This window comes from Onychomys torridus, chromosome 1 (assembly GCF_903995425.1).
Source record: "Onychomys torridus chromosome 1, mOncTor1.1, whole genome shotgun sequence".
In the NCBI taxonomy this organism is placed as follows: Eukaryota; Metazoa; Chordata; class Mammalia; order Rodentia; family Cricetidae; genus Onychomys; species Onychomys torridus.
Genome location: NC_050443.1, coordinates 176,729,574 through 176,801,662, shown reverse-complemented (window position 1 = coordinate 176,801,662; position 72,089 = coordinate 176,729,574). Strand labels below are relative to the sequence as shown.

The 72,089-nt window shown below is 44.8% G+C and overlaps 1 protein-coding gene across 1 annotated transcript; it reads right to left on the bottom strand.

Moving 5' to 3' along the window:
• Positions 1–33,949: 33,949 nt before the first annotated feature.
• On the bottom strand, positions 33,950–61,289 carry Fam160b1 (family with sequence similarity 160 member B1). The gene is made up of 17 exons (XM_036173729.1): positions 60,912–61,289; positions 54,271–54,349; positions 49,301–49,470; positions 47,402–47,506; positions 47,035–47,157; positions 42,431–42,724; positions 42,097–42,293; positions 40,610–40,724; positions 40,199–40,275; positions 39,926–40,118; positions 39,417–39,586; positions 38,954–39,094; positions 38,017–38,107; positions 36,845–36,988; positions 35,546–35,686; positions 34,560–34,663; positions 33,950–34,472 (listed from the first exon to the last, which is right to left on the bottom strand). Exons 1-17 carry the CDS (start codon positions 60,954–60,956, stop codon positions 34,367–34,369), a joined length of 2,295 nt encoding a protein of 764 aa, XP_036029622.1. The 5' UTR covers positions 60,957–61,289; the 3' UTR covers positions 33,950–34,366.
• Positions 61,290–72,089: the final 10,800 nt, after the last annotated feature.

Genomic DNA, 72,089 nt, shown 5'->3' with positions numbered 1-72,089 from the left:
GAGTAAAAAATTCTTAATAAAGAAAAATAAAAATAAAATAAAATAAAAACCACTCTGGTCAAAAGCAACTTAGAGGAGGAAAGAATTTGGTTAGCTTAGACTTCCAGGTCTCAGTCCATCATCAAAGGACGCCATGCAGGAAACTCAACAGGGTTCCAAGGCAGAAACTACAGAGGGTGCTGCTTGCTGGCCTGCTCAGGCAGGCTTTTGTTCATCTAGCATTCTGAATACAGCCTAAGCTCGCTGGGCTGGCATAGTGATGGCACCCACAGTAACTGATCTCTCCCACAACAACTAACAATCAGGACAATTCCTCCATAGGCCCATCTGAGCTAGACACCACACTTTCCAGCCTCTCCTCCCTGAAGACTCCAGGCTGTGTCTAGTTGATAAAGCTCAAAAGGCCCATGTTGTAGAAGCTACAAATCCTTACAAACTATGAATCTGGAGAAGTCTCTCAAGTGCTTGTTGACTGACTCTGATTTTTTTTCTTCTTAGCAACACTTTGTGGAATGACTGAATTGATGGCAGTTCTTATGATAGTTTTGTGTTCTGATACATTTAATATCAAAATTCAAATATACCTTAATATTTCACTGAGGAATATTTGTGTCTGTATTTCTGATCTTTTGTTGTTGTGTTAAAATGTAATTTTCTATTTATCTACTTTTTTAGCATTTAAAAAATCGTGTGTGTGTGTGTGTGTGTGTGTGTGTGTGTGTGTGCGCGCGCGCGCGCCACACATGGGAAGGTGCCTGTGGAAGCCAGAACAGGGTGTTGTATCTCCTAGAACTAGAGTTAGAGGCAGCCATGAGCTGAATGACATGGGCTCTGGGAATTGAATCCGATCCTAATACAAGAGCAGCAAATACGCTCAACCACTGAGCCATCTCTGCAGTCCAATGCTTGTGTATTAAGACATTTCCACCTAATATTTCAAATACAAAGCAAGGTCTTTTGCTGTTTATGAGTCATACCCCTAGCTTCTTAGGTGGTATGGTTGTTCTTGTCTCTTGGCACTTCCTTTTTAGTATTTTTAAAAAATTCTTCTAAATCCCTCCTTCACAGTTTTAGGCTTGTGGCTGAGGTAAGTTTGAGCTGCTGATGCTCTGGACTCTTTAGAGGTGTGCCATCCCTAAGTCAGGTAACTTCCTTTCTTCACTTGAAGTTTGTAAACGGGTACCAAGTCTACATTTATACTTCATAATTTTCATGTCAGAATCGAGAATTTTAGGATTTGATACCTAGTATGGTCAAGGAAGCTACTTCTCACTTATTTGGATCACCATGTATGTTAATTTATTATTTGAAAATTAAGGAATGTTATTGAAATAATTTTAAGGTAGATTCTGATGACTGAGCAAGTTTGATAAATATGACAAATTGTTTATTTGGCAAATTGTCACTGGTTAAAATAATCTCAAGAATAACTTGGCATTTGATGGGTTTGTTGTTAGATCATTCATCAAGAAATGGCTGAATTCAGTTATTGAGAATGGAAGACTGACATAAGATGGAAAATGTGTGTTGAATTTGAACCTCCAGCTTCGGAGAAAGGCACAAATCTGCACACATCTTACACTGGCACTCTTTAGAAATTAGTAATTAGAGTTGCAGAGAACCCAGCCTGACCAGCCTGCCAGCTCTCTAAATGCAGTTTTAGCACACATATCAAATGTTCTGTTTTCTGCTTTTGCCCATGACAACCTTCCTTTAGGAAGAAAACACAGTAACTAAGGCCGGTGGCTTGTTTCAAGGCAGCAGACACTGGCATTCATTTCAGTTTACCATTTAATCTTCTTTGAAATTATTTTTCCTCTACGGAAGTACCTGCTAGATAGCCAGATGACTATCCAAAACGTTGTTACAATTGTGGGTTGTATTTTATGACTTAAAAGTAATTTAAAAATCAATTCCCATCACCATTTACTCTAAGGGACATTTGCTTTGTATTGTTTAAAATGTGAAGTGGAAGTCACCTCCCTGGGTACCCACACTCCTGCAGCAAGTGTTCACCCTGCTCTCAAGCTTTGTTTTCAGGAACACAGGAAAGGCGTTTCCTGTGTCTTGCTTCCCACTCCTTGTGCCTATTCCTAGCAACATTAAAACTGGATTCTGAATTTCCCATCTTGCATCCTTGCCCAGACATTTCCATCTTTTCTCATCCTTGTCCATATTTTATGTTTCTGCACAAACATATGTATATGTATATGTATACACAAATGTATATGTGCAAACATATACATATATAAGCTTAATGAATATATCATTGAATTTAGGAAAAGAACCTACTCTAAAGGCAGTAAATACACTAGAGGTCTTAACTCTTTCTCACCCAGAAATTAGCCCTCTTTAATTAAGAGACACTATTTCCTTTAAGTGAATGGCTTCAACTTTTTCTATATTGTACAACATCTTAAGGGCAATATAGATGGGTTGTGTGTGTTTGGATTTTGAGATAGGGTCTCTCATTTTCTCTCCACTGTGTAACCCAAGCTGGCCTCCAATTCCAGGTGATCCTCCTGCCTCAGCCTCCCCTAGTGCTAGGAGTATAGATAGACATGACCCTCCTCCATACCTCAAATGAGTATCTTTTGATTTAATAAATAAATGCACTTGGTTCATTGTGAGACCTTAGGAAAGTCACATAAGGATTCCAAGCCTCTGTTTTCTCAGCTCTAGGACCCAGACATCCATCCACAGCTGGCAGGATTAAATGAGAACATAACTGGTTAAAGGTCTAAAGAACACAGTACACGCTGGTAGACTGTTTCAAGCTGAGGTGTTTTTGTTTGTTTGTTTGTTTGTTTGTTTGTTTTTGTTTTGTTTTGTTTTTTTGTTTTAAGAATTTTACAAACTCTACTGCTTATCCAACCAAAAATCTGATTAAGTTCTTGCATATCTTAGTTAACGAAAAGTACCCTCAAGTAGGAGAAGGTGCTGTCATGGGCCACAACCAGGGTGAATGCTAAATCCAGTAGGAAATGTAGATTGCATGGGCACCATCTGGGTGGTGGTCACCGAGAAAAGTCCTTGAACCAGAAACCCCCAAACATAATTATTATTATTATTATTATTATTATTATTTTACCAAATTGTTCTTTAAAGTTATTTGGTAGATGGCTAAGTGCATGTCTCTATTTTATTAAATCTAAGAACCTGATTAAGTCAAACCATCAGCAGGGCTTTATGACCAGGAAAAATTGGGAAGCCTCAATGTTTATCACGAAAACCTTGCAAACAAAATCAAGACAAACACAATGCCTTCCCATCGCCCATTCACGCAAGATTAACTATTGTGCCCATTCACAATATTCAATCAGCCTTCCTTCCTGTTCAAGAGCTGCTTGCATGATTTAGGAAGCAGAAAACAGCAGGATCCATGACTTCGGTCCACACCCGCGGTTCTAGAAGATGGCTCAATTCACGCTGTGTTGATTACTACAGTAAGGAGAACGATTCCAACCTCACTGAGCAGAACAGACTGAGGATGTTAAATACAAGCTGGGGATGAGTAGAGTCCAGGATTGGCAGAATTTTAGGGGCATAGACTGATACCAACAGCAGACATGTGATTACTTTGGTGGAGCTGTTAACTGGTATTTAGATATAGCTTTTGGATTGATTTCATTTCTGATCAGTTGTCTTTCGTGCAGACTGATGATTGGTTGTCTTTCATGCAGACTGATGATTGGTTGTCTTTCATGCAGACTGTTGATTGGTTGCCTTTCATGCAGACTGATGATTGGTTGGCTTGCCAAAATGTGTTCATTCAAACAACTTATATTGACATAGGAAGAGTTAAAAGTCCACATAGAGTGGCATTTATTGGTGAAATTATTAAGGCCACTCCATGTAGTTAAAAGGGAGGTTTATTTAGTGGCATAACTTATAAATGAATGGATAGTTAGGTTGCAGGGTCTGGGAAAGGTGTGTCACAGTCCGGTGGTATTCTCTGGAGAAATCTGCTCAGTCTACCTCCAGCATCCAGGGTCCTGGAACCAAGCAAACCTCAGCATCCGGAACTCAGGTCTTCAGCATCCTCTCTCAGCCCTGCCTTGTAGGCGTGACCGTTACCAAAGCCTCAATGGGGGTTGGAATTTCCAGGCCAAGGCTGGAATGGCTACCCACTACATCTCCCCCTTTTGTCTAAATAAGAAGGTTCTAACCTAATACAAGACATATACAAAGGGATGCTTATCAAATATTGTCCAGAAGTAATGAGGGATAATGACCTAGATAAGATGGAACTACAATCAATGTGAACAATATCAAGCAAGAAACACATACTAAAATCCAGAGAAGTCTAGAGCGTAGGTAAATGGCATGTTACAAAGATCATTCCAAAAGGTGTCCTATCCTAAAGAACCTGAATCTAATACTTAATATGTTCTATCTAAGATATTATATATATACTAAGTTGTAACTATAACCGCTAGCTTGGCCACAAGACTCCCAAAAGTTGCATGCATCCTTCTTCCATTTCTCAGGTAATATTATATCCTTCTGAGGTCTTTGATGTAGTTGAAGCTAGATAGTTACAATTTTCCTTAGTTATGATAAAAGATAAGTTAGATATAAAACCTTAGACTCACAAATATAAGATAAATAGGATATCTTCTTTAATTTGGCCAAATTAGTTATTATAAATAGACTAGATATTATAACTGTAATTCTTGCTTGATAATTGTTTTGTTATCTGTAATTTTACTATATGAAAGTTAAAACCTTCCTTTTAGAAAAAAAGAAAAGAGGAAGTGCTGTGGGATGTTCTGTATGTCAAATGTGTTGCTCTAATTGGGTAATAAATGAAACACTGATTGGCCAGTAGCCAGGCAGGAAGTATAGGCGGGACAAAGAGAAGAGAATTAAGGGAAGTGGAAGGTGGAGGCAGAGAGACCTGCCAGCGGCCGCCATGACAAGCAAGATGTAAGGTACTGGTAAGCCACAAGCCACATGACAAAGTATAGATTAATAAAAATGGGCTGAATATAAGAGTAAGAGCTAGACAATGGTAGGCCTGAACTAATGTCCAAGCAGTTTAAATAATATAAGTGTCTGTGTGTTTATTTTATAAGTGGGTTGTCGGAATGACAGGGTTTGGTGGGGGCTGGAAAGAAGGTCTCCAGCTACAGGCATTTGTTATTGTGGCTACAGAATAATACATAGAAATACAAAATTTTCATTATTTTCAATATAATAATGTATCTATTTTATCCTTTTGGGGAAATTGGATTATTTACAAATTTTCCAGCTCTATTGTAGCTATGTAGCTTCTATTGGGTATCCCAGTGAACCTTCATGCATGTCTTCAACTATTCCCTCAGGTAAAAGTCTAGATGTGGGTGGGTGATTAAACATATGGTTTAAAAAAAATCAAAAAGGTAATATAGGTTTGTTGTTTGAATCTTAGCTGGTCTTTTAATTAAAAAAACAAACAAACAAACAACAACAACAACAAAAAAAAACCCAGAGCCAGATATTGGAGTGAAAGCTGAAAGATTAGAGAAGCAGAGCAAGCCACAGCCAACCTCACCTTGCCAACTCAACAGCCAATCCTGTTTCCCAAAAGGATCTCAGCTCAACTGTTTCCTCATGACTTATATACCTTTCTCCACCCTACTGTCAGTTCTTGGGATTAAAGGCATGTGTGCTTCCCAGTACTGGCATTAAAGGTGTGTGCCACCATTGCCTGGTTCTGTTTCCAGTGTAGCCTTGAACTCACAGAGATCTAGATGGATCTCTGCCTCCTGAATGATAAGACTAAGGGTGTGTGCCATTACTGCCTGACCTTTATGTTTAATATCCTCTGGCAAGCTTTATTAGGGTGCACAATATATCACCACATTTCCCCTTTTTTGTCTAAAATGATAAAAGGTTATAACTAATATAAGAAAAATTGTATATAGTAAGTATATATAATATATACAATCAAGAGTTAAATTGATAATGTCCAGACCATAAACATTTGACAAATTCAGAGAAAATGCTCCATTATCTATCCTATTTTGGTGAGTCCAAAGTGTTGTACCTAATTCACTTCCTATCTTAACTTGTATTACCAACCGAAAACTATATTTTGATGTCTTTCAAACTTACACACTTTACATATCTTTAGTGAGTTTCTTTTCTGAATTTTTTAACAAGGAAAATTATTACTATAATTATCTAATCGTCGACTCCCTCAGAGATCTGAGAAGGAAATAATATTAACTGAGTAAGCAGGAAGTGCAAACAAGTAACTTCTAAAAGATGTGAGAAATGACAGAAACAGCTGGCTGCCTGGACAGTCACCCAAAATTTCTCTACAATGTTAAGGCATCCATCTTCAGCCTACAAACCTAACAGACTCACCTGTGAAGCAAGATTTTTCGAAAATACCTTCCTTGTCTTGGCAAGATTCAGTAGTCCTTTCTTTTATGTCCTGCTGGTCCATTTTGGACAGCATACTGTTAGCAGTTGAGGAAAGGGCATTTCCTTGCTCAGTGGCTAAATTGCCACAAAGAAAGTAAACTCCCTAAGGAGTTTCTTCAATGCCCATCATCTTCTCTGAAGTAGATTGGTGCTGCCAGGAGCATACATATCTCATTGTCATAAAAAATTAAGAATCTATGTTATTAAAATATCTTAAATGTCATATTCCGTAGATCTCTGAAGTGTTTGAAGATTACCTGTCTATCTAAAATATATTTGTTTGACCTTAAAAGTATATTTATCTTATTTATCTCCTCTTTTTTCTTTTTCTTTTTTTTCAAACAAGAATCTAATCTCCTCTGTTTGACTTTTTTCTGACCATTTTTAATTAACAACTTGTAATCAACCATCCTAAACAATGACAATTATCCATAACCCATTGAGAGGCCAAAAACCACCCATCTCACCTCTTGGGAATGTGGGCATTGTGTTCTTAAAATTACTTCCTGCTGCCTGGGGGCAATGGCATCTTTAGGGGATCCTAAAAAGAAAAATTTGGGATTAATTGTCAAGTCCTGGGAGAGATAGCTGTAACTTTGGTTGTCCAGTCTCTGCATAATGCAAAGGTACAGGGCTTGGCTCAGGTCCCGGCTGGAGTGGTCTGTGAGGCTGGATCATCTCAGATAGCTATCTTGATATAGTCCTGAGCAGTTTGTAGTCCAAAGCTGATCTTTGAGTGGTGTTTGTCAGCTTGATGGCATTATCATAGTCCTGATGGAATCATTGTTGTGGGGTCCCATTATCTTTTTGGAGACCTCACAGATTGCATTGGGTCAGATTATTCCTTTTCTTGGTAATTTTTTCCAGGTAGTTCTCTCTTCTTCTTTAGATGCTTATTTGTTCAAAGGTCTTTAAATTTTTCAAGATAGTTGTTTTTATTTTCCTAAAAGACAAAAACAAAACCCTTCCCCAACCCTAATTTTGGCGAGTTTCCAAATCTAATCTTTATCAATTTTGATTTATTTTTTCTGAATTTTTTGTTCTCTCTTTTATAGCTGTTCTACCATCCAGATCAATATGGCTTTTTACAATAGGCATTAGGTTCTTTAATTGCTCTGGGAAGGAGTTTCTTCCCTGGTAACAGGAAAGGACTGAACAGAATTTGACATGGGAGCCTGTGAGAGGTCCCTCAGGGAGTTTCCCCATGGAAAAGGCAAAGGATTATCTTGTCTGTCCCTTGTTGATCTACATTCCTTAGTCCAATGTTTGCCTCTGTCACACCATCTGCAGAATTTAGAAAGGAGTTCTGTTGCCATTGTTCCTTGAAAAAACATTGTTTCTATGAACACTCTGTTTACAGTCCCTTTTTAGGTGATCTTGTTTACCACATTTGAAACATTTGATGTTACTCTTTTTCTTCAAATCTCTGGAAATCACCTCTCATATCCAAGTTTCATCATGGTCATGAGATTCAATATTCATTGTATCTCAGATCCATTTCTCCAAGGGTGCTGATCTTGCCTTTAACAGCCTAATTATCCTTTTCCATTGTGCTTAGCATTTTCAAAAGCTAGAGATTCAATTATTATGTGTCTAGTTTCTGAATTTGGTATTACTCTATTTGCTGTTTTGTAGAAATCAGTGAAGGTTTCTTTAGAGTCCTGAATAAATGACTCAAATTTCCTTCTACTTCTTCAATTCTGTCCCAAGCATTCAAGGTCACCATTTGGTATAAAATCAGGTTGTGCTCACCATATCGAGATTGCCTTTCTACATTAGCATAATCTCCTTCTCCAAGAAGTTGATCTTGGGAGATTTCCACACCTCTAATCCTTCTTCACCTACTTTGTTGTTCAATAGTCTTAGCCTTATAGTTCTACCAGGCCCTCTATTCTAATTGTGAACCAGCTTCTAGGACAGCTGTAACCAAATCTCTCCAGTCTTGAGGGATATTTCAAGTTGACCATGAATTTAACACCTGCTTCACAAACAGGGAATGCATACTAAATGACACTATAGCTTCTTTGAATTTCCTCAAATCTAGCATTTGCCAGCAGTCCACTCAGCTCTTACACAGCCTTGAACATTTGGCAATTCCTGCAAAGTTATTGGATAGATTAAGTTTGGCTGTTTGAAAGTCTTAGGCTGTTTCTCTGTAACCTTATAATGTAATGCTAAGATTGGTTCACCTTTAAATTCTTCTGTCTGGGTCTGAATATCTCTATGATCTGTTTTAACAAATTTTTCTAAAACTTTTATCTTGGCACTCATATTAACCAATTTTTTTAATGATCAGACAAATAACATTTATAACTGACATTATATCTATCCCATCAACATTAATTATCCTCTCATTTAATTGTTCCATCGCTAGAACATCAATCATATTATCAAACAGAGACCAAATTCCCTGCATTATAAAAATGTTTACCATTTTTTAATGTGGGAAAAAATTCTCTTTTAACTCATTTCTCCCTTTAAGAAATCCCTATTGTCTCACCAAATCTGCCACAATGACGATTCAGATGTGAGGCTGACTCTTCTTCATAGAGCAGTAGAAGCCCAAACAGGTTTCAAGGCAGCTGCCTAGTGTGGTAGCAGCTGAGATGGGGATCCAGAGAGAGCCCACAACCTGCCAGGGGAGAAGAAGACCAAGAGCCAGCTGTCTACACAAGGGAACAGGAGAAAGCGGCTAACTCCTATGCTTTTTGGAGTGTGTGCCACCACTGTCTGGCCTCTATGTCATAATCTGGTGGCTGGCTCTGTCCTCTGATCCTCTGGCAAGCTTGATTGGTGTACACAATATATCACCACACAGGTTTTTTTTACAGAACATTTGGGAAATACATATAAATAAGACAGAAGAAATGAAAGTAATCCATAATCCATTCCCCTCCACAGTGTACAATCCCTGCCCAATGTTTGTGCTTCTTTAATCTCTGCAGAGAAACACACACTAAGACTCTAGATGTTTCTTTCCTGAACTAACTGCCGAGTCTCTTCCTTTGATGTCACACAGTCTGGTGGAATGATTGGATACCCTGTGTGCTCTTCTTGTGTAGAATGTTAGCACTTATTGGTCTTTTTACTGTCCTAGGAATTATCTCTCCCTTTCTTTGTTCCATGTGTTTATTTCCATGCCTTCCTTCTTCCTTTATTATATTTATTATTATTTTATGGTCTTTAACATCTTTGTCTTTATAAATGATTGTATAAATATTGCATATATCTGTTCCTAAATATGTATACTGTCTTAGGATTCATAGACATTGGATATCTTATCAAGTAGCAGGACAAAGTTTGAGGAATAAGTTTTGATAAATAAGTTGCAAATCAATCTCCAGAAAGATTTTTAAAAATTTTATGCTATCTATGCTGCCCATTATCTGTATCCCCAGATAGACTTTATTTCATTATTCTCTCTACTTATTGCCAATTTTATTGAATGAAATAATGTAGTGTAATCTTGAGTTGCATTTTGCAGGGTAGAGAGTTGAGTAGGTATTTCCAATTTCATTAATATTTTTCATCTATCAACTTTGCTCACGAACTATGTTCTTGTTCTGTAGATGGGCTTATGTTGTCTATATGTTTGTTAAAATACTATATGTGAAACATCTTTAAGGTATTTGTGGTATTCAAGTTTTTATTATGTGATTAAAATATGATTTTTAGAGCTTTAAAAATTTATCATGAAAAACTTCAGTTTTTCTAAATTGTTACATTTGATGTGCAACTCCAGATAGAGCAGCATCTGTCCTTGAATATACGCTTCCATTTCAATGACTGTCACGGTCCATCCAGTGTCTTCTATGCCTTCCGTCTCCTCTTGCCCTGTGGTCTATCCCAAGCAAATGCCAACCATGACACAATCTCTCCAGTAGCAGGCATGGCGGAGTAGCTAGGTTTCTCTTTCGAGTGCTATTTACTCTTTCTAGAACATCTGCCTGTTTCCCCACCCCCAAACGATAATTCTTGTGATGGTTTGAATGAGATCCCCATAGTCTGGGGCATTTGAAGGCTGTGTCTCTCCTTGGTGGTGCTGTTTGGGGAGGCTTGGGTGGTTTGGCCTTGTTGGAGGAGGTTTGTCCCTGGAGGCAGGCTCTGAGAGTTTAAAGCCTTTTCGAATTTGCGCCCTGTCCTTGCAGCTCCGCTTCGGCTTCCGTGTCTGCCGCTTGCTGCCGTCTTCTGTGCCATGACAGACTCTCAGCCCCCTGGAACCACAACAGATCAACCCCTCCTCCTAACGTTGCCTTGGACACAGTGTTTCATCACAGTAATAGAGAAGTGACATGTATAAAAGCTGACCGTCCTTGGGGCATCACTGTAGATCTCCTGTCTTCTGAGAGTCCCCCTTCTCTCCACGTCGGGACTAGGTGCTCTGTCTCTTGTAACCTCCCCTGCTTACTCCTGGGACAGCAGGCACCAGGCAGGCAGGAAGGCATGCATGAAATGCCCTCTGCAGACTTCCGCCTCCCAGACACCATCTGGGACACATGGATATCTGGACAGCATCCTCTGGCACAAATTCCACAGTCAGTGGCTAACAAAACTCTTCTAATGCAGACAACAGTGTCAAAGGAGGAAATCCTCCTTACAGCCCAAGGACGACTGTCTAAGCCAAAGGTGAACAATAGGCTTACATGAGGACAAGCTAGGGAACTGAAAGAGTGAGTGTCCCTTTACAGTGTCCTGTGTATTTCTGTCCCCACAAAGCACAGGATCCAGGCGGACGTTCTCAGGTTTTCACTCAGGGCCTGCCTGCTTGCTGCTTCTCAGGAAGTCTAATGTTTCTGCTTCCTTATCCTTGTGTCACCCTCTAGGCCGAGACTGCACACTTGTCTCTCCTGTTATACAGGGCACCATCTCTCTTCCTGTCCCAATAAACTCCCCCCAAGTTCCCTCTGCATTTGTTTAGAATTTCATTTTTATTTCTCTCTCTGTCTCTGTGTGTGTAAGTACGTGAGTGTGTGTATGAGTGTGTGTGCATGTGTCTCTGTCTCTCTCACTCTTTGTGTGTGTCTGAGTGTGTGTGTATGTGTGTGTGTGTGAGTGTGTGAGTGTGTCTGTATGTCTGTGTGTGCCACATGTGTGCAAGTGCCCTAGGAGTCCAGAGATGGGTGTCAGATTCCCTCGAGCTGGAGTTACAGACTTTGTGAGTCCTACACCACACATGGGTGCTAGGAACCAAGCTTGGGTCCTCTGGAAAAGCAGCAAATACACTTAACCTCGGAGCAGCCTCTCTACCACCCCACCCCACCCATGACCATCTTTAAAGTCCTTTATCTACAAGGCCAGGAACCGACAGGGGTGGGTGGGCTGTGTCCTTGAACAACACTACTGTGTCCCCACCTCACACCCCCACTACCACTCAGGTATTGTCTTTTGACACCCAGATAAGTCTTCCTTCTAAGCCCTCCCACACCTCCTGCCTGTCAGTGGCTTCCTTAGTTACAGTAGTAACTACAGTGTGGCCCCTCCCTCTCAACTGTTTCCTCGTCCGCATCTTCAGGGAGCGTTTGTCACACAGGTAAGCGGCAAGTGCCCACTAGGCTCTCCTGCTCTGTGAGGATGAGACGTGCTGGGATGGACTCTGTTCATGCTTGGCTTGGCAGCACCTGCCTGAGGCAGCTGCTTCCCCAGCTCCGGATGGATGAGCTTGTCTGTTGCTCAGAAAAGTCCAGGAGCCTCGCTGGTCTGCAGGCAAGCATGCCTCCGCCACCCTCACCCCACCCCGCCGCCCCGCCCCCAGCACTGCACGCAGGGCTGATTTGGGTCAGTGAGCCCAGCCCGAGCTTGCAGCTCCATGCACAGGCTCTTTAAACAGGAAGACACAGAATCGGCTCCTCAGTAAAAAAACCAAAGCCACTGCCAACGGGCAAAGCGCACGTACTGTCCTAAGAGCCATTTAATGACGGGGCTTGATCGTCTCGGGATGGATTGTAAATAAACAAATAAAGGAGACCATGTTTGTGTTTTTCTAAGGAGAGATGTATAGAGGCAGGGAGGGAGAGAGAGAGAAACAGAGGGAGAGAAAGAGAGAGAGAGAGGGAGAGACTTGTGATGTCCTAGAACGGGCGTTTTGGGAGAATGGCTGAACTGGTCAACCTTGAAATGTGGAGATCTTCCTCCTCCTCCCCACTGAGGCTCTGCAGTCTGCAAGGCACTGTCAGAGTGAAGGAGCAGCTCCATAAACCCAGCCTCTGTGGCTAAACGGTGGGGGCAAGGCATTCTGAAGCTCTTTGAGCCCAGCAGGTTTCTCTAAAATATTCATGGCAGGCGGCAACATGGCCAGCCAGGGCTTAGAATCTGGCATGAAGGCTAAGGAAGGAGGCTACAAGGATGGATGGGTCATCTCTGGTAAACTTCTTAAGGACTCAGAACTTCCTTTGTCTGCAAAGAGCAACCAGGGGTGGTGCTGTCCACAAGATGTGAGGAGGTGGGACAGTCATTGACCTGGCCACCGGCGGGGGGCGGGGAAGCGGGGTGTGGGGTGGTGGGGGATGACAGCTGGGGTTGTGTTTCAAATGCTGCTCCAGTCTGCCAGCTCTCCCCTGGGGGTGAGGAGGCTTTTAGAAGGCTCTTCCGGAAGACATGCCCTAGCATCTCACTTGTCTAGAAATGTCTATAAATCAAAGGCATACAATGAGACTCAGCTAAAGGAAGTTGATCCCTGGGGATAGACCACTTGCAGGCCCACAAACGGGGGGGTGGGGTGGGGGGTGGGGGGGGGTGGGGGGGGAACCAGGGAAGCTGAAGGGTTGTTTACATCATCTGTGCAACCACAGCAGTAGTCTGAAGTTCCTCAAATGCCCTTTGACAGAAGTAAGGTTCAGAGGCCAGAGGTAGAGGGTAGGTAGCTCCAGGCTCTCTGTTATGTTTGTATGGAAAGGGTTCTCTGTGAGAATGGGGTGGCCTGGTGAGGAGGTGGAAATCCTGTCAGGGCCGGGCATGCTGGATTGGCTGGGTCCTGGGTGAGCTAAGGGAATGTCTGCTGTGGGTCTCGGAGCCTTTGCTTGGTCCACTGCTCCCCACACACTGGGGTCTCTCACAGCACTCACCTGAAATACAGTTGCTGGTATGCAAGACATACAGACCCCAGCTAGACCTGGAGGAGGTGGAAGTTTAGTGCCAATGCTCAGTGTTCAAAAATTTTTCACAGCTTGGTGTAACCCAGACCTGGATGGATGAAGGCCTGGGAAAGCTACCCTTTGGCTTCCTTCAAGATAGCGTTTGTGTTTCCTGGTGTTGTGGAGCAATTTCCCCAAAGACCGAAACATTACATCCTTCAGGGAAGCTTCTTAAGAAAGTAACTCAAAATAGCCTCAGGAAGTCCCCAAAACTGACTAGATGTATGAGCCCCACCCCACCCCCACCTCCAAGAGTAAGCAGAAGAGAAGGCAGAGTCACTCTCAGACCTTCTGAGCTTCCTGGAAGAGGCTGTGCCAGCTGAGCCACCAGAAGAGGCTGCTGTTCTCCAGCATGTTGAGTGGCCTGCAGTCTGTGCCCTGTGTGCCAGGTTCCCAGCTTTGGATACCTGTCAGCCATGCTGGGGTGGGCGTTAGCAATACAGCAGCCATTGAGTCATTCTGCTCCTGTAAGAAGCCCTCACCCATGTCCCTTTAAGTGACCCCAATAAAATGCATTGGTTCACCAAGCCGTGTGTTGGTGGGATCTATACTTTGGTCTGTCGTGGGCTCCTTATCTGGGGTGAGTAGATGTGTGTGTGTGTGTGTGTGTGTGTGTGTGTGTGTGTGTGTGTGTGTGTGATGTCTCCCTAGGAAGAGTCTGTCACACTCCAAGTGGGAAGAAAATCACAGAGCTTTTTTGGGTTGCTTGCTGCCCATAGGTCTTCTCCAAGCTTGCAGACCTCACTATGTGGCCACACATGATATGATTCCATGTATAGGAAATGCTTGGGATAGATAAATCCACAGAGACAAGAAGTAGTTTTGCAGTTGTCAAAGACCAGGTGATGGATTGGTTGCAGCTAAGAGGCTCTGGGTTCTTTGGAGTTTATGAAAATGTTCTAAAATTATGTCGCTGGAAGCTCAGCTCTATGAGTTGGGCATGATGTATGGAATGTGAGTTTCTCCTCAAAACTTATCTTCTCATTTGCAGATCCTAAGCCTAGAGTTGGACATGCCCACTGTTCCTCATGCAGCAGCGAACTGTTATCATTGGAGGCGTGATGGAATGTCACTCACCCCAGGTCCAATACCCAGAAACCTGCTTTTATTATCACTTTTTTGTGGTTTTGTTTGGTTTAAGACAGTCTCTTGTAGCTCAGGCTGGCCTCCAACTCACTATGTAGTTGAAAAAGACTTGGAACAGACAGGAACCACCACACCTGGCAGAAATCTGCATTTGAATGTGGGGAGCACACAGACAGGCACTTTGAAATTACTGTAAAAAGCCCGGTGTCACTGTCTGGTTCTTGCACATGATCCCCGAACTGCAAAGTCCGAGGGTGGGAGATGAATGGATAACTCAAAGCCAGTCTGGGGTACATAGTAAGACCCCATCTCAAAAACAAAACCTAAACAGGCTTTCAAAGCTCTATTTATAACACATTTTTTTTTCTATATCATCGTTCTTGGGGTTTTGTGTTTTGTTCTGTTTTTGAAATAGGTTCTCATGTAGCCTGAATGTCTTCAAACATGCTGTGTTGTCAAAGATGACCTTGAACTTCTGATCCTCCAGTCTCTACCTCCCAAGGCTGGGACCACAGACAGGCCTGTGTCATTGTTACAAAAATTCCTTCCAGGGGGAGATAAAATAATGACTACTCCTTCTCCTAAGGGCCCAATGGTAAACTGAGGCAGTATTCCACCAGAGTTTACCTGGGGAACCAGTGAGTTTACTGGGGTTTCCATACAGAGCACAGGTGAGTGTTACTTAGAGAGGTGTGGGTACTCCTCCCTGTCAGACAAACTCAAGTCTTTACCCAGCAAGGATAAGGGCTTTCCTGTAGATGGAGCCCACTCCCTCATTATTCCCCACCTGTATACTCCAGCCCTGGAGCCATGTGCAATTAGGGCAAAATTATGTACAACTGGTTGAGAGAAGGGCTGGATACTCAGGTGAAGGTCTCACAACCCCCCACCACTCCAGCTAAGCAGGAACATAAACAGTCAACAAACCCAGATGTGTTCATCTTTGTCAAGCATGCTCAGCTCAGCTGGACTCTTGAAGATGGCAGCAGTTAGCTGGGAAGACAGTTCTGTACAAAAGCCAGCATGCCTAGCTTATGCTGCTGGCCTTGAAACACATCAGCATATGTGTGTGTGTCCGTGTATGTTCGAATATATGCAAGTGTGTGTGATGTGTGTGTGTGTGTGTGTGTGTGTGGGAGATGTCTGAGTGTGTATATGTGGTGTGGGAGGGGATGTCTGAGTGTGTATATGTGGTGTGTATGTGTGTGTGTGTGTGTATGTCTGTATGTGTGTGTGGGGATGTCTGAGTGTATTTGTGGTGTGTGTGGGGGATGTCTGAGTGTGTATATGTGGTGTATGTGTGTGTGTGTGATGTGTGGGGGGGGATTCTGAGTGTGTATATGTGGTGTGTGTGTGTGTGTGTGATGTGTGTATGTGTGTGTGTGGGAGATGTCTGAGTGTGTATATGTGGTGTGTATGTGCATGTGTGTATGTCTGTATGTGTGTGGGGGGGGATGTCTGAGTATGTATATGTGGTGTGTGTGTGCGCGCGCGCGCACGCGTGCTTTCGCATCTGTATCAGATTCCATACAGATTTCCCATCTGTGGTTTGGTCAAACTGCCGCAGAGCACATTGTGTGGGACTGAGTTCCTGTCTCTAATGCTTCTTTTGGGTTTATATAAATCCCCGAGGGGCAGAAAGTAAGATAAACACTAAAGATTTTGTTTTGTTTTTTAAAGATGATTCTGCTTTTTAAAGCATTTTAGTAATTTAATCAAATCACTCACTAGCTGGCTGTGGCAGGCACCCAGCATTATGTTATTGGGCGTTGGCTGCCTGAGTTTGAGTTCTGACTGACCCACTTAACAGCTACTACTTTCCGTCCTTCTGCCTCAGTTTTGTAGTCTGTGAATCCGGAATGTGGGCACCTTGTTCATGGACTGCTTCCAGAGAGTTAATAATCAATGGATAGAGTCTGCCTGGTAGAAAGGCAGCAAATGATACTGTGATTTGCTTGCTCGTGTCCTGTGTGGTACGTGTCTTCACTGGGGTTCTTGCTTTTCAGCACAGTCCCCTGATGCTGTCCCAGCTTGCAACACACTTCTCATACCCAGGGAGGGAGAGATGGTTCACAGAGACATGAACAGGCTGCACGCCCAGTGTGTGTGTGGTGTGCATCTGCATCAGATTCCATACATGTGGGGCAGGCCAGTGGAGGAGGTGGGTACACACGCCCCAGCACACGTGTGGAGGTCAGAGGTCAGCTTGGTGGAGTTGATTCTTTCCTTCCTTCTGCTTGTGGTTTCTGGGGAACAAACTCGGGCAGCCAGGCTTAATCACACAGCAAGTGTCTTTATTGGCTAAAAGCCATTTCATCAGCCCCCAGCTTAATTTTTCTAGGTCCAGCTATCCTTACCCCAAATCCACCCAACGATTATGGAAATATAGGCTCCCTGCAACTTCTGTGGGTGGTGCCAGTCTTGTAATCTGTTGTCCCCGCCACATATGAGTGGGCTTGGTGAGTAGCGCGTGTGTGCGTGCGTGCGTGCGTGCGTGCGTGCGTGCGTGTGTGTGTGTGTGTGTGTGTGTGTGTGTGTTTTCCTGGGAATTTGAAGTTGGGTCCATGAGATTCTAGCTTGTCTATGAGATTCCATGCCTCTTAGAAATATGTGTAACCTAACCACAGTAGGCAGTTATGCTTTACTAGCCGCAACAAACAGAGCCTACGCTAGACAAAGTTGGCATGGAACTTGTATCCCAGCACTCAAGAAGCAGGAAGGTGGCAAGTTACGGACCAGCTGGGGCCACTTGCTTGCATCCCATGCCTGCCTGAGTTGCTGGTGAGCTTTTGTCTCACAAAACCAAATAAAATAAACATAAAATAAATACAAGGTCTATGAATGGTGATGACATAGACCAGCCTGTGTATAGGCACAATGCAATTCCAGACAACCACTCACGTGCTCCTGTAGAATTTTCCAACCTAAAAAGTTTACATTATATTAAGCTATAAAAGGGTAGGACGGGTTGGGGATTTAGCTCAGTGGTAGAGCGCTTGCCTAGCAAGCACAAGGCCCTGGGTTCGATCCTCAGCTTAAAAAAAAAAAAAAAGAAAAAGAAAAAAAGAAAAGAAAAAGGATAGGACAAAATTATGTAGAATGCACAATTTTTTAAAAATGCATAAATGTGGGAGAAAAACAAGTCTAGGTAGTAATGAAAGAATTGTAGCTGATTTTATTTAATTTTTAATACTTTGTAATCTTTCAGAAAGTCTGTATTGGGGAGCAATATACATAGTCCTCCTTCCTTTTAAACATGTATCTCCTCTGGCCTCATTTTTCTCCAAACCCTATTTTGTATTTGATAAATTAATTCATACACATGTGTTAATAGCTTAGCTGATAGCTAGTTCCTTGTAAAGGATTATCTTAAAAACGGTTTTCCAAGGGGCGATAACTTCAAGATTGTTCTCAGCCCCAGGCTCTTCCCGAACTAGGCAAAACAGTATTCTAAAACCAGACATCAGCAGTGATGTCTCAAGCCACAGTGGAAACATGATAGAATGATCTAAAATGAAAGCTTGCTCCCATGATTTCCTTTGGATACCCCACCCTCTACCCCGTGTAACTAGATTCTTGGGGTCCCTGTTAAAATGACAAAGAAACCAATGGAGGGCTGGAGAGGGCAGCTCCCAGCACTCAGGCTCACAGGCAACTAACTGCAACTCCAGTTCCTGGGCATCTGGGGGTGAGTCTGACGACCTGAGTTCCACCTTGGACCTCCCGTGGGGGAGGGAGAGAGCCGATTCCCACAAGTGGTCCTCTGATCGCTAGGCGCGCCCAGTGGCGTGCGAGCACCCCACCAAATAAACAAGTTAGTATAAAAACACAAGAACAGAGCCGGCTTCCGTGGGCCTCACTGCTGTGTGGGGGTTTAGAGCTTTTTAAAGTGAACCAGGACTGAGAAGCGCGGGTCTAGAATAACTGTTTGGATGCAGAATTTTACATCGGGATTTCCGAAGCAGAAAGAATTTGGAGATGAGCCGGGGTCTGACTCCTGGAGGCCTTCCCCGCAGGGAGAGAGACCGTTTGGCGCCATCGCCCCCTCGCGGCAGCGCTTGGCAACTGTCCGCAACCGCGGTTGACCTTGCTTCCACTGTTTTCAGGCACCAAGGCTCTCTGAGCTCCAGGAAACACATCTGCCTCCTGCTGGGTCAACAGGGTCCCCTGATCTGGTGTCCGTTCGCCCCTGCCTGCCACGTCAGCAACGCACTTGGAACTATAAACCTGGGACAAAGTTTACAGACAAGCTCTCGTCGGAGTAAACAGTTGGAGATAATACGCTACAGGGTAGCTTATCACACTTCGAGTGCTGAGCGAAGCTGGGCTCACTCCAGAAACCTTGAAGAAATTGCGGGTGTGGGAAGGAAGGGAAATGCAAGTATACAGCGAAGCTGACTCTCAGTTCTTACCCTTCTGTGAGGGTAGGAGTTCAAGGTCATTGGGGTGCCATGCAGGGAGAGACAGGTGGAAAGTCTAGCCTGCTGCAGCTGGTGTGTAGGGAGAGATGGTCTCTCTAAAGGACATCTGAATCCATCAGCAACATCTGGGAAGCTTGCCCAGCAAGCCGCTGACAGAGCCGGCTACAGCCATTATGATCCAGGAGGCCTGAGGGGCTGGGAACATGAGGAGACGCCTAAGCCAGAGCGCTACACGAGCACTGAATCGATACAGCAACCCTCCGAGATGGATGGCACCATCTCCATTTTACAGCACAAGAGACAACAGCAGGCAACCGAAGCCCCTCCCCTGGGCAGTGATAGAACCTGGGCTGAGTTGGTAGGGTGGGACTGAGCATAGAGGTCACAAGTCCAAATGCCAAAGCAGAGCCTGAGATAGGAGAGGAACCCCGGCCTGAGGCCACACTGCTCCCTGGGAGTGGGGTTGGTTGTGGAGAGGAAACAGAGTGTAAAGAGACAGCAGAAGACAGGGTCCAACCACCAGGCAGCAGGCCAGGCTGTGGCGCTAAACTGGCACAGAGCAGGGCACAGCTCAGCTGGGAGTTCCAGGGCTGGGTTTTTCCTGTAGTGCCTTTCTCCTCCATCAGCCTTCCAACCTGTCTTCTATAATCTCTCTTGCATTATTGCTTCCTGCTTTTCCTCTTCATTAGAGGGACATTCTCTTCCTTCACACAGCCAAGGCATACCCTCATAGCTCATCCCATGTTCTTCTCAGGGTGTCAAGGAGAAGCAGTCTCTAACTCACTCCCACTGCCTCCCCTCAAATACTCCCACCGAAATCAGGGGCTGGGCTGTAGTGCAGTCAGTAAAGTGCTTGCCTAGCATGCATGAAGCCCTGAGGTTGATTCCCCAGCTCTGTATAAACTGGGTGTTGTGGTGCATACATGTAATCCAGAATTTGGGAGACAGAGGCAAGAGGATCAAGAGTTCAAGGTCATGCTGAGTGTGGTGGCACATACCTTTAGTCCCAACACAAGGGAGGCAGAGGCTGGCAGATCTCTGTGAGTTCAAGGCCAGCCTGGTCTACAGAGCTAGTTCCAGGACAGCCAGAGATAAACAGAGAAACCCTGTGTCAAGGTGGGGGGGGGGCACAGGGGGGGGAGGCGGCTCAAGGTCATCTTTGACTACATGTCTAGTTTGAGGGTAGGTAGGTTGCATGGAGACTCTGTCACATAAAAATACCATAATCAGACCCATTGGCCAAAACCACTCCAATCTTCACAGAACGCTCAATGCCTCCCTTGTCCCAATTCCTCCTTAGCCCAGAAGCTTTCTTCACCCAGAGCAAAGCTCATCCTGGGCTGGGAGGAGCTGCCTGTGGCAACCACACTGATCTGGTTCTCATGTTTAATGCAAGCAAGTTTTTAGAACAGTAGAGCTTATGGATGTAGCTGAGGACGCACAGGTGCTGCCCTTTGCAGAGCAAATCTGAGTGCACAGAGCAGCCGGGCTTGCCCACCTTACAGTAATTGTGTTCTCATCTGTACAGATATAAGCAAACCATTTCTGTCAGAAGACAAGGAAAGTCCATATACAGGGGCCAGTGGCCTGGAGAACCCTGGATCCGCTACACTGTTTGAGTCTCCTGGTGATTTCAAAATGAAGTGATGCCAATGTAAGTTAAGGAAGGTACAGTTCATCACAAATGTTTATTATCAGCAACTTAATATTTTAACACACACAAGAGAGTGAAATAACCCTGTCCTAGCTTCAAGGTAATTACAGGATTTTTAATCTGTCATCATTCATCTTGAACATAGTAAAGGGACACAGATATAATGCTGTGTGTGTGCATGCGTGTGTGCGTGTGTGCGTGTGTGTGTGTGTGTGTGTGTGTGTGTGTGTGTGTGTGTGTGTGTGTGTGTGTTTTGGGGGGGTAGGGGTGCAGGTGCATGTGGCATCCAGTTTATTTTTTTCAGACAGGCTCTATCCCTGACTCTGGGGTTGACCTGCAAACCTCAGGAATCCTCCTGCCTCCACCTCCTCAGGGCCAGGACTGCAGATGTGTGGCATTGTGCTTGGCCTCTGTATGGATGCTGAGGATCCATACTCAAGCTTTCTTGCCCCAATGGCAAGCACCTTACCACCTGTGCCATCTTTTCAGACAACAAATGACTTCTTGCAGACTTATCAGTATCAAACTCCTATGGAAATGGAGCCAAACATCTGAAATGGATGTCTTATGTGTGCCCATGTTCAAATTTGTAACGTTGGTAATTATGGATGTATTCCTTCTGCTAACAGACATTCTTGTCTCTGAGCAGGATCTGCCCTGCCCACTTTGCCACAAGCTCTGGGTAGTTCTGATAGAATACCAAAGTCTCTGAGCTAAGAACCTGCAGGTTGGGAGATTTCTAGTGCAGCAGCCCATCCCAGGCTGTTTGGCAACAAGCAGTGAGTCAAGCAAGCGTTGCTGTGGAATTGTTTCTAAAGGGACGCTGTGCTGCTTGAGTGCTAAGGCACGAGATGTGTTAACTGAGCCTGAAACATCTTATAGTCCAAGCAAACAAATACTCAAAACCAGACACAAACATGCAAACAACGTACATGTGTTACGAACCCAACTGGACAACACTAGAACAATTTGGGGGGGGGGGAGTCAGTGAGGTGTCACTGGATTTCCACCACAGTCTAAAATAAATGTCCACGAGTCCACCGTGATTTTAAAAACTGAGAGCAGGACAGAAAATGAAGGGAATGCATTTCATTAACTCTCTGAAGCGTATACACAGTAGTTTGCTCCATGGTAGAAAAATATGAAAAGCGGGGTTGGGTTGGGGGTCGCAAGGCAGCATCATGCTGAGTATTTGCTCTTGATATGAGACAGGAACCTTATGTTTATGGCATTTGTTTTGCAAACCTACAACCCTACTTTAATTGTGAGGAAGAAGACATCAGAGGGATTCCAGTACTGAAGAGCTCCACAAAGTACTTGACCAATACAATTCAGAACTTTCAAGGTGTTGTGGGATATTAGTTGAAGATGTGTTACATTTGTTTATGCTGTGGAACATTTGTTTAATAATGCAAAGATGTGTTGCATTCTTTTATGTTGTATTTGTTTAACTCCGTGAAGCTGTGTTACTTTGCCTGTCTTAAACACCTGATTGGTCTATTAAAGAGCTGAACAGCCAATAGTGAGGCAGGAGAAAGGATAGGCAGGGCTGTCAGGCAGAGAGAATAAATAAGAGAAATCTGGGAAGAGAACCTTGAGGAGCCAGAAAAGGAAGAGAGGAGGATTCACAGGGCCCAGTCACCCAGTTACACAGCAAGCCAGGGAGTAAGAAGAGGTATATAGAATATAAATAGAATAAAGATAAAAGCCCAGAGGCAAAAGGTAGATGGGATAATTTAAGAAAAGCTGGCTAGAAATAAGCCAAGCTTAGGCTGGGCACTCACAAGTAAGAATAAGACTCCATGCGTGTGTTCATTTGGGAACTGGGTGTCGAGTCCCCAAAGAGTTTTACAGAAAAAAAATTCAAGGTCATCAAAAACCAAAATTCAGGAGCTGCTTGGGACATAAGTCCCCACAGTAATGCTTTCCTGGGGTCTGAGCTGCCACTCTGCAGGGTATCCTTCTCTGTCTATGTCCCCATAATGTCAACTCCTCTTTGAATCCTCAGGTTAGGGGTGGCTCTGCTTCCTCTTGGTTGCACCAATTTTCTCTTTTTTAAAAAATGATTTCTTTTAAAGATGGTTATTTATTTATGTGTATGTGTGTGAACCTGTACCACATGAATTCAAAAGCCACTGGGGGTCAAGGCAAGACTGAAGATTTGGTTAATCCAACATGTTTTTTAAAAAAGAACAGTGTAGTAATTGGTACAGAAAAAAGCTCTTGTGTGGTTTCTGTTCTGACTGAGCTAACTGATCCAGAAAGAGATCCTCAGAGGTGTGTGGTGGTATTGTGTTCCCCAAAATATTGTGCACCCTAATAAATTTATCTGGGGTCAGAGTACAGACAGCCACTAGATACAGAGTCAAAACTGATGGCTAGAAAATGGGTCAGAGCAAGCCATAGCACAAGCTGGGCAGTGGTGGTGCACGCCTTTAATCCCAGCACTTGGGAGGCAGAGCTAGGCAGATCTCTGTGTGTTCAAGGATACAGCCAGCCTGGAGACACTCGCCTTTAATCCCAGAAAGCAGCCTTTAATCCCAGGGAGGGACGGCAGACAGAGAAAGATATATAAGGCATGAAGACCAGAAACTAGTAGCATTTGGCTGGTTAAGCTTTTAGGGCTTTGGAGCAGCACAGCTCAGCTGAGATCGATTTGGATAAGGACTCAGAAGCTTGCAGTCTGAGGAAACAAGACCAGCTGAGGAACTGGTGAAGTGAGGAAGTTGTGGCTTGTTCTGTCTCTCTGACCTTCCAGCATTCACCCCAATAACTGGCCTCAGGTTCTTATTAATAAGAATCTTTGATATTCATGCTACAGAGGTGAGTTTGGGAATTGGATTGGCTAACCACTCAACTGTACATGTCAGGATGTATTCTTTGTCTATGGCAGAAACTACACCAGGGCTCAACAGCACAGAGAGGTGGTTCAATCAGCATTCTCATTGATCAGGACTGTAATGGGTCTTTCTTTGGACCACCAGCTCCTGAATAATGACATGGAGACTTATTAATTATGAAAGCTTGGCCTTAGCTTAGGCTTGTTCCCAACTAGCTCTCCTGTTTATATTAATCTATGTTCTGTCAGGTGGCTCATTACCACTCCTCAGTACCATACACCTGAATACCTCTATATCTAGCTGGTGAATCCCCCACCTCAGATTTTTCTGTAAGTCCTGCTTATCCTCTCCCGCCTAGCTATTGGCCATTCAGCTCTTTATTAAACCAATCAGAAGGTGCCTTAGGCAGGTGAGGAAGGATAGAGAAACGTGTTCACACAGTGTGACCAAATATCCTGAACACAGGATGAAGTAGCTACTGATGGGTGGTCAGTGAGATGGCATGAACTTTCATATACAAGCAGAATGTAAAGAGCCATATGATTCTTACCCCCCTTCCTTACTCAACTATACTAAATTTGTCATTAATTGTATGTGAGAATCTGTTTTCGGGGTTTGAGACAAGGTCTCCTGTCTGGCCTTAAATTCCTGATCCTCTGTTTCCCAAGTGCTGGGATTACAGATGTGTGCCAGATTATATTATGAACCCAATATTATAAACTATGAATACCAGGCAATATGGGATAGTCAATACTGTCTACTTGATAGAATCTAGAACCACAAAAGGGCCAAGCTTCTGGGTATAGCTATGAAGGGAATTTTTTAGATTAGGTTAAGGTGGGAAGTCCCACCCTAACTGTGGGGTGGCACTGTTCTACGTGCCGGGTCCTGGATTACATAAAAAGGAGAAAGCCAGCTGAGCACATTCATTGTGTTCCCGGCTGTGGATATTCTATGATCACTTGTCTCTTGCTCCTGCCTCCCTCACACTATGGACTATGAGCCCAAATAATCCCACCTCCCCTGAGCTACTTCTCACCATGGATTTGGCCACAGCACCAGAAGTTTCTGAGACACAATGGAGTAAGATGGTCTCAGCCAACCAGCAATTTTCAGAGACGTTCTATGGCAGCTCTCATTTTTATTTTTAGCAGTAAGGACCAATTTTACACAAAACACAACCAAGAGACTCAGTCAGGCATTTACTGAGCCTAGTCATGACATTGACGTGGAAATTCATTATTTGGAAGGGGTTTTGAATGGCCACATCTAGGAAGAGTCAAACAAAGTTAAAGCCAGATTCTTTCTCTGCCAACAGGTGCTTTCTACTTTTAAAACAATAATTGGGGTCAGATCTCAGTTCCTGTGAGGAGAAATTAGCTTACACTCAACAGAATGCAGTATCTGACAGACTTGTGTAGGCAGCAGCCTGGGGCTTATTGTGAGATTGGAGCCATGGACCATCATTAAATCGACTGCATGGAACTGGAGTCTGGATTTAATGTCTCAGTCTATACAGCTGGAAGTGTCACTACAGTTTCTTCAGTTGATTCAACAAACTGTACACTTCTATGGCCAATATCCAGTGAGCTGAGATCCAAAGTCCACTAATAAAACAATTGACAGATGCAGGGAGATAGGGACGTGGGCATTCGTGGCCCAGGTTCCCACCATATCTCCCGTGGACAAGGTGGTGACACTTTACTCCATTTGGGAAATGGTGAGCAAGGAAAGCTTCAGGATCCTCGCAAAGCCTCGGGGGGGGGGGCTCTCCTCCAGAGCCTGGCGTCAGCATTGGAAGGTGCTGCCATTGAGAAGGGTGTGGAAGGGAGAGACAACAGACAAGATTCTTAACATTGAGATTTGTGACCCCAGTGGTGAGGGGTGGAATGAGAAAGACTATTTGCTGAAGTCAGCGGCAATAACCCAGGAAGCAGCTGCCCTGCAGGGGCCTCACAGGGTTCCAGATGGAGATGCTGGCGAGGGATGCTCTGGGAAGAGAGAAGTTAGTCCTCTGACAGAAGCAGCTGCCACTCTGCTATCTTGGGGGCTCAAAGAACACGGAGGGTTTTGACCATTTGTGAACTGTTGCTGAGGTGATCTTGACAAACTGAATGGAAAGTGCCTCTTCCTCCATCCCCGACAAAACCAAGCAGACAACACATTAGCAAAGGGACAATCCCATCTGTAGATTCCTCCCTCAGCCACACAGCAGAGCACAGGAGTGCAGATCTGAAGGACACAATACCTTGTCCATTGGATCTTAAGAAGCAAATGTTGAACAGACAGGGACCCCCCCCCCTTGCCAGAGCCATACAGTACTTAGTAAATATTTGCTGAACATCATGGTTGACACATGATGTCCCAGTTTCAGACCTCAACCATGGCTTTCAAATATGGAGTTTTGTGTGTCTAATTAAAGATGTCATTCCACTCTAAAAAAGATCATCTAGGAAGGTCTCTGTAGAGGAATGTAGGAATGTCTCTTGGGGTAAGTGGTTTGCTAAATAGAGAACCCGAGGCAGCTTATCTGCTCCTGAAAAAGAAAAATTTAAAGGAAAAAGTTATTGCAGCTAAGTATAGTGATCCATGCCTGTAATCTCAACATTTAGGAGGCTGAGGCAGGAGGATTATTGCAAATCCATGGCTCTCCTGATCTACATAGTGAGTTCCAGGCTATCCAGCGCTACATAGCAAGATACTATCTCACCCTCCTCCCTCTGGGGGCTGAGGGGAGACAGAAGTCATTGTTAAGGGTTAGGAGCAGCTCCCATGGTGACATAGTGTTTCTGAAGAGTTTGCAGATAGAGATATAATGTAGGTTCTGAGGAACTGGTAAGGACCTGGTAAAGCTCAGGAGTCAATAGAAAAACTGAGCATTGGTGTCTATCCAGCATCTTAGTTTCACCAAGAGGTCCATGATAGTTGAGCCGTTGATGACACAGATCCAGAAAAAGCCAACATGCAATGGCCTTGTACCAGAAAGGGTAGCAAGAGCAAGCAGTACAAGAGAGGACAAAGGACTTTTAATAACTCGAAGGTCTTAAAATGGTGTTGAGATTGGAATGTTCAATCCAGAATTATCTGTGTCAAATTAATTACACTCCCCTCATCCTTTCTTCCCATTGAAATAAAAATGATAATGAGCAACACAGCTCTGCAAGATGAGTATCAGCTTTTTCTCTGAAACATTCAGAACTCAATGAATATCAATTATATTACATGCTATGCATGAAAAGATGCCAGGTACCAAGGGCTGTGAGAAAGTATTTTTATTTCAACGTCAAATTTCAAAGAAATTGCTATGCACATTTGCCTTTACAGCTTTTATTCTTGGGATGTGGTTCTGAACCCAGATTCCAGTGAGTCTCATGTGCTCCTGCCAGCAGCGTGTTCAAGGAAAGATTTGTTGATCTGTGTCACACTGTGTCACTCTGGGTAACAAAAGCCTTTGCAGCAACGAATGCGCTTTTGTGGAGAAGTCCAAGGCCCATGGACCCTGAACCCAAGAGCAAGTGCTGTCTTTGTTTCTGTTTCTGTTGGAGCCCAACACTGAGGCAGCTGAAGGTGGTCTGTTCACCAAACCACCACCATAACAGAATGGAAACAGAGGCCACAAGACGCTCAGCTGACGTGAGCAGCTCGCAAAGGTCACAGAGCTGTAAGATACACTGCCTGCCTAACCTGTGGATAAAAAACGACAGAATGGAGGTCTCAGCACCACAGTGTAAAATAAATTGGTTTGTTTGCTCCTAGAATGCTCCAGTTCAGGGTTCTCTCGAAAAGTCTAATGGACTGAGCCCCTCCATGCTGGCCTACTGGAGAATGGAATGAAGGAGACGCAGGTGAACCTCACCCTTCCAGCTTTGAAATACAGCTCTATCCACACTAGTGGTCTGTGTGTCTTCTTATCTTTCTGCATTGGAGTAACATGGATTTTGTGATTGCTCTCTCCTCAGTTTCCAGCTGGAGGCAGCAGCAGCCTGGAAGGGTCTGTGATGACTTCCTTCCTCACAGGCTGGGTGCATCACTTACTCTTCTGAACCACACATCTAGCTCTCCAAGCTTTCAATTCTGGTAACGGCTCTCAACCTTGACCGGAACGGCCTGTTATAGACACAGGATGTGTTCTTGGCTAGTTTGGGGCCTCTACCCTGAGCATCAGCCCTGGTATCTTCAGCGAATCTCTGGAGAGGGGGTATGAAGACTCACGTGGACACGGTGGGAGGAGTTGGGGGGGGGAAGGATGGGATAAAAATACATTGCATCAACATCTACCCCATCTGTGACCTGCTGGGGTGTGTGAAGGGACTGGTCCTGAATGGTCAACATGACTCAGGGCAACAGCAGGATGTCCAAGGAGTTTCTGTAGGGGTTTGGTGTTGGTTTGCTGGAGGCCAGAGGCCTTGAACCTGACCAACAACACATTACACAAAGAACATCTCTCAGGAAACTGCATGACACATGGCAGCTCTCAATGCCACCAAGACAAAAGAAGATGGAGGACTGGAGGAGCCAAGAGTTTTAGTTTTTGTTTTGTTTGCTTGTTTTTTGTTTTTAATTGAAATCGATAGTCATTTTATGTATTTTAAATTATTTTATCTTTAAAAGTCTATATTTATTATTATTATTATTATTATTTTAGTTTTCCTTTTCGAGGGGGGCCACTACAAGGGTGAGGGGCAGATGTGAAGGGACTGGGAGATGGGTGAGATTAGGGTATATGATGTGAAATTCATTAAAGAATCAATTAAAATGTTTAAAATTTTAAATAAAAATAACATGAATACCATATTGTAAACAAACATGCATAAAATCCAGGAACATATCCTCTCCGACCCTTACCTCCTGACACAAGAACAGAGGCCCTGTGTAGTATTTGGCTTTCTGGGAGTCAGCTGGTGTGATCTACTTGCCTGTGAGGTTTTGCTCAGCCCACTGAAAGAATCAATACCCTAATGCTGTTTTCTTTTTAGAGACCCTTGGCCAGTCCCCAAATATGCTGACTAGTCTAACCACAGGGAAGAGAGTAAGGTAGCGTCATTACATGACATTATCGGGCACACTGCCTTTCCTTTTGAGTCCTTAAATGTCAAACTGGGGAAGGCAGGAAAACCCCTTGTCATAAGGAAACTGGGATGGAAGAAACTGAAGTTGTTACCTTGCTTGCTGACAGGTGTAAGCCCTGGCCTGGTGGAATGTCAATCGGGAGGTGTTACCCTATACCTGTCTGCACTCACCCACAGTGGCTTCTGGATTTTCCTCACCGATTCCCATAAGCACCAACTGATTGTTTTAATTGGATATTCACCATCCCAACATTGAGAACAATGTTGACAAGGGAAAAGGGGGCAGTTTTACAAATGGTTAAGCCAAATCTTACCTTACACAGTTGAGGGAAGTGCTCTGCCACCGAGTTTATCCCATCCTTGGCTTTTCAAAACAATGTTCACTTGGACTTTTGAACCCCCTGCCTCGGCTTCCCAAGTACTGGGATTATAGGCATTCATTGCCATTCTAGCCTGGAAGCCCTACCTCTTTAAGTCCAGATACGTCTTCGGTTTTAATATTTTAATTGGCCATTTACTTCCTTGAGGACAGATCCCCAAAGGTCATGTAGAACAGGAAACTTGAACTCACCAGCAGAGAATATAAAGGTTCCAAACCACAGCTTCTTTATGCCAACCTCAGAATGGAATAAAACAGTTTGGCATGAAGTTTGGTGGGGTGGAGAGAAATTTCTTACTGAGCTGGCTTTACTATAGTTATGATATCTCAGACTACCCATGAGTCTCCAAATAACACAGTCCCAGTAAGAGTGAAATGTAGCATGAATTGTTAGAAGGTCTTATTAATAAAATCAAACCTGAGGCCAGTTATTGGGGTAAATGCTGGAAGATTAGAGAAGCAGAACAAGCCACAGCTACCTCGTCTCGCCAGTTCCTCAGCTGATCCTGTTTCCTCAGACTGGAAGCCTCTGAGTCCTCATCCAAATGAATTTCAGCTGAATGGCTTCTCGAAAGCATGAATGCTTAACCAGCTAAAAGCTTCTAGTTCCTGGCCCTCACGCCTTATACACCTTTCTGCTTTCTGTCATCACTCCCTGGGATTAAAGGCATGAGTCACCATGCTTGGCTGTATCCTTGAACACACAGAGATCCAGTTAGATCTCTGCCTCTAGAATGTTAGTATTAAAGGCGTGTGCTACCATTGCCTATCCTCTATGTTTAATATTGTGGCTATTCTGATCTTGACCCCAGATAAGTTTATTAGCATGCACAATATTTTGGGGAACACAGTACCACCACAGTGAAATGTATGATGTAGCTGGAGATGGGCTCAGTGAAGTGCTTGCCTAGCATGTGAAGCCTGTGCAACACATAGATTATCTGTGTGTGAAACCTGTGATATTTAGTCAGGAGCCAGGAATGGAGGGTCAGCATTTGGGAGGTAGAGCTAGGAAGATCTGAGCTGGAGGCCAATCTGGGGTACATGAGACCCTACCTCACCTGTTGCCACCAAACAAAGTCCAATCCAGACTTGAGCTTCAGACACTATATTTGTCTTTCTGGGTCTGAGCTACCACACAACTTTTTCTAGTTCCATCCATTTACCTGTTAATTTCACTTTTTTTTTTTTTTAAGGCTAATACTCCATTGTATAAATGTAGTATTTTCATTATTCATTTATCTGTTGATGGACATCTGGGTTGTTTCCAGTTTCTGGGTGTTATGATTAAAATAGCAATGAACATAATTGAGTAAGTGTCTTCGTGGTAGGACGAAGTGTCCTTTGGGTAGATGCCCAAGGATGGTTGAGCGGATCTTGAGGAGGATTGGTTCCCTCTTTCTGAGGAACCGCCACACTGGTTTCCATAGTGGCTGCACAGTTCAAACTGCTTCTTCCTTTGAAATCCACTGGGGGGTAAGGAACGGTACTCACTTAAGCATGCTTGGTCCTTGCAATCTGATGTCCCCATTTCCTTCTAAAGCTATCTGGCTAACAGTGACTGAAAGAACTAGAGAAACAGATTTTCTCTCTGGTTTTCCACCCCCCATTTCCAATTAAGGTATTTGGGCAAATACTCAAGTAAATGGTTAAGAATAGAGTCTGTTTTAAATGTCAGCTAAACTGAAAAAGTTTTCAGAACATTGGAAAACATGCTCAGAAACAGCATTTAGATGACTGTTTCCCTAAGACTCTCACAAACAGCTCTTACTTTAGAACATGCCAGTCAAGGAGGGAACTAAGACATATGTGGGACTCACCCAGGGAATCCATTAGATGCTAAGCTCTCCCATGAACGAGTACCACAGTGTCTCGATGGCTGTAGCATCCCATATCCCTTTGTATGCTGGGGTGAAGGAAATTGCTGCTTCACAGTGTCTTCTGGAAGGACACTACGGGAACCCACAGCCACTGTGGCTACCTACACAAGACTGGCCTGCCAACACTCCATCACGAATGGAGCTATGTGAATGGGTGGTGGGGTCATTTTCTTTGGTGGTGTAGCCACGGTTAAGTTGCTCTGCTTAGTAAAAAGCTGCATCCTGTGCTCACACCAGCCATGTCCAACCCCAAAGGATCAAAGCAAAACAGGAGAGTCATGTTGGGAAGAAAGTGTTCAGCCAGCAGGAAGGGATGGGAGAAGGAAAGGGGAGTGGAGATGACTCAATATACCACATTCATGTGTGAAGCTCTCAAAGAACAAAAACCAATAAATGTAAAAAGAATCACAATTTCAGACTTATGGGTGGATAAGATATTTTCAGTTAGGGTTCTACAAAAATATAAGACAACATTTTGTTTAAGTTACATTGATTTATTTTCTTGATTTCCCTCTTAATCCTGCATGCACTGTTAGCGCAAAAGCTGAAACTGATCTCCACTTCCCTGGATGGGACGGTAGGCACACAGTCATCTGAGAGTTTCTCCATCAGCGGCCACTATCAGTGACCTACACGATGTTCATAGAAAATGTACCAAATATCCTGTTTAATGTAAACAAGGCAGGAGGCCAACAGAGTATATTAAGTGACAATATTTTACAGGGCCCAGAAGGAGGATCATCTGTCTTAACATAGCAAGTGTCACGATGACATGCATATTTTACTTTACTGTACAACCCAAAATGTACAATTACCATATAGTTTGTGGGTGTAGCATTCCACTGTAACTTCTTCTGTTACATGGTAAACTTAACAACTAAATGGTAACTGTAGAATAATGTAATAACTTATGGAGACGTTACCATGAAAGTATGAAGTCATTCTATAATTTGTGCCCTGTAAAATTAAATGTAACAATCTTTACACTAGCAACAGTGTAAGCAAGCTAAGGATTTTGGTCCATATATATATATATATATATATATATATATATATATATATATATATATATATATATACATACATATATATATATACACATATACACACACGTGTATATATATATACACATACACACATTTATATATACTCATGTACAAACACAATAATATACAGGTAAGCCAAAAAGCTATGAATCCACGCATAGCTTCATATTGCACAGATACATTATGAGAACACTAAGTTATAATGTGGGCATTACAATAAAAATTGGCAATGGCAAATCTGATTTTGTCAGGGGGGGAGAATGGCTCATTACCGAAACTAAACCCAAAGACTACTGTTAAGAATTTAAGAAAAAAAAGTGCACACTTATTTCCTATTTATACAAACATGAAACGGGCTAGAGTTCAGTTTGGAACTCACCATGGCAACCACTTGCTAAGGTGGTACTTTCCACGCACACAGCTTGTGGAAATACTGGAAATAGCCGGGTCTCTGAGGGCACATGGTTTCCTTAACAAATCACCTTAGTCCCATGACTTGTGCTGACTCTAGGTCTGAATTAAGAATGAAAAAGAAATTAAACGTAGAAGAGAAACAGGCTAACCCTTGCTGGTTATGGATCAAGGTCATTACGACGACTTAGGAAAACTCTATTCCAGAAGCAGCAAGCACACAAATAATAGTTAAAGCTTTACTGAGCTCATCTGTGTGGATTAGCGATAAGGTCCTGCTGGGAAGTCAAGGACGATGAGTATTTGGTCTGGGAGGTAACCTCACTGCTACCACACCTACTGAGCACTAGAAAGCATTAAGAGATATCTGACACCTCTCAATGCCTTATTTTAAACACACCTTCATCAGAGTAGACTATGGCCACGTCTAAGAATGGAGGTGTTATGGCGACTCTTGCACAAACCGGTCAAGAATACAACCAACCAAACCATTTCTCATCACTCAAAGCCACAGAGGGAAAACCACGCAGGGAACCATTGTCTCCTCTTGATACTGTTTTATGTAAGGGGTTTCTTGGATGAGCAAAGGAAGATTTGCATCATGTTAGAAATGGACAGTTGTTTTGACAATGATGACTATTCTAGAACTGTGGCTATTCATATCTTTTGGTAGTTTGTTTCTAAGGAGCAAAACTGAACTATAAAATGAATCAGAAATGCTAGTAAAAGAGACTGAGCAAAGTGTCAAACGTGCTCCGAGCACATGCCACGCGCTGTGGCTGTGCACACGCATCTGGTGACGTCACAGAGGGTGGAAGCAGACCCACTAGGGCTGAGCTCCCAACAGTGAAGAAGAAAGGGCCAGCTGATGAACACTTGAGCGCCACATCTGAGTGACTGCACCAGTCACCTGAAGACTACAAGGACAAGGAGATAAGGTGACCTGCAGCCGCGCCCTGCGACTTGGTTAACCTAGACATTCGGGCATCCACACCACTCACACACACTCAGCTTCCTCAAACCCTTTAAGGTGTAAACGGAACATGATGAGACTTTTTAAAAATCTCTTAAGACCAAAGACCAAACGAAATGAAAAGCAAATGTAAACATGAAGAGGCCCTTGGCATTCTGATCTCCATGTAAGAGTTGAGTCAGTTCCTACCTGCACACTACCACTTTGTAAGGAAATCAATTAGAAAGCAATTTCATAAAGCAATTCTCAAGAGGGACTGGGGGAGGTCCCAACCCAGTATGTGTTAATTAGCTTAAAAAAAATACTATTTCAGCAAACACCACCAATGATGGGCCTAAGTCCAATGCCGCTGCAAAAGTGACAGTTTAAATAAACTGGGAGCCACTCACGGAAATCAACACAAACATGGCTATGTACACACAAGAGTAAAAGAACATTTCTTTAAAAATATATATATATATTAATACTTTCTTTATCATATTAAATTGTTATTCTTACAAAAGCTGAAGAAGTTGATGTTGCTCTGCATGTTTGCGTTTCCTAGAGATCCCTTTGATGGTTCCTCAACTACATTTTTTTCTCATTTACAGTTTACTTAAATATTTTGTATAAGAATCTTAACCTTAAAAAGTTATAAAATTAGTGATTTTTTTTTTTTTTTTTTTTGCTGCTTATTAATACAAAACAGTATAAGCATCTGAGTCCCAGAGAATGTCAAAATGCTCTGCTGCCTGGAAAGATTTTAAAATAACAGAAATATCAGCAAAGTCCTAACATCACAAGTTTTGCAGCTTTCGGTCACTGGAAACGCTATCTCCGGAAGTTCTGGTTGCATCCCGGGTTTCAACAACGTGCAATTTATACAGAGAGTCACGACAGAGCCAGGGGGAGAGACATCAGGTGCGTTCACCGACAGCAGTCACGCAATGGATTCCTACGTCATTTACCAAGGTTTTCTGTCCTCTTGTTACTGGGTGGAGCTGAGTCTTTCCGGATGAAATGTACACAGTAATTTGGGTTCCCAGAGACCTGGGCGACTGCGGCAGAAGCATGGTGTCATCACTCATGGTGTGGCGGAAGCATGGTATTTCACAAAGGCAATAGCTGCCAGCTCCTTACAGAACTCCTCAAGGACAATCACACCCTCTAGCAACGTGATGTGGTCAATACTGGAAAAGGCAGAGGAAAATCAGGAGAACAGCACAAGACTGAGTTGGGTGAGATTTCTGGATAATGTATGTAAAACACTGACTCACATTGGGCCTTCGGGCTCCAAGCCCAGTAGCCGCTTTCTGACCAGGAGAAGCTTGGGGGTGAAGTCTTGAATACGTTGAATTCGAACCATCAGGTCACCAACAACCTGCATCAGAAGCAAGAATTCAGCTCCTGAGTGACTCCATGAGGATTCTTAGATTGAGACTCCTTCCTTCCCATCACCAAAGAACCCCAAGTGTCGCTATTATCTTTGACTAACCAACTCCTATCTAATCTTCAGAACACAATGTCAGGGCTGGGAGGCAGCTCTGTGGGTGAGGTGCTTGCTGTTCAGACACGAGCACCTGAGTTCGGATCCCCGGCCCCCACATACAAGCTGGGAGCAGTGGTGTGTGTCTGTAACTCCGGCACTGGTGGTGGACACGGGACAACCCCAGGGGCTCACTGGGCAGCCCGCCCAGGTGAAAGGGTGAGCTGTGGGTGCAGCGGAAGGCCTCAATAACGGAAGTGGAGAGTGACAGGAAGACACCAGGCATCTGGCCCACACAGAAGCACATGTGGCCAAGCACATCTGCACACGCATGCACACAGCATGGGCCAATGCACACATGCACACCCACACACGTGCACACTATATACATAAGACAAAATTTTAGATTAATTACTTTATGTGTATGTGTGCTTTGCCTACATGCATGTATACCACGTGCATGCCTGGTGCCTGCAGAATTCAGGTGTTGGATCCCCTGGAACTGGAGTTTAGGGGTGGTTGTGAGCTACTGTGTGGGTGCTGGGGACTGAATCTGGGTCCTTTGCAAGAGCAGATGCTCTTAACCCCTGAACTATCTCCCTGGACCATATATCAATAATTTAAATGAATTCTCTTAACTCTGTAATGGTTCAGAATGCAGAGCAATTATCTGCAAGCAGTAGACATGTTCTACTTTACATGAACTACACACAATGAGATGAGGATGTTGACCAGGTGGCTGATTGAGCCCAGAGAACAGAACATTTATGAACTTACCCTGACGATCACAGAGAAGAGGGATCTGCAGCCAGAGGCCAGGTTCACATAGGGATCCAGGAGGTACTCATGTGTGTGCGGATGTGGGAAGAGGGATAGCCTGGACAACACTGAGGTCACCTGCAGATTCACATCGTAAGGCTGCGAGGAAGTGAGAAGAGACACTCATGTCCTGTGCTTCCCTGACACATCCATGTGGCTTCCCCCGCCACTCTCCCTGCAAGGGAGACACTGGCAGCTAAATTGGGCCTTACCATGGAAGTCAAGGCACTCACTGAAGTGCGGAAACTTACAAACAGAAAACAAGGACACCTAAGAAAGACAGGGCTGCGATACAGAAGACAGCTGATGGCATGGATGAGTGCAGCAGGCCATCCAACCTGCCAGCCTGACAGGCGTCGTACTAACTAGGAACCACAGGGGACACACTGACCCGAAGTCCTAGCAAAGGTGTCTGAACTTTTAAACAGTGTAACTTTAGGCCTACTCTCCATGACTCAACACGTGTGTAGCTCCTCAGATATCTCTTGCATGTAGCATCACAATATTCCTTGAACTTAATTGTTCACTGCTGTTTACACAGAAAGCCAGCATTAGAGAGGATGTGTTGTTAGAACTCCCGATGAAGCTCACTCGCCCCTGCTCTCTTTTTCCAAGCAAACACAGGAAACTGGTGGACTTAAAACTAATTACCTAGAAGGGACAGACACGGCAGGCTGGGGCAGCACAGGTGTTCAGGACTGAGACGCTATGCAACATTACCATTCACTGAGTACAGTGAAACCAACTACTGAATCTCTGTTATGCAGGAGAAGGGCTGGGCACATGGAGGAAGACAGCAGACAAGCTGATAAACTAAGTTCCCCCTCATATTCTATTACAAGGTACCCAAAACACAACTCCTGGCTTTAAGTTCAACTGTAGGCTTTCTTAGTTACTATGAAATCATAAATACAGGGATTTTTTTTTTTTTTTTTTTTTGTGAAAAAAAAACTACCTTTGAATCACCCTTTTTAAAAATCTTACCTTAAACAAGACAAAGGAAATCTGAAGTCCCAATAAAGGAGAGTTTAAAAGTATATTTTCCTACGTGTGAATACTCACAACAGAACACACACACACACACACACACACACACACACACACACAGAGCTTTCTTCAAGAGCCAGCCCACTGGCTGCAGGAATTCACAACCTATGGACAGTCAGTCATCAAACACAAAGACTAAGGTCATCATCCAGGATTACCCAACAGGGTCCACCACATTAGTATGACAATCAGTACCTTCCGGAGCATTACCTGATCAAGAATTCTTCCCATTCTGTCAAATAAAACTTTCAAGAAATGTCCTTCAAAAAAGGTTGCTTCTAAGTCACACTTCTCCAGAGGTTTGGGGGCGCCAGGCCACTCCCATCGTAAACAGACAGCACAGTAGTCTCGGAACTGGGAAAAGCATTTTGGATCATTAAAGAGCAGTCAGGAAACAAGTTATGATGAAACAGAAATAATTTCCTCAGATACCGTATGAAGAACCATGTGACTGTCAGCTACGCCTGAGGTGGCGGGGTGCGTGCGTGCGTGCGTGCGTGTCGCGCACGTGGGCGTGTGCATGTGTGTGTGTGTGTGATGGCTCAGCCGATGAGGAGATGCAGAGGACATGACTATGACCAGGAGCACACTGAGGTTGGTGGGAAAACAGCGTATCAGACTTTGAGAAATCACTCCTTCAGGACCTGCTATGCACCTTCCTTTAAAGGACTGAATCCTTCAGTCATCATGGCAGACTTGGAGAACATTTACAAAGCAAGGTTCAGAACCAAAGCCTCAAATATGTCTAAGGTGTTACACATAATGTTACATGTAATGGATGGATGATGCCTGTTGCCAAGCAAGCTAACTGTTTTTAGACACTGGGCCTGTCACCATGAAAGCATGGAACAGTGCTTTCCTAAGGGTGGTCCATGGGTCAGTGCTGACCCTCAAAGTCCTGTGATCGCTGTCAGTGAGGAGAATGGAAAAGGGAGAGCTAGCACATACAGCTCCCATAACTTGATTAGGCAATTTCATATTGGCCAAATCTAACAATGAAATAAATAATTGGGAGCGTTTCTTTTTTTCTGTTTTTATTTTTCTAGTAATTCATTTTTTATTGTGTTTAAATAAATCTGGTCCTTGAGAGCTATGGTGGCACACATCTGTAATTCTGAGATGGGAGTTCAAGGCCAGCCTGGCTAACCTGAGATCCCAGATCAAAAATAAATAGATAGATAGGTAGATGGTGCCAGCAGACTGAAGTCTCATTTCCCAGTTGAGCTGACTCCTTTCTTTTGAGTAAGGGTTGCTGGCAACTGGGTAAGGTAATGGGGGGAAGGGAAACAATGTGTGTGCACCCCCCCGTCGGTCAGCTCTGTCAAGGGAATGGAGGGGACAATGTGTGTGCACCCCCACCATCAGTCAGCTCTGTCACTCACCTGCCTGTGAGCGTCTCTGAGGTAGGTGTCATACCCAGTGCCCTCCACATGGTAGGATGACTTTGCTTCATCCGGCACTAAACAGAGGAAACTTAAAGGGGAAAGGCCATGATAAGCACAGACAGTCTCCATGGCAGCATCTTATATACTAAGCATCAAATTCTGTCTCAAGCTTAACCAGCTATAAATGTAAATGGAAACTTGAAAAATTAAAGTACACACTGTTTTGATACATCGTAGCACTGTTCTCTGATTATTAAGTAAAGATTTTACTAAAAATAACTAATTCTGTATATAACACAAGCCGAAAAAAGACAGTACTGTGTCACAATAATGGGTTGCTTTATTTATTAACCTCAAAAACTGGCTTTAAGAAACTGAGCTTGAGATATTTTTATGGACTGTAATTTCACATTTGAGCCAGATACACTTGTCAGGACCAGGCATATTGTTGACAGCATTAAAAGCAAAGACACTAGAGAAAAGTGTTATGAAAAGACCCTTTAAAAAATGTAAAAACACAAACTGAAAAAATAGCTGGACACTTAGCACACCTGCGTAGCCAGCACAACTGTCAAACTGGCTCTGGCCAATGTTGCTGTAGTTGGGAATCATAACGCTAAGTCGTCTATATCGGATCGCTGGCACACTTGACCATCGCTCCTTTCTCAATGACTCTTTCCTTTCCTCTGCTGCTGTGCTAAGGGTGGACCTCAGAAGGGGGCAGACTGTCTGGGCCTCCACTGGACTGGGAGGAAACAGCTTCTCGATTAAGCTGGGCTTTACTCCTGGCAACAACTGTGACCCCAGCTGTCACTACACAATCAAGACAAAAAGGCTAACAGCACCTGTAAAGACTGAACTCACAGTGTGTTCCTGTGATGGCCAAAGGGCAGAGCTACCGGATTCAGATCAAGCCAATGGCACAGTGACCCACCTGTTGACGACTTTATGGACTTCCGTCTTGCCGTCATTTTTGGGGTGGTCTGGGCTGGCATGGGGTGAACTGATCCATTCTTGGTTTGGTAGAATATTATCTGGTGAAATGTCAGTAAATAATGGATCTTCCTCCAGATCTCTAAGTTTAATTTAATGATGTATAAAAAACAACATTTATTATGACATTTTCTAAACCAAAAGATTCTTTGCTAGTTTCTGAGAAATACTACATAATTGTTCTGATACAAAGAAATAAGGACTAATGTATTTAATATGCAAATTCCCATTTTACACTAACAGTCTCCAGGGCTCACTACTACTTTTGTTAATGGGCTCAAGGAGTAGTTAGCATCTCCTGACATTTACAAGGAGGTGGCTAAACTGCTGGGGGCCTTTTTAAGGGGCCCTGGGAGGGAACCCACACACCAGCTGGGGAGACGCTGCCACCCTCAGACACTTACACGGCTCCTGCCATCAGCCCGTTCTCCACTGCGTCCTTGTCTTCTGGGCACACAGGTTTGTACTCTGTATAGTTCCTTTCTTCAAGGTTCCTCAGGACCAAGTTGTAAAGAATGTGCTCATTGGGTTTTTGTAAGAGATGCTCAAACATCCTCAGGGTCATGATGCTTATCTGAAGCCAAGATTAGTAAAAGTGGAAGGGGAAGTTTCATGCCTGCTGCCCTTTTTGACATTTCACAAGTCAGACCCCAGGTGTTAAAGCCACACAGACTCATGGCAAGGATCACAAGCGGAGGCCAGTGAGGACTTGACACCAGGGGTGATTACCCGATTCCACCCTGGGACACACGTGGTGGAGAGCACCGGCTCCTGTGAGCTGCTCTCTGACTTCTACATGTGCGCCACAACACATGCATGCCACCAACCCTCACCACCACCACAAACTAGTCACAAGGACATTAAAAACAGCATTTCAAAGACTCTAAGGCCAGCGCTGTCACGCATGGCTTACCTCATCAGATATGTGATCACAATGTTCGATTAGCCTATGTCTTAGGGGATGCCTGCTAATTTCTGACAGAGTTTCTGGCTCCCTCTGTTCTCCGAGGATAAAGACCACCATTTCCTGAAGCAGGACATCTGAGGTCACTTGCCGAACAATGCGATGCAGCAGAGCCGTGGATGTCAGAATCCCCATCTCAGAGCTAGGTATGGCAGACAGGGGCGGTCAGTGGGAGAAATGGCGAGGACAGTGACTACCTCTGTAAGGTGAGAGGGCACTCACGTCTGCATCAGCTGAGGTTCCATGACACCAACGAAGAACCTTTCATGGATGGCTTTGGCAAGAGCAACAGCGGCAGTCTAGAACACAGCATGAACATCAATAAATTGATTTGGGCCTAAAGACCATTGGCTCTCACTAGACGCCACGTGGAGGTGGGACGCAAACCTGAGTCTTCTGCAAGAACAGTTACTTGCTTTTATCCTGCTCCACTCCCCCCAAACTAAAAAGAACAAGGGAAAAAATCCCAGTAACTTTGGGGAAGCTGGAGAGGAGCCATCGCTGTCTAGTGAGTGAATGCAAAGCATTGCATGTGACAGGTAAGGCGCAGTTAAGACACTTTTGGAACAGTGACTCAAGTGTTACTTCATAAATACATTTTAAAGCTATCAACAAACAACAAAGAATTCAAACCTTTTGTGCTTCCTTGATGAGCTGATCACAATAATCAAACCAGGAAAGAAATGAAATTAAGGCTCGCTTCCCTGGGAACGCTGATGCATCTTCTTTATGACTATATGAGTCCAACCTGCATGACACAAGAGAACACACTGAGGCCGGGAAGTGTGGACAATCCTCGGTCGGTAAGGCGAAAGAAAGCATCTGAACGAGCTCATTCAATACATAGAACAATGCTGGACACCAACCAGAAGAGACTTAGGGGGACACAGATAAGAGATGTCCCTTCAGATAAAAGCCATAAATCAGTTCACCCCTAATACAGAAAACCGTCCAGAGGGCAACAAGACAGTGCAGCAGCCAGGGAACGGAAGGTCTGCCGAAGGAGGCTTCTCTCTCTGCCCCCAAATGCAATGTGCTCCTGATGTCACAAGAGCAGCTGCCTGAAGGACACATGCAGAACACAGTGTGGGGACAAGAGCACAGGACAGACTTCCAAGAAAACCGGCAAAGGAGAACAGATGAGAACATTAGCTGGTCATAAACTGGACTCGCGGGCTAGAACCCAAAGGGCTGAGCTGGGTGGGGAGGAAGGTTAAGGTGGGCCTTAGAGGAGCTGGGCAGAGGGTGTGACTATGATCAAAACATATGTATCAAAGTCTCAAATAATTAATATAAACATTTAATTTTTAAAAACAATGAAAATATTAGGTTGTTGGTAGGTGGCAAGTTGTGAGTAGTTTTTAATGTTTTTATTTTAAAACAATGTATAAATGTTATAAAAAATTCATTATTTTCTTCAAGATTTTTATTTTTAGTGCTTGTGTGTGTTGTACAGAAATATGTGTGTGAGTGCAGACTCCCATGCAGGCTTGAAGGGTGGACCCCTGGTGGTTGTGAGCTGCCTGTGTGGATGCTGGGAACTGAACTCAGGGCTTCTGCAAAAATAGTATGAGTTCTGAACTGCCAGTTGCCTCTCTAGGCCCAAAGTCCCATTTTTTAATGAGAATAAAGTGGGTGAGCTTGGGAAAGAGAACTGAAAAGGGCGAGTCTACAGCGCAGCCACAGGATCCCGAGCCTGTCTAGGGCTAGGGGAAGTTACTAAAAGGCAGTCTCTCCTGGGCCAGGTGAAGTGTGAGGCAGAGGCAGGTGGATCTGTGTTTAAGGGTAACCTGAGCTATAAGGCAAGTCCTAGGCCAGCCAAGGCAACACACTGAGACCCTGTCTCAAAAACAACACGAAACAACAAAGGCCCTCCTAAAGATTTCTGTTAACAAAACAACCAATTACTGATCTTGGCATAAACCCTGTAATGGGCAAATAGGAGCTGGACTCTGTATTCCTGGTCTGGTTCCACACCATTTTGTCAGCCCTAAGAGACAATACCATGAGTCCCAAGAAAACATTCCATTTAATGATCACAGTAGTGCTAACGTTTCAAAACTAAATATTCCTGTCACTGTAAAGCAAAGGTCCCCTCTGTGGAAAACAGTGGTGCTTACCCCCAGTTAACGGCCTCCACGGTTTCAATGTCTAAGGGGTCCACTGACTGAGGTAGGGCCTTGTACAGGGCGGCAAGTCTGCCAGTCAGCAGCTCACACAGGCAGGTGCTCTGGGCAAGGCACTTGGCAGCTGCAGGTTCTGGCAGACTCACCAGGAGCATCAAGCCCTCACACGCTTTCACGGCTATCCTGCCATCCTGAGGAAGAAGACACGCATTATTTGTGGAATTAAACAAGCATGCATTCAGTTTTTCTCAACAAGGGAGATTACATTGTTTCTACTTTAGACGGGCGTTACTGTGAACATGCTGAGGAGACTAAGGCCGTGACTCACAGGGCTCCTTGTCAGGGTCAACAGAGAATTCACTAAGTTGTAATCCTGCTTTGGCCGAAGGACGGAAGCCTCTGGCAATGAAGAGACACTGAGGTCATCCAAGCTTGCAGACAGGTCATCCACCTGGGGAGGGGGCTCATCCTCTGACTCTGTATGCCCCACCCCCGTAGCACCTGACAGCTCCTGAGGCTGGGGGCACTGGCTGGTGTCCGCTGACACTGGGTCCTGACTTTTGGGGGCATCTTCTGAGATGACATTCGGGGTTCCTTTGGAAGTCAGCGACCTTGACTTGTTCTGAAAAGGAATGTGCGTCTGTAAGGGTCACGTTCAGAACAGAAATCATGCTACACAGTGAGGCCCTCCTCAACTGAATAAAAACTCAGAGCTCACATAGAGATGGGCTCCTTCCTTCTTTTCTGATGTGCTGGGATCACGGTCGGTCCTCACTAGGGCTAGACAAGCCTTCTATATCGATTCTGAGCTATATCTGCAGCTCTGACAGATTGTGGGGGTCAGAGGTGGTGCTGGATAGTGAAGGCAAGGCCCCACACATACTTGACAAGTGCTGTACCATAACTGCATTTCCAATCCTTTCTCGAATATTTATCTTGAATTAAGGCCTCACTTAGTTGCTCAGGCTAATATGGAACCCATTCTGTAGCCCAGGCAGGTCCTGAAATGGCAATCCTTCTGCCTTAGCCGCTAAGTGGCCTTCTAGGAGCTGCTATAACAGACCTGTGCCATGAGGCCCAGCTTGGGTTTTTCTATGATTAGCATTCCAGGTGCCTAATTAGAGTGGTAATAAGTGTTACGTCAAATGAAAACGTACAGACTCAAACCACATTTTAGATGTGATGCTGTAGTCACATGAAGTCACCACTCTCCACACTAATTACAAGCCTTTTACTCTGCCCACACAACGAACCATCTGAGCAACGACTTGGCTGCTGGGAAGCACCAGTATTAGCCGGTGCCGTGCAGTGTTTTCAGGTCCTAGTTATTACAGACACATCACCTCAGTGTTATTCCTGCTAGGGGAGGGTGCAAACCCCAAAGTTCAAAGGTCGCCAGCATTAAGACTTGAGGTTTCCACAAAAGCCTCAAATTTCCTTTAATTTGTAAGAACATTTTTAAAGGATTTTCAAAATCTTAGTCTCTGCTTAGGAAATGATAAGAAACTACCCTGAGGACATTTTTATTTGTGTCTTAGAGGACTCAATTTGCTTGCCTGGTCCCCACATCCAAATACAAAGAGACCCTTAACTGGAGCACATTGTGAGTTTCAAGGCAAAGGCCTTCTTCCTATTTGACACAGAACAGAAATCCAACTTCTCACAAGGTAAAGTGCCCTGAAGGCAGCCGCAGGACCTCTCGCTGCCGTCATCACCAGGCACAGGGGAGGCTCGACCGAGTCACAGGCCACTCCCCTGGCACAGGCATCAGAAACTACATCCACTGCTGTATGAGGAGCACTAACTCAATCCTGACACGGCACACAATTCAAACAACTCCATGTAGTGAACAACTTGCCAACTGCCTACAAAACCCACAGCCTATCATACTTTACAAAAGAGCATCACTTGAGCCTGTGAGATGGCTCAGGGTGAAGCCAAGCCTTGCGATCCGAGTTTGATTCCCCAAGACCCACACAGTGGGGCAAAGCAGTCCTACAACTTGTCCTCTGACCTCCACACAAGTACATGCATAAAATACATATTTTCATTAAAGAGAGAGAAGCTCAGCATTTTCCTGCCTCCTAATTTCTAATTCCGTCAGAACTGATGTCTCCAGGAAGAGTGCTGAGGACGACCGATCCGTAAGCTGGAATCCTAGTCTCCTGGGACCCTGACAGGAGCGGACACCTGAGTTTGCAGAACATGAACTCTGGAGGCAGAGCCAAGAAATCTTCATTTACAAAGTTAGTGACAAGGAACTGAGGCCATAAGCAGAGTGCCCCCTCTCCTCTTGAGGGCAGATCTTTCTGCCACATCTGTGCAGATAACTCTTGATCGCTTAAACCCAGACTTCTCTCCAAATCACAGACCTGTGGTCTCAAATATCAGTTCTTATGTCCATCCGTCCATAAGGGCATCAGGACAGCTCCAACTACTGAGAACCCTCCTCCTGTCACCTCATCACTTCTCGAGGATTCCACATGTCCAAATGGCCTTTCCCTGCATCCTGCACACAAGCATCCACAGCACACTGAGCCCACTGCAGCCACTGCAGATGGGGCCCACCTCAGCTCAACCCATTGCTTCCCACTCAGTCAATTCCCCACATTTCTCCCTCCCAAAGGAACCAGCTCAAAATTGCTGCCTGCAACTTCAGTTACTGAGGCACAGATCTGACCATGTAATAACATCGCTGTTCAAAATTCATCAGGAGCTCCATGTGAAGAGACCCATCTTGCCACTGGAGCCTTTGACAGTTTCCGGCCCGTTCATTCTTGCTTAGGCTGCTTCCTGAACAGACTCGTTTCTTGTGCTCACTCATTTCTAGCTGAGCATTTCTCAAGGCTCGTCTCAAAGATGACTCTTCTAGGAAGTCTTTCTGATGACCTTGAGCAGACGTCATCTCTCCATCCTAAGATTTATTCTGCATCCTTCTGATTCTCAGCTTGCTCTACCTCACGCCACTGCACTAAACACCTAGCAAAGATTGACCCTAACTCTTCTTTCTGTGCTTAACACACAGCAGATGCCTGTAATGGCTGGTTACATGAACAGATTTCAGGGGTGCATGCTGGAGAGTCACAGAGCAGTAGTGGATGGTGACAACGGTCACTGCCCATATTAAAGTGATAAAACTTCATCTCCTGGAAGGCTTGCCATTCTGTGAGGATCAATGAAGCAGGTGTTAAGCTTTGTGAGCTATGAGAAACTGTGCAGACCCAAAGATTGGAGAGGCAGAATCATCGTCCTCAAGAGGAGAATTGATTAACAGGAGGAAATAAAGGCACTCAGTAATTCTGAAGCTGGGGAGGCTGTGGCTGCATTGCTATCCACTCAGCACCCTGTGCTCACTGAGTAAAGCAGATGTGAGTTTTACAGGTGTGTCAAGTGCATCTCAAGACTGACACACACAAGCCTGTAGATTTCCTCTGCTTCTAGTCTATTTTAGGGAAAATCCATCTAAAAGTGTCTAAGAAAATATTAGGAAAAAAAAATGAACTTTGAAAACAAAAATCTCAGCCAGTAGTAGTGGCTCACACTTTAATCTGAGCTTTCAGGAGCTGAGACATGATTTCTGCAAGTTCAAGAAGGACAGCCTAGGCTATATTGAGAATTCTAGGCCAGCCTGGGCTATAGAGTGAAATCCTATCTCAAAAATGAAAACCAGCCAGGTATGCAGGCATAGGCAGAAAGAATAACCCAAGTTCAAGGCCAGACTGGTCTACACAGCAAGTTCTGGGTGAGCCTAGGCCACACAGTAAGATCCTGTCTCAAAACACAAGGTGAAGAAACCTCACAGGCAACCAAACTAACTTATTTCCTATACAAACATTAAGAACAAAAGAACTATAATGCAGTCTAAGTAACATATCTTTAGAAATCCAAAACTTGACTAAGAAAACTATTTTTGATGCAAACTTGAAGAAGAAGATAATAAAGGCACTCACTAACAGAAAACAGGTGTCTCATGGCCCTAGTACTACATACAGAATTATATTCATGTAACTTTGCAGCTGAGCTGCTGCCAGCCTCCAGGAGCGTTGCAGATAGGACCCCAAATCATTTCTTCAACAATAGAAGACAAAGAAACACATTAGGATGGCAGACACTAAGAGCCTCCCAGCACCCCAAGACAGGAGACCGCACACAGCTTACGGGAGGGCCCACAAGAAAGTTGCTTTCTCTCAAACAGACCTCAAGGATTTCATGGCTCAGAAGAAAGGGACTGGGGCATGGCTGCGTGTTAAAGTGCTTGCCTCCAAGCACAAGGGCTTCAGCTGAGGTTCCCAGCACCCATCCCAGCGGCACATGCCTGTATCCCTGCACTGAGGTTTGCTGGCCAGTCTATCCTAACTGGTGAACTCCAGGTTCAGTGGGAGAGTCAGTCAGTCTCAGAGTCTGTCTGTCTGTCTGTCTGTCTGTCTCTCTCTCTCTTTCTCTCTCTCTCTCTCTCTCTCACACACACACACACACACACAATATGTAAACATATATTTTAAAAAGTCTGAAAAAAGATTCAAGGAAAAAAGAAAGTGAACAAAAGCAGAAAGTAGACACAATTTACTTTCCTTTTGAAAACTGTAAATAAAATCTAAAATATCAATTAAAACAGACCATGTCTTGATCATGGCTGTGAAAATAGTACAACATACTGCAGCCATCCAAAAGGAAAACAAGCTGATGGTAACTGGAGACTGTGTACAGCCTGCCCACCTTGGCACCTGTTGCCCTCCCCGTGCTCCCTGGCGCAGCATCTATCTGGCTCAACTGCATCCCTTGAAATTCTCCTTCCAGGGTGACTTCAAGTTGGAATAAACATTGATTTTAAATGAAAACTACGCTGGTCGGCAGACCTTGCAGGCCTGAAATACTCCTGAGGATTTCGTTTCAATTTTCCTAAGGAGCTACAGTCCAAGGAGTGTGGCTTACCTCCAGAAAGAAGTTAACCAAGTAGGGATCCTGTTTCAGCTTCGCACACACGATGCAGAGAAACTGAATCTCTTCATTCTCCGTTGGTGTTGCAAGGACCTCACCACATAGTCGAATTAATTTCTGTCAACACATTTTTTAAACTTTAAAATTCTCTTTGTGCTGTTATGCGTGCAAAGTAAAAAGAAAATGTATAGAACTTTACAGAGAAATATACATATGGAGACATATAAGAAAACCCAAATGTTTGCTAATTCTCATGCTATTAGACTATTTCCTCCATTATTTTTACTCCTAGAAAAACAATACAAAATCACTTGTATCTGAATTCACTGTGCTTTTAACTTGAAGTCAGGGGAGTGGGTACCTGCACAGGCCTGTGTACGTTGATGTGTGGAAGCAGGGGTTGCCGGATTCTTCCCAGAAGCTTGGTGTAGAACAGTAAAACCTGCTGCTTCATCCCTGGAGGACACTGGGCACAGGACAGATAAACATATGCAAATGTTCACAGCAAGGCAGACCATGTCTGTCAACATAGTTCCTCTCAAAGACAATGCCAGTGACCAGTTAATGACTTTACCACAATGAAAACTTCCATGACTGGCATTCTAAAAACACAATTATATACCTGAGACCATACATGGCATGTGAGGGCACAGGCTCAGGTGATCACACACATCATGGTGAGCATGCACTTTCAGGCAGTCAGGCTGGTTACTGCTGGTACAACACCAGCCTATGAGAGCCTATTCACTGCCAGACCAAGGGTAGATATTGTTACTTACAAAACGAGCCAGTTCTAACAGACATTGATAAAAGGAATCTTGTGCATTGACTCCTTTAAGCTAACTGCAAAGATTATGGATTATTATTGGATTATGAGGACTATAAAGAACATTACTAGGAAGTTCTTATAGCATGCCAGCTACTTTGCTGAAAAGCAGCAATCCTGATGATCACTCTGGATTACAGGAGCATGAGTCAGCCAAGTCATAAGTTCTGTAATAAAGTAGATGACATTGCCTACATACAGTTAAGTAGTCATGGGTTCTGTATGCCCTGAGGATCATCACAACATGCTATATGGAAACAGCCTAAAATATAATCTTTAGTACAATGATATTTTTAGGTAACAACTACCTTATATTATTCAGATAAAATACAAACATTTATAATCACTTGTATCAGAAATAAACTTACTAGCAGTACAATTATTACCAACTTGCTAAAACATCAAACTAATTCAGTTCAGTGATGTAAAACTCCCCACTCAAAAAGATGGGGGCAAGGGAGCATGATGTGGTCCAGGTTATTAGGGAACAGATTCGCTCCTTAGAAAAGAGTGCACTTAACTCAAATGCACCTCAAATAAACTGGGGTATTATAGACTTCGTTAAAAAGAAATTGTCTTTAATATGATTTACAGTTATGTGGTATTAAAATGAACTCACTTTATTTTAGGTTTTTTTTTTTTTTTTTTTTGGAGCTGAGGATCGAACCCAGGACCTTGCGCTTGCTACACAAGCACTCTACCACTGAGCTAAATCCCTAACCCCTCATTTTAGTTTTTTACATTACAGAAGTTCACAGAACTACTCAGTTCTCCAGCTGGAGGAGGGTCCTACAACACTGCAGTTAAAATAACACAGGTCACACCAGCGTGTGTGTGCAGCAGGCAGGGCCATGGGGCTTGTAAACAAAACCAGCCGACACATTTCTCAGAGCATGTCCCTGCTGCTAAGAATGCAAGAATTTGAAGCTCCTGTGGTAAAAATACTATTTATGGTATATTAGATTTGCAAAGATTTTTCAAAATTCTTTAGGCCTAAAATTTGCATTGCATCCACTGTGATGATTCAGTGAATGTCAGAATAACCAAAGATGTTCCCTTTTAGGACCACAAACTCTTTTTTTTTTTCTTTTTCCGAGACTGGAACTCACTTGGTGGCCCAGGCTGGCCTCGAACTCACAGAGATCCGCCTGGCTCTGCCTCCTGAGTGCTGGGATTAAAGGCGTGTGCCACCACAGTCTCTTGGACCACAAACTCTTACAGCACAATTGTCATGGAGTTCTTATCCCCCTTGACTGTGAGCACATATACTTGAGTTTATCTTCACAAATGTCTACCCTGGGACTCTAAGCAGCTAAATAGGAGTGTGGTCCTGCATTGGCATCTCTGTTCTCTACGGATACCGTAGCTACACAGGTCACATACATCCCCCATCTTCATTCAGGCCAGGCTGAGATGGGTGGGTCAGGGACTTACGTCGGCTTTCCCTAAGGTGTATAAAGTTTCCAAGATCTTGTGGTGGAGCAGGTATTCCATACATGGCCCTGTTTCTCCAGATTCTCGTTCATTTTCTTCTTGGACCAGTATGTCTAACATCTGTTCCAGGTGGGACGGAATGTTTGTATCAGTCACTGGGGCTTTATCATCTAAACAATAGAAAAATCATAAATACTCGAAAAACTTCTTAAACTTCCTGTGTGCAACTGCATTACCCTCCTTCCCCATTCCAACTCTCACAGAAACGTCTAAACCACCCATGTGAGGTGTGGTCACAATGTGGCTATCTTTGTTAGAAACAGCATATTCAAACTGCGATCCACAGCCTGGAACAGACCTTGTCAGTGAACATTCCTCCATATCATTTAGAATGTCTCTGAAAGGCAAGACTTAATTTCTGTCTCCTCTGGCCCACTGTTCCTGAATTATGAACATTCCTGTGCCCCTGCACACACTGCCGCCTGCAGCACCTCCGCTCTCTGGCTCAGGAGCTCACTTCACTTAGTGCTCAGGTCAGACCTGCTCCCTCTGACCCCCCTTCTCTCATCCTCAGCCCATCCCAAGACTCTACCTCACTCAGACTGAATTTGTTCCTCACTAACTGAAATACACACTTGCTTCTGCTACTAGAGAGAGAAAAAAAAATCCTTTAAAGCTAGAATGTATTTCCTTAAAGCCCAAAGAAGGAAGAAAAAAAAAATCATAAAAGCTAACAGAAATATTGAAAGGTACCTTGTCTCCAAAAAAAAAAAAAAAAAAAAACCAACCAAAAAACAAAAACAAAACTCCACAATAGGCCAGCTGCTAAGCATGACCCGCACTCAGCGCATGTGAACTTCCTTTACATTTGAAGGGCATACCCCAGCCTTCACTTACTGCAGAGCTACTTGGGCTTCTTGTCTTTTACACAGGAATTATCTCTGACCTCATCAGCCTGCCAGACAGCCACTCTGATTTTTTCACTCTTGTCTGATCTGTATATCCACTACTGTGACTGCATGATCCTCCTGAGAGCAGGTCAAACCCCAGCACAGGGCACACAGGAAGCCACGCCTCAGTTCTTATAAACACCATCAGCCACAAGGAATGCTCGCTCTGCATGATTTGCAGGTGGCTGCTTTTGTGCCCAGCAGCACAGATGACACATGCAAAGGAGACAGTGTGGCCCAGAAGGGACAGTTTGCTAATTCTGAAGATAATCTACCCATGTCCTTCTCCTCACTGAGTACAACAAAAGCAACCAGGAGATAATTTATAAAGACCATGGAGACTACTCCTGGCTGCTCTGCTTCCTACCCTGTTCTCATGGGCAAACCATCCACTGGCCTCCAAAGGCCAAGTCCCCACTTGAACACTAGATTTCTCTCTTTCCTACTTGATGATGATGCTCACCAACACTCCCGTCTTACTCTGGTATCTGCCTTTCCCTCCACTGGACTCTCCGAAGCCTATCTTACATCCTTCCAACCCTCCACCATCAGTTTCTTTTTTAAAATGCTAGTGCTGTGGTGGTCGGTATACTGGATAGTGGCATGTAGAAGATTGCAAATAGATCCATATCTATCGCCCTGCACAAAACTCAAGTCCAAGTGGATCAAAGACCTTAACATAAATCCATCTACACTGAACCTGATAGAAAAGAAAGTAGGAAGTAGTCCTGAACACACTGACACAGGAGACTACTTCCTGAATAGAACACCAGTAGCACAGACACTGAGAGCAACAATTAATAAATAGGACCTCTTGAAACTGAGAAGCTTCTGTAAAGCAAAGAATACTGTCAATAAGACAAAATGACGGCCTACAGAATGGGAAAAGATCTTCACCAACCTAATATCTGACAGATGGCTGATCTCCAAAATATATAAAGAACTCAAGAAACTAGACATCAACATACCAAATAATCCAATTAAAAAATGGCATGCAGATCTAAACAGAGAATTCTCAACAGAAGAATCTCAAATGTCCGAGATACACTTAAAGAATTGTTCAACATCCATACCCATCAGGGAAATGCAAATCAAAACAACTCTGAGATACCATCTTACACTTGTCAGAATGGCTATGATCAAAAACACTGATGACAGCTTATGTTGGAGAGGATGTGGAGTAAGGGGAACACTCCTCCACTGCTGGTAGGAGTGCAAACTTGTACAGCCACTTTGGAAATCCATATGGTGGTTTCTCAGAAAATTGGGAATCAATCTACCTCAAAACCCAATATTACCACTATTGAGCACATACCCAAACAATGCTCAATCATACCACAAGGACATGCGCTAAACTATGTTCACAGCAGCAGAATCTGGAAACAACCTAGATGTCCCTCAACTGAAGAATGGACAAAGAAAATGTGGCACAATTACACAATGGAGTACTACTCAGCTGTAAACAACAACAACATAAAATTTTCAGGCAAATGGATGAAACTAGAAAAAAATCATCCTGAGTGAGGTAACTCAGACCCAGAAAGACAAACATAGTATGTACTCACTCATAAGTGGATAGTAGATGTAAAGCAAAGGATAACCAGGCTAGAATCAATAGCCCCAGAGAAGCTAGCTAACAAGGAGAACCCTAAGAGGAATACATGGATTGCTCTGGGAAGGGAAAATAGATGAGATCTCCTGGGTAAACTGGGGGCTGGGGGAGGGTAGAGAGGATGGGATGGGAGATGGGAACATGAGGGATTTGGATGGTCGAGTTGGGGGAGGGACGCAGAGGGAGAGCAATGAAAGAGACATCTTGACTGAGGGGAGACATTTTGGGGTTAGGGAGAAACCTGGTGACAGGAAAACTTCAAGGAATCCACAAAGTGGTGAGGGTGCCTGAACTCTGGCCTTCCCCTGTAATCAGACTGATGAGTACCCTGTCATCATGGAACCTTCATCCAGTAACTGACAGAAGCAGATGCAGAGACCCACAGCCAGGCACTGGACCAAGCTCTGGGAGTCCAGTACAGTTGAAGAAAAGGAAGAGGGATTATCTAAGCAAGGGGGATCAAGACCATGATGGGGAAACCCATAGAGACAGCTGGCTCCAGCTGGTGGGAGCTCACTGACTCTGGACTGACAGCTAGAGAGTCTGCCTGGGACCGACTAGGCCCTTTGCGTGTGGGTAACAGTTGTGTAGCTTGGTCTGTTTGTGGGGCCCCTAGCAGTGAGACCAGGATCTATCCCCAGGTGCATGAACTGGCTTTTTGGAGCCCATTACCTGTGGTAGGATGGCTCACTCAGCCTTGATATGGGGGGAGGGGGAAGCTTGGTCCTGCCTCAACTTGATATGTCATGCTTTGTTAACTCCCATGGGAGGCCTGCCCCTTTCTGAGGAATGGATGGGGGGAGGGCTGAAAGGAGATAGATGGGGAGGGAATGGGAGGAGATGAGGGAAGGGAAACTGTGGTTGGTATGTAAAATAAATTAAAAAATTTAATAAAAAAAAAAAATGCTGGTGCTGGAACCCAGTACCTAACTCATGCCAGGCAAGTGCTCTACCACTGAACTATGCCCCCATCCCAATACCTTATATCTTTTGAAGTAATTAAAATATTCTGGGGGTACTGGGGATGTGGCTCAGTAGGCAAAGTACTTGTCATTCAAGCACTAGGACCTGAGTTTGGACGCCCAACATGCATGTACCAAGCAGGCACAGGGCTGTGTCTGTGCTTCCAGTAGCCTGGGAAGGGAGAAGACAGGGAGATCTCGGGAACTCACTGGCCAGTCAATCTAGAGAACCAGTGAGCTTCTTAACTAAGAGACAACATCTCAGAAAATATGGTGTAGTGCTGTGGGATGTCTTTCTGTATGCTGAGAATATGTGTGGCTCTCATTGGTTAATAAATAAAGCTGCATTGGCCTATGGCAGGGCAGGATGGAGCCAGGCAGGAAAATCCAACAGAGATAGTGAGAGAAGGGAGGAATCGGGAGAGACGCCAGCCCGAAGGTCCAAGGAGCAACATGTAAAGCCACAGAACACGTGGCGATATAGAGATTAATAGAAATGGGTTGACTTAAGTTATAAGAGCTAGTTAGTAAGAAGCTTGAGCCATAGGACAAACAGTTTGTAATTAATATAAGCCTCTGAGTGATTATTTCGTAAGTGGCTATGGGACTGTGGGTGGGAGAGATTCGTCCAGACTGCTGGGGAAGGCAGGACCGGAGAAATTTCCGTCTACAGTGGAGAAAGCCTACAAGATGGCTACCAGGTAAAGGGGCTTGCAGTACAAGCCTGAAAGGGGGAAGGGGCAGGAACAGAGCGGGATGGAGGGGGACAGAGGTGGACAAAGGGAGGGGGAGACAGAGAGACTAATTAACCAATTTTTAAAAATAAAAACAAAGATGGAGTGACTGAGGAAGATCCCCAGGATGGTCCTCTGTGCCCCTCCCCACCCCCACCCTCTCGAGTCTCCTCACACAATACTCCTCAGGAGGCAATCCACATACTGTCCATATATTTTCTACCCATTTTGTCCTAAACTTCATCACTGATCATCTTTCCTCGGTGCCATTAAAACAGGTTTCCTCAAGAACACCAGTGAGGGGCTGGATGGATGGATCGGTATAGGTAATAGCACTCAGGTGAGGGCCTCTGCAGATGAACATGACCAAAGGGCAATGTGGTCTTCTCTAGATTGAAGTAGCCACCTGCCCGCCCCACACCCAAACACACACTGCCATGCCCCTCCTGCCTGCTTCATTTCCCGACATTTAGCTGACACACACTTTACATGTTTCCATTTCCTGTGTGCCTCCCCACGTCTATCAGCTGTGCCTGCTGTGTGTGAGACTTCTACTCAGCTCCCCACTGCCTAGAACACTACCAAACACAGGAGATGTCCAAAGGGGACATTTAAAATGACTCTAAAAGAGGAATCAAAGGTAAAATTGTTTAAAGTTAAAAATAACTGAAAACTCATCTTGAAGCAGATCCTGCGCACGGAGACTCCTTACCTGAAGTCTCTATGTAGTAATGGGTGATTGCCTTCCAGTGATAAACAAAGTCTTCTTGTAATGGAAGAGATGGAGCAAGCTACACAAAACAAAAGAGCGGACTTAGAGCGAGGCGTTAAACCCACCAGTAAACTTTACACTTGTCCATGGTGCAAGAGAAGACACAAATCAAAGGGTGAACTTGATTTTTATATCAGATATCAAATAAGATCAAAATGAGCTGAATCCAAGGAAGCAAATGACTTAAGAAGAACACCACCTTGATCAATATTCTTAGTAAATACAGCATTCAACTTTCCCCCCAGTCTGTTATCACCCGGTTTCAAAAGGGACGAAAGAAAGCACCGTGATGACTAAGGTATCTGTGAAACGACACAACTGCTGACCAGAGGTCTCTGGACCCTGGACTTTGGGAGGGGAAGGGTGGTGAGTAGCTGGCAATGGCTTACACATCAGCACAGCACATGCACAGCGCTGCCAACGTCATAATCAGATTACACTGCTCCCTACTTTCCACGGCTGTCTTTGTAAGCCTGGGTCAGGCAGTGTATATTTTTAGCAAAATAACTATATGAACAAGAAGACACTGCAATTTAAATTCTACAAAATGTGTTACAGTGCAAGCTTTGAAATGCACTCCTAAGTTTTGAGGCCAGAGTTATAGCCCTCAGCCACTTTTCTGCCAGTGGGCCAGCACCAGGGAATTCAAGTTAAATGGAAGATAGACAGATGTGGCCGCTCTTTCTCCAGGAGCCTTGACTCTTTTCCTTGAGGGGTGGGGGAGGAGTGGAGGGGGAGGAGGCATCCTAGAGGTGTCTCAGCTTCTGTCAGAAGCACAGCTCCGACCTATGGTAATGCAGAGCTAGAGGTTTCTAGCCTGGGAACCCAAGTCTGACCCGGTAAGCTGCCATTTTGTGCTCCTCTGGATGACAACACAGTCCAAACCTCGACACTGTGGCCAGTTGTTGTCATCCACAAAGCTCACATCTGAGAATGCAGCACACTGAGCGCGCGCGCACACACACACACACACACACACACACACACACACACACACTCACTCATCATGTCTTACCAAGTCTCTGGGTTTGTGTTGGGCCACATTCACAGCTTCCCATGGCTGCAGGTTGGGGACACCCACCAAACGACCTGCAGTCAGATCTCTCCTACACTTCTACTTGTTCCAGGTTGACCTTTGGTTTCCCAGCTAGTGAGTGACCTTGAAGTTGACAACTCTGTCAACACAATTTCTCAACTCTTGTGCAACTTACGGCTTCAGTCCTGGACATGTTAAGTGGCTCAATCCACAAAATGCACACATTTATGAAAATGGGACTCAAGAATTTCAAACCATCATTGGCTTCTTAAAGCTGATTCTCCCTACACTTGCCTGTGTGCAGAGAACTTGACCAAGAAAGTAGAAATACCCAGTGCAATTGTGAAAGACTTAACAGGCAGTTAAGCTTTGGGAAGATTCAGCTTTACAGCGTTAAATTTACTAAAACGGGACAGACACAGGAGGAAATGATTGCATTTTTAATGTCGTAACAATTCCACCTTAGGTGGCTACACAGTGTCCTTCCTCCAGCTCTTCCCCAGCAGGCCCCCAGGCTGGAGGCTTTGCCACCGAATACCATCAAATCCCAAACAGGATGGGGCTATTACTCCAGTGCAGGGGAGAAACAGCAGAACTGTTCTGAATTATAATAACTCAGATGAGTAACAATCTCATTCAAACATGAATAAATTCTCTTACTTCATGAGACTCCAGTAAACTTGCCTTTTCTGTAACTAATGTGCAAGTGACCTGTTACCACTGCATAAAAACATCCATCCTCTGAAAGGGATGTGTGAATCAGCAGCAGGAGACTATAATTCAATTTTTTAGTATTTGGAGATTAAATTCTCAAAACTCTCATCCCCATAGCCACCCCAAATCACCAGGACACCTATCTGTGACTTCCTGTTCTCCTACTGGGACTTCCTGTTCTCCTACTGGGACTTCCTGTTCTCCTACTGGGACTTCCTGTTCTCCTACCTGGACCATCCTCCTCTCTAGGAAGTTTCCCCTCTCCACTTTGAAGTACCCGCTTCCTCCTAGCCTTGACCCCAACTTTGACCACTGCTTACCTGCTCTCATTTAGGCTGTGACTGGACAAGGGCTGGGTGGTACCATTCTTTTCATCATTTAGACTCCTGGTTTCAACCCAGCGATGGGGCCGAATCAGCACCAACATATTCATTTGATACACAGAAGTGTACTGCATGGAGAAGGGGCTTGAGTGCACAAACTCAATAAACTTCCGTGTCAGGACAGGAGGGGCAGAGGCTGGCCCGGCCCCCTGCTCTGTCTGGTTCCAGGGCTGATCGCACCCTGGCGCATTCCTGACGGTGTTTAGCCATCTGGCACTGTGAACCACGGCGCAGACACACCATGTTTCCTTAGTGTGTTGGGGCTTTTACCCCGCCCTAAAACACTGGCTGAATGAGAGAAGGGCTCAAGGGGGTTGGAAAAGAAGACCTAGGACAGAGCGTTTCCAAGACTTGGTAGGCACTAGCCACGCCACTGGGCAAACTGCAGAAGAGGGCAGAGGATCAAGGCCAGCCTGGGTTACAGCTTTAGGCCTGGAAATGGCTTAGAGGTAGAAGGCTCTAGCAGGCAGGGGGCCATGTTCAGTTTTCCAATATGGTGAATGGGGTGGTGCTGTTCCCAACAACTGTCTTTGAAACAAACCTATACTTTGAAAACATTGATTCACATTCTGAAGGATGACTTCCACTGAGCTGGTTAAAACAGATAAAAGCTCATAAAGGGAAAAAAGCCATTCTGTAGGACCTGGCCCTCAGCAAACACTAATGGAAATGGCTAAAATAGTCCAATCTAACCTTAGGACGGGCCTCATCAGGATTGAGACATACGGCAACTGGCTAACAGAACACATTCATTCCACAACTCTTACTCTAACTCGAATCCCTAAATGGTCTTTTAATAAATAACCTGGAGTCAGATATTGGGGTAAACGCTGGAAGATCAGAGAGGCAGAACACGCCACTGTCAGGTCTCCTCGCCAACTCCACGAATCCTGACTGAACGCCTTTGAGTCCTCAGAGGTCCAGCAGAAAAGGGCTTTGGCTGAAAAGCCTTCAACTATAAAGGGCCTTAGTTCCTGTCTCCTCACACCTTATATACCTTTCTCCACCCAGCCATATCACTCCCTTCTTAGTTCTGGGATTAAAGGCCGGTGATTCCCAAATGCTGGGATTAAAGGTGTGTGCCACCACTGCCTGGTTCTGTTTCTCTCCTAGACTGAGTCAATCTCATGTAGTTCAGGGTGGCTCTGAACTCACAAAGCTCCCGAATGCTAGCATTAAAGGTGTGTGTCAACACTGCCTGGCCTCTATGTTTAATCTAGTGGCTTGTTCTGTCCTCTGATCCTCAGGTGAACTGTATTAGGATATACAGTCTGTCACCACATGTTACTAACCAGTTCATGCTACATGAGAGGAAGACCATCTTTTCTGGAAAAGGAGGTAAGAATTATATTACAGGGCTTGGCTTTTCTCAGCTTAAAACACATTTACAAATGTGAAGCTTTGAAAACATCTTCTATTTCCCCTTTTTGTAGTTTTTGGCAAATGAGGAAAAACTATTTAATTAATACGTGCCAGGTGTGATAGCACGCTCCTGTAATCTCCACACTTGGGAGGCTGAGGCAGGAGGACCCCAAGTTTGAGGTCAGCCCCAGCAATTTAGTGAGACTTTATTTAAGAATAAAATTTTAAAAGCTGGAGAGATGGTTCAGCAGTTAAGAGTACTTGTTGCTCTTGCAGAGGACCATGCTTGGTTCCAGGGACTTTGGTATCCTTTTCTGATCTCCACAGGCACCTAGCATACACTTGGTTTATATACATATGCAAACAAAACACTCATACACATGAAATAAAGTGAATCTAAAAAGAGATTTTTTTTTTCAATTTTAAAAGTGTGGGTACTGGGATGGCCCAGCAGTCAAAGATACTTGCTGATGTCTGATCCCTTCTTGTGTTTGATTCCCCAGGACACACATAGTAAAAGGGAAAGATGTCCTCAGACTTCCACCTGATCAAGTGCTGTGGTCTCACACACACACACACACACACACACACACACACACACCCTATATACCACATACACATGCATGCACTCACTCAAAAAAAAAGTCATGATAAAATGTTCAGAAAAGGCTGGGGGTTGGGTGGGTAGAAGACTGTGGTACAGTGCTTCCCTAGCACTAGCCTGGATCCCAGCTCTTGGGAGGCAGGGGAGAAAGATCGGGAGTTCAAGGTCATCTTTGGTACTTGGCAAGTTTGAGGCTGGTCAGGGACCTTAACTCAAAAACAAAACAGACAAAAACCCCAACTCCTTACCTAACCTCATCTCAATGAATACACATCGGATTACCCTTAAAAAACAGAAGGCTTATCTGACTGAACACGGACACTTGGACAGGACACCTAAGGCCAGGTAGGGGGGCATAGCACTGAAGAATCAGGCAGTCAAGGCAGGCCTGGGATTCCCTCCCAAGTCTGCAGAACCCTGATGATTCTATTCTTTGGAATGCTGCATCAGAACATAAAAGGAGAAAGAAAAAGCCAACAAATTAAGGAATGCAAAGACTTGTTTTTGGATAAGAACAAGCAAAAAGTCAGAGACTGAGTAACCAGGAACTAATCTTGGGTTATGAAAACCTTCACCTACCAAAGGATGGCTTTATGTACCATTATCTAAGAGTTCTTTCCCAGGAGAATGTTGAAGGGGGGGGGGGCATCAGAAAATATTCTTCAAGGGATGAGGGACCAAGTCGGTAACCCCAGCCCTTGTGAGATGGAGGAAGGAAGGTTTACGAATCTACAACTCTAATTTTGTTCACCGTGGTATTTGATTTTTTTTTTTCCCTAAAAAATAAAAAACCATGTGAATCTGAAAGTAATTAGGTCATTCCCAACATAAGTACAGGGCCAGCCTGGGCTACATGAGAGCCTATCCCAACAAAAAAGCAAAGCAGAACCAATCAGATTTCAGGAGCTTTACTTTCTCTTGGTAAACTGTGTGGGTGGTATAGCGTATCAGAAACCAGCACTGAGCAAATGAACTTGACATTTCCACAGGTTCACCTAATGAACTCCTTCTCCTCACTGACCCCAGCAAGACAGAGAAACTGACTATTACCCAGCCAGAGTCTCACTCAGGTAATCTGGTAGATGTTAATGACACATGCAATTATAAAAAAGATTACAAAAACAGAAAACACAGGCCTTAGGACAAAAAACGAGTCAATAAACCAAAAATCCTAGCTAGGTTTGGCGGCATGCCCAGACAGAGGCTAAGGCAGAAGTTCAAGGCCAGCTTGGGAAACTTGGTAACACTTGATCTCAAAAAATAAAATAGAATAAAATAAAATTCAGTGGGAGAGCTTTTGCTAGAACATGACAGGCCCCAGGGTTTAACTTATGCCTAATTATCTCTTATTTATCATTATATTAAGTTTGAAGACTATACTCTAAAGTATAATTCAAAATATCTATATAACTGTTCTTAAAACTTTTAAATTATTTTAAAGATGCTGTTGCAGGCTGACTCTGTATTAGGCAGGGAAGGGAAAAGCTGTGTCTCAAAGCCCTGTCTTTCCTGTGTGTCAACACTGCTCCTCCCCCTTTCTTGCTTGGTTTGATGTGTCACCAAGTGGGGAAACAAACAGAAAACCTAAATTCCAAATACTACATAACTGGAACTGTATTAAACAAACAAAAAACCTAAATTCCATATACTACATAACTGGAACTGTATTAAAGTTTTATCTCCATACCTGAAATATACAACTTTAATTTTGTTAGCTGACCCTTAACACCAACCGTGGCATTTGATTTTTTCCTTTAAAAAGTCGTGTGAAGTTGAAAGTTCTATTATGAAGTCATTCACAACATGTAAAGAAAACGTCATTTTTAAAATTAACACAGTAACTTTCTTCACACAGGGTAATACCCAGTCCAAAACAAGCAAGTCAAATAAAGCAACGGAATGTGTTTAGTACTGGCAAGGCATTCTCTTTCTAGGTTCTTCGGGTCTGTTAGGAGGTTTGAATAATGTCCTTCTGTTGTTTAAGATCAGCCTCAAAGTACAGCGGCTGCAGGCTGCGCCAAGAGAGTCCGGGAAGTGCATTATTAGACAAGAAAAGGGAAACAGATGGTGTGTGCTAGGCGATCGCGGACCTGGGCGATCACGGACGTGCAAACTCCTGCAGATCCATCTCCCAGGTCCTGCCGGGGTGAGCCGCCGGGCCCCAGCGAGCGAGCGAGCGAGCAAGCAAGCAAGCAAGCAACCGAGAGCCCGCACCGGCGTCACCCGGCCGCGGTCCCCAACGCTCCTCTCCCACCCGCACAGAAGCAAAAGCAAGCCCAGCCCACCGGCACCGCCGTTCTATTGTCTTGCGCGGCGCTGGCCACTCAGCCCCGGAGGTTAACGGCCAGGAGGCCCCGGGAGCCGCCCGGTCCCCCGGCGGGAGGGCAGAGGCCGGGCGAGCGCCCAGGCCTTCCTTCCCCGCAGCCTCCCCGCACCCCGCAGCTCGGGCCGCCGTCCCCCTCCACGCCCCGCGCGGCCTCACCGCCTCCACGGCGTGCTGCAGGATGGACGTGAGCTTGGAAAACATCCTGTCCCGGGACTGCAGCAGCCTCTCCCGGGACGACCTGGAGAGCTCCTCGATGCGCCGCCGCCGCCCCTGCTGCGGCTGCCCGGGCCGCTCCAGAGTGAAGGCGGGTGCGGGCGGGCTCGGGCGGGGAGCTGAGGGCGCAGGCCGAGCGGGAGGCCCGGCGGCTCGGCTCGGAGGGCACGGGGCTGCGGCGGGCGGCTCCGAGGACGCTCGGCTGCGACTCGGGGCCCCGCGGAGCTCGGCGGCGGCGGCGGCGGCGGCGGCGGCGCGGACACGGTGGCAGGAGGCTCGGGCTCTTCCGGCAGCTGTGCCGGCCGCGGCCTGCAGGGGGCGCCGGCGCATCCCGGGGAAGCCCAGGCCTCCGCGGCCTGCGGCGCTGGACGTGGGGCGGGGCGCGCAGAGGCCGCGGCGGGGAGGGCGGGGCCGGCGCTGTGCACCGGGCGGGTGGTGCTCGCCCTCGGTGACCCGCGCAGTGTGCGGATTTTGCCACGACACGCTGACATTGTGCTTACGTACGTCCCATACCGGGCAAGTTTGGAAGGCCGCTAGGGAAATACCAGCATCCCTAACGCAAAAACGAACAGTGGTCCCACGTGCTAGGAATTCGAACGCATCAGAGGCAGGTGAAAAAGAGTACTCAGGGCTGTAAAACAGCTTATTAGTCTTATCAAAACCGGAAGTGCCAAATGGACACGTGGGACGAGGATTCTGTTAAGTAACTCAGGATAGTTACAAGGTTTCAGTGTGTTCCTGGAAAAGAAAATATTCAAGATGCCTAAGACTGATAAGTGGAGTTACAGTGTGATAAGCACTTAGCTGGAGGTCTCCTAAAACTCCATGCAACAATGTATTAAACAAGCCTGGAGGAAACACTGATCTGATCTGACAATTTAAAGTTGGTTGATAAAACTTCTGAAAGAACCTTAGAGAACTTTGCTTTAAGTTGATATTAGCATTTCACCAAGAGGATTGATCTGGGAGTTCTGGATTAGAGTGGAGTAGATTTCTCATAACCACTGGTGAAAATACCTATTTGTAGTAAAATTCGTTGAACAGGACAGATAAAGAGCAGAAGAGGTCGCCACAGATCTTAGGGTTAAGAAGCCAGGCCCTGAAGCTGGGTCCTGTTTGAATCCAGCTTTGCCACTCTTGGGCATGGGGTGGAAGGATTTTCACAGACTTTCCTCAACTGTTGTCATGTTAGTAACAACACAGAGGATGAGAAACCAAGGTATAAGGTAAGGGTTGACAGACAGATTCTTGTCCTCTTTTTCCAGTCTTTGGTTGTACTTCCTCTGAGGCCGGTAAACGTGACCTCATTTTCTGTAAACTAAAATGCTGGCAACCTCCTCTGTAATTTGTTGAATATTGAGAAATGTTTCTTTCTAAATTCAGGTTCTTATTCCTGCTTCAACCCAGAGTATATAATGTGTGTTGTTGTTGTTATTATTATTATTATTATTCATACTATTTAAGAGGTTTGGTCATTTTATTAACTATAATAATTTTCCTGGCCTAATTGTATAGCATTTTGTATTTTCATAATGCCTTCCAACCACAGCTTGTGTGAGGGTTATGTTTAAACCAACTGAGTTGTGTACAATGGATACCTAAGTTTGAATACTTATTATAAGCACAATAAAATATGTATTTGGATCTAGCTTAATACCAATACTCAATGATTTATCTACCTGGTACATAATTTCTGAGATGCACAAGTTAGCTAGGAACTGTAACTGAACCGGTGGTTATAGTTCCTGTTCTCATCCTGGAAAGCTTAGGGTGACACTAATGTACAGCCTGCCTAATTAATGGGTACAGTTGGAGTCACCACAGCAACTGATTTGGGCAAAGTCAGGAGGAAGCCTTTCTCACCTTTGAAAACACCATGGTTGCCTGGATTCCTCAACTGGAACTTTGTGTACTTACTCTGTTTGCTGAAGGCAAATAATAAGTTGAGTCCTTTTTGAGAACTGAAATGGGGCTGGAACAATGGCTAAGAAGGCTTGCTGCTCTGCCAGGGTACCCAAGTTCTGCCCCTCATACCTGCATCAGGTGTCTCACAACCTCCTATAACCCCAGTTCCAGGGGATGCAACACCCTCTTCTGCCTTCCCTGGCCAAGTGCACATGTGTGTACTTGGAAGAAGCACACATACAAATAAACACCAAAGGCCTGGAAACTGACGCCCAAGTAGGATGGAGCTGAGGAAAAAACAAGATGAAAGAAAGAGATGATGCTAATTTTCAGTGTTTGGTGACTTCTGGTTCAGTGGGTGGATGGGAAAAATTAGCAACATTCTCCTCACAACCTCTGCCAAACTGAATAAAAGAGTTTCTCCTCCACAAACCCCAAAGGACAAGTCAGCTGGGAGAAGGGGTGGTAGCAGAACTCCAAGAACTGCTCTTTAGTGACAGAAGGGGTTTGCATGTGAAATGTCCCCCGGAGACTCATGTTGGAACACTTGGCCCCCACTGGTGCTGCTCCTTGGGGGTCACAGAACCTCTCAGAGGAGGGGCTTGCACGAGGAAGTGCACACTGGGCGCCTGGCTTTGAGCTTTTATGGCTGCCCCCACTTGTGGTTCCCGTCCATGTTCCCTGTGTGGGGGTGAAATTTGATTACTCGGCGTCCTGACTGCCAGGCTGACCAGCGCCCTGCCTTCCCTGCAGATAGGTTGTCCTCTCTGGAGCCATAAAGTAAATCTTTCCTTCCTTAGCTATTCTCAGCTGTGGTGTTTGTCACAACAACCGAAAGGCACCCACAGAGCAGGTACCTGGGCACATGGCACACACAGGCTCCAGGACGGAGGGACAGGAGGAGTTTGTCGAGAACTGGGTAGTTCTATGAGACCCCCTCACTGCCCTTCTGCAGGAACCTGGAGGCAGGAGCTGCTGCAGAGGCCATGGAGGAGTCCTGCTTATGGGCTTGCTCAACCTGCTTCCTTCTAGAACCCAGGACCACCTGCCCAAGGTTGGTACCATCCACGGTGAGCTGGGTCTTCCCACATCAATTGCCAGTCATGAAAACACACCAGGGCTTTCCCACAGGCCAAGCAGGTGGGGGCGCTTCCTCAGCCGAGGTTTCCTCTTCTAGCTGGGTCAAATTGATGTAAACCCAGCAGACACACGACTGAAAAAAACCAAGAACAATGACAACGAAAGGCCAGAATTATAGGTGAAAGTTCTTAGTTCGAGGACCAGTCTAGTGGAAACAATAAAGTAGGCAATATTTAGCAAATAATTCATTTAACAGCTTGTTAATTTCAAAGCATGAGTTTCCAGGTTGAGAGCATCCATTGCATGTCAGAATGATGGACGAAAACAAACTCATTGTACTGGACACATAAAATTTCAGGACACTGGGATTGTGTCACACTTCCAATGAGAGGAAACAAAAAGGTTGTTCAAATCTTAATGATCTTTTAATTAAAAAACCCAGAGCCAGATATCAAGGTGAAAGCTGAAAGATCAGGGAAGCAGAACAGACAGCCACTAGTTCTTACCTCTATGAAATCCTCAGCCTAAAAAGAACAAGTTCCTGTTTCCTCACACCTTATATACCATTCTCTGTCCAGACATCACTTCCTGAGATTAAAGACATGTGTGCTTCCCAGTACTGGGATTAAAGGTGTGTGCCACCACTGCTTGGTTCTGTTTCCAGGGTGGATTTGAACTCACAGAGATCCAGATGGATCTCTGCCTCCGAAATGATAGGATTAAAGGTGTGTGTGTCACTGTCTGGCCTCTATGTCTAATCTAGTGGCTGTCCCTGTCCTCTGATCCTCAGGCAAGTTTATTAGGGTACACAATATATCACCACACAAAAGCATGTTCTTAAAAGCCTCAAGAGTTGTGGTGACATGACAGTTCCCAGCAGCAGCATAAAGCAAAAAGGCACTGGATAACACCTTCAAAATTCTGAGGCAAAATTACTTCTAGCCTCGAGTTGGACTAAGACAAGGTTGTGTGAGTGTGAGGATAAAGGGAGACATTTCAGGTGTAAGAGATGGTGAACCGGTGCTGGAGAGATGGCTCAGAGGTTAAGAGCACTGGCTGTTCTTCCAGAGGTCCTGAGCTCAATTTCCAGCACCCACATGGTGGCAAATAAATAAATCCTTGAGAGAGAGAGAGAGAGAGAGAGAGAGAGAGAGAGAGAGAGAATGAGATGGTGAATTGTTTCCAGTTTTGCTCTGTTGTCCTGGGAAACTGAGATGTGTTCCATCCAACTCAGGGAGTAAACAAGCCAAGAGGTAGGAGGGGCAGGACAAGGAGGTAACGGGAAGCGAAGGAAATTCCTGGGACAGTGAATCTGAGGATGACAGCAGCTAGGGAAGGGCCGAGCAGTCCAGGTAAGAATGCTGAGAAGATTTGCAGGTGTGGGGTGCAGTTGGTATGTGGGGTGCAGTTGGTATGTGGGGTGCAGTTGGTATGTGGGGTGCAGTTGGTATGTATGTGGGGTGCAGTTGGTATGTGGGGTGCAGTTGATAATATGTATGTGTCTGAGCAGATTTTCTAGAGAGCACAAGAGACTGAAGTTGGAGTAGTAATGAATTAAAAACAAAACACCAGTAGTAGGGAGATTCTTGTTACCACCAAGAGTGAAGCTTGTGGTATAGGAGCAGGAGGTCAGTCCACACGGCACGAGTACTCATGGTCAGTCCACATGGCACTAATACTCATGGTCAGTCCACATGACACTAATACTCATGGTCAGTCCACATGGCACGAGTACTCATGGTCAGTCCACACGGCACGAGTACTCATGGTCAGTCCACATGGCACGAGTACTCATGGTCAGTCCACACGGCACGAGTACTCATGGTCAGTCCACATGGCACGAGTACTCATGGTCAGTCCACACGGCACGAGTACTCATGGTCAGTCCACTCCACACGAGTACTCATGGTCAGTCCACACGGCACGAGTACTCATGGTCAGTCCACACGGCACGAGTACTCATGGTCAGTCCACATGGCACGAGTACTCATGGTCAGTCCACATGGCACGAGTACTCATGGTCAGTCCACATGGCACGAGTACTCATGGTCAGTCCACATGGCACGAGTACTCATGGTCAGTCCACATGACACTAATACTCATGGTCAGTCCACATGGCACGAGTACTCATGGTCAGTCCACATGACACTAATACTCATGGTCAGTCCACATGACACTAATACTCATGGTCAGTCCACATGGCACGAGTACTCATGGTCAGTCCACATGGCACTAATACTCATGGTCAGTCCACATGGCACGAGTACTCATGGTCAGTCCACATGACACTAATACTCATGGTCAGTCCACATGGCACTAATACTCATGGTCAGTCCACACGGCACGAGTACTCATGGTCAGTCCACACGGCACGAGTACTCATGGTCAGTCCACACGGCACGAGTACTCATGGTCAGTCCACACGGCACGAGTACTCATGGTCAGTCCACACGCACGAGTACTCATGGTCAGTCCACACGGCACGAGTACTCATGGTCAGTCCACACGGCACGAGTACTCATGGTCAGTCCACACGGCACGAGTACTCATGGTCAGTCCACATGGCACGAGTACTCATGGTCAGTCCACATGGCACGAATACTCATGGTCAGTCCAACACGGCACGAGTCATGGTCAAGTTCCAACGGACGGTACTCATGGTCAGTCCACATGGCACGAGTACTCATGGTCAGTCCACATTGGCGACGGAAGTACTCATGGTCAGCACATGACACTAATACTCATGGTCAGTGCACATGGCACTAATACTCATGGTCAGTCCACATGGCACTAATACTCATGGTCAGTCCACACGGCACTAATACTCATGGTCAGTCCTCATGACACGAGTACTCATGGTCAGTCCTCATGACACGAATACTCATGGTCAGTCCACATGACACTAATACTCATGGTCAGTCCACATGGCACGAGTACTCATGGTCAGTCCACATGGCACTAATACTAGTGGTCAGTCCACATGACACTAATACTCATGGTCTGTCCACATGACACTAATACTCATGATCAGTCCACATGACGCTAATGCACATACCATTTACAAAGCCATTACAACATAAACTGTGGACACTGGTCCAGTTTAGGCAATGGCATTGCTGCATCAGGAAGATAAAAAGACTCATAAGTGGTGGGATTGTGTGTGTGTGTGTGTGTGTGTGTGTGTGTGTGTGTGTGTGTGTGTAGACTGAATCCTCATTATCTCAGTGAGGAAAGATTAACAATTGCTGAAGAAATGGTTGGTGCTTAAGAGCACATACTGCTTTTGCTGAGAACCCAGGCTCAGTTTTCAGCACCCACATGGCTGCTCACAATCAAACCTGTAACTACCACTCCAGAATATCTGATGCCTTCTGGACTCTGCTGATCCCTGCATACATGTGTGCACGTATGTGCACACGTATAAGTAAAACAATAAAATGAGGGCTGGAGAAAGGCTCAGATGAGCATTGGTTGCCCTTCCAGAGGATCTAGGTTTGATTCCCAACACCCACGTGGTGGCTCACAACTGTCTGTAACTTTTTTCCAGGAGATCTGAAGCCTCCTTTTGGCCTCCCTGGGCACCAGATCAGCACATGGTAAAAATACTTACATGCAGTTAAAAAGACAGCCATACACCTAAAAGTAAATACATCTTTCAAAACTATCATGTGCATGTAGGAAGTAAATAGTGACAGCATCCTCACACGGTGTTGAAATAAGGTGCCTCTGTGAAACAGGAAACTGGGACTTTGGAGGAAGGACTGAGGCTTTCATAACAAGCCCTGTAAGAAGCTCTGGGCGAAGCTGGGTGCTGGTATAATGCGACCTTTGTTTGGCAAGGGCAGAAAACCCTTTTCAATGCTTCTTACAAAAGTGCAGACAAGATCCTAACTGTGGGAATTAGTAACTTGTCAGATAGGAGGGGCATGGAGGTCTTGAAAACCAAGGCGAGCTCAACCCAGACTTTCAGGTTACAGAAAAATATGATTGAGAAGAAGAAGCCAAGCATTGCCAAGTTTCTGGCTTGGATGAGGTTAGCAAAAAGGTCATTGAGACAATGAACATGGAGACATAGGCAGTGAGGGGCTTGGGAGACAACCCAGTTTGTAAAGTGCTTTCCACACAATGCCGGGGACCTGAGTTCAATTTCCAGGAAACAGCAAAAAGCAGGTACTGGATCAGCCACTTGCCATCATATCATCAGGAAGGGGAGACAGAAGGATCCCTGGAGCTTGCTGGTCAAGAAGCCTTGTCTAATCAGTGAGCTCTAAGCCAATGGGAGACCATGTATGTAAAAACAAAGTGGGGAGCTCCTGAGGTTGACTCTGGCCTGTAGTTAGGAGTTTTCCTGCCTGGCCCACAGTCAGGACAAATCTCTCTTACCCACCAGTCCCACAGTCGCTCAGACCCAACCAAGAAAGCACACAGAAACTTATATTGCTTATAAACTGTATGGCCGTGGCAGGCTGCTTGTTATCTACTTCTTTTATCTTAAATTAACCCATTTCTGTTAGTCTATACTTTGCCACGTGGCTCATGGCTTACCAGTGTCTTTACATGTTGCTTCTCCTGGCAGCGGTAGGCGGTGTCTCTCTCCAGCCTCTACTTCCCAGAATTCTCTTCTCTCTTGTCCCGCCTATACTTCCTGCCTGGCCACTGGCCAATCAGAACTTTATTTACACAGAGCGATATCCACAGCACTTGCCTCCATGTACACATGCATGCACACTTGCACCACACATGAGCAATACATATTCATAGAAGGAGAAAGTGGAATAAATGAGAGGAAAGGGAGAAGATTTTAGTATGTAGGTTTGATTAGCTGTGCAATTACTTCTTTGTAGAGATGCCTGGTTTGAGGTAATAAATTTGACTGAAGAAATTAGAATGTTGTACCCAGAGTCCCCCAAAGACCACCAAGAGACTGAATCTGATGCAAAAGCAAAGAGTCTTTGTATTGTTATGAGTTAACTCAGGCCTCTCTGTCCATCCTATGCAGCAGCAGAGCAGGAGAGACCCTGAGTAGTAATGGGGCAGGGTTTTTAAAACAAGGGTACTTGGGGTCTACACACCACATAGGAACAGACTCAGGATTGGTTTTTGTTAGTAGCAATCATGTTAGTAACTTTTAATTGGCTAGGGTTAGTTGGGGGTTACAGTTATCCATTTTTTTGGGCAGGACTGGACAAGTCCCAGGCTCTGTCCTTGAGCTGCCATGAAGGCTTGCTGGCCTAGCACATTCACATTGACCCATGCACATAGCTCTAAGTTGGTGAGGAGTCACAGGCAGTAAAGAATTGACCGAACCTTGAGCGGTTGGAGTACGAGTTTATGCAGAAAGGGAGCTACTGCAAGGGCTGTGTCTTTTGTTTATCCCCCCTCCCTGAAATTGCTTGTTCAAGTCTCAGGAAACTGAAATTGAGGCCTGATCTCTGAGAGAAGACTGAGCAGCCTGTTATGGCATCTTCTTGGTCCTTTCAAGAAGAAAGATATGGGCTTGGAAAGATATGAGAATCATCTCTAGAAGGCAGTAATCAAAATACAAGAATAAAGATAGTTCAGTAAGTAGTAAAGCCAAAGAAAAAAGACAAGTAAATGCAAACTTGAGATCCCTGTAACAAAGGACTGGAAAATAACTCATTTTTCAAAATGAGCAGTCTGAGACAGGAAAATATATTTTATGGAAGTCTGGAAACGAGTGTAAAGTTTTGAGTGGCTGGTTCATACTGTGATGGTGACTTTGGTACTGGCTACAGGCCTAGTCTACTGAAGGTAATTCTACAGTTGTAACATGTATAGTTTGTATATAACTGTCCCCCAAAAGGCTCACATATTTAAGGTATGATCCCCTGCTAGTGCAGTCAGTGACTGGATCATGAGAGCTCTGACTTCTTCAGTGGGTTAATTTCTTGATTGGGTCACTTTATAGTGGCACTATTACAAGGTGGGGCCTAGTTGGATAAAATAGGTTTCTGGGTTGTGCCCTGGAAAATAATACTTTGTCTCCACCCTCCCCAACTTTCCATCCCACTTCTCTTACATTCTCTCACTGTTTCTGTGTCCTGCTGCCTGTTCTGTCGAAGCCCCTCTCCTGTGAGGTTCTGCTTCACCACAGGCACATGGTGATGGCATCAAGTGACCTTAGAACAAAGCCTCTGCAATGGTGAGCAAAGATAAATCCTTTAAAGTTGTTCATATCACAACAAAGAAAGTGGCTAACACATCCAGAAACAAGGAGAACCAGGCAGACCTCAGAAAGATGCACTAAGACCTGAAACCCTACTGTTGGTGTCACGGCCCCTTGGTCTACTTGTAAGATAATCTTTTTGTACACTGTGAAGATGTTTCTGCCAAGCCACCTTCTAATTGGTTTAATAAAGAGATGAATGGCTAATAGCTAGACAGGAAGAAGTTAGGCTAGACTTCCAGGCAGGGAAAGAGAGAGAGAGAGAGAGAGAGAGAGAGAGAGAGAGAGAGAAGAAGAAGAAGAAGAAGAAGAAGAAGAAGAAGAAGAAGAGAAGAGGAGATTAATCTATGCACTGGCAAGATGCCAGAGGATACAGAGAGGAAACAGGAGGTACAAGATGGAAGAGAGGTAAAAAGCCATGACACAAAACATAGATTAATATAATGTGTTAATTTAAGTTATAGCTAGTGGGACAAGCCTAAGCTATAGGCTGATCTTTTATAATAAGTCTCCATGTTGTTTGTTTGTTTGTTTTGTGAGCTGGCAGCCCAAAGAAAATCTGTCTACAACTTCTGAGGACAGTAAAACTCAGCTCTTGGTAACAGTGTCTAACCTCATCCCAGCTCCTTTGTACAGGACTGTGCTTCAAGCCAAACTGCCACCATCTTCAGGAGTTAGTCCCCTGGTACAAGGAGGGAGCAGAAAGGACATAGGACCATCCTCTGAGAACTCAGCCGCCCCTCGCAGACACTGGTATGCAATTCTGTCCTAATTGTCCATGGTCCCAGAGTCTCTGGAAAGGGCTAGCAGATATGGGTAGGCAAGGGAAGGGGCTCACTCTGCACAGCCATGGGGCTTGGGGAGAGGGGGTGATGGGTGTCATCGTCCCTGCCAGTGCAGACCTTACAGTGAGACCACTTTAAGGTCACCTGTTCGTGTGTAAACAAGCCTAATAAATTAACTGGTTTCCTTCCCAGAGTGAACTCTGATGGAATTACACCTTGTTTTGTTGGGATTGTAGGAGGACTAGACATTGTTTGTATCGCTTGAAAGGAAGGAATTTTAGCAACACCCCCTCTTAAATATTTATCCATGGAGAATTCTCTATGTAGGAAAGCCTGCTGTTTCTAAACAGACAATGGAGTTTATACCTACTGGGAAGACTCAGCCAATGGGATAGAACCTGGTAGATGAATGTTGCAGAACCCTGCCCTTCATGGACGATCCTAGGAGGAATATTTTTCATGAAGTCCCAGTGGGATCATGTACCCAGTGACCATGGGGACCTCAGTGTTCCTCTTTTGTTTTTCTTGTTTCTCCCTTATTCTCCCCAAGCACTCATTTCCTGAGATCTGGAATAAGCCACCACAGTCATATCTTTACTTTAAGATCTACTTGTAAGAAAACCCACTGTGTTGGGAAGTGGAGGTGGAAAAGCTTAATGAGGAGGCCAGATGCCACAAACTGAGGGGGGCTGAGGGAGACACTACTTTGCCACCTCCCCTCCCCCGTAGCCTACAATAATGCAGCAGCTCCAGGAAATGAGCAGTTCCTGTTAGATCCAGCTGCACAGACCAACAAAATCCCACATAAAGTGGCTTAAAGCAGTTTCTTTTTTAAGTTAAAGAAACTTGGGGTGGCTGGAAAGGTGCTCAGCAGTTAGGGCAGCTGCTGGTTGCAGGTTCTAGTGCCCACATCAGGTGGTTCACCAGCACCCTCTTCTGGCCTCTACAGGCACTGCATACACATGGCATATACTAAGACATGCACACATACACATAAATAAATATGAATACAATTTTTAGTTAAAATTTTTTATTAGTTTTTAAAAACTGTGTGTGGGTGTTTTGCCTGCATATAAGTATGTGTATCATATATGTGCCTGGTGCCTAGGGAACCAGAAGAGGGCATTAGATTTCTTGCAACTGAAGTTAGAGATGGTTGTGAGC

What these genes read in the sequence shown, in the direction of transcription:
- Fam160b1 (XM_036173729.1), bottom strand. Translation starts at nt 60,956, where the DNA reads ATGTTTTCCAAGCTCACGTCCATCCTGCAGCACGCCGTGGAGGCG. An exon ending in GTGATCACATATCTGATGAG is followed by an intron (nt 39,587 to 39,925) that starts GTAAGCCATGCG and finishes TCTTGGCTTCAG; the next exon opens with ATAAGCATCATGACCCTGAG. An exon ending in TGGGAAGAATTCTTGATCAG is followed by an intron (nt 35,687 to 36,844) that starts GTAATGCTCCGG and finishes ACTTCCTCGCAG; the next exon opens with CCTTACGATGTGAATCTGCA.